The following is a 60,948-nucleotide window of genomic DNA, read 5'->3' as shown; positions in this document are numbered from 1 at the left end:
AGTATCTGAGAAATTTATGATGACCAACTGTTTTGTTGATGCTACAGGTGAGAGGAGAATAGGAAGACTGCTTTGAGCTGACTAAGATGTACAGAAGAGCATCTCTGAACGTGCAATAAGTCAAACCTTAAGGCAGATAAGCGACAGCAGCAGAAGACCACACTGGATGTCACTCGTGTAAGTTAAGAATAGATTTTTGGGCATCTTAGTACTAACTGAGCGTCATTTAAACACAAGACCACCTACCTGAGCATTGCTGTAGACCATGTGATCATAAAGGCATGACCAATATTTATGACCATCTGTTTATCACCACAGTTTACCCTGTGGTTAAAGAAGGCTGGAAGAGTGTTCCTGCACCCTGAGTTAATGAGTAATTAGATCTGACAAGCAGGTTAATGCATATTACTGTTGAGTGGGTTCATTTTTCATTTGCTACATCCTAGCTAGTGATGATATGTGATGTATTTTTGGTGAAGATGGAAATCTAACTAGCTGCTGAAGAAGAGCATTCATAGACAGAATGATGTCTATGAATGCTGTGCACCAAATATCACCAAACACACAAACTGTTTCTACATAATGCATCTACTAGCAATTGTACGGTTGTTGTATTTTCCAGGGATGGATAAAAAAATTGCAGCATTTTCAAAGGTAAGGACAGCTCAGAAGTTACAGTCTATAATATTAAATGTTTGATGTTGATAAAAACTTTCTTTGCTTGGAACTCTTTGGATTTATTTGACTTCTGACACTTTCACTTATTTCTGATATCACAATGATGCCAGGTAAGTCTTCCTGAAAAACTGAGGCAGTCACAGGCGTGTATAAAAGGTGAACAATGGATGCAAGTTGATTTACTAGAAAAAGCCTCAGATGACTCAAATCCATCCATTCGCTTCCGCTTCTCCTTTTCAGGGTCGCGGGGGGCACTGGAGCCTATCCCAGCTGTCATAGGGCGAGAGGCGGGGTACACCCTGGACAGGTTACCAGTCTGTCGCAGGGCCAACACACAGGGACAGACAACCATTCGCACTCACATTCATTCGCACATTCACACCTAGCGACAATTTGGATTATCCAATTAACCTATCCCCACAAGCTGCATGTCTTTGGACGGTGGGAGGAAGCCAGAGTACCCGGAGGGAACCCACGCAAACACGGGGAGAACATGCAAACTCCACACAGAAAGACCCCGGCCTGATGTTGGAATTGAACTCAGGACCTTCTTGCTGCGCGGCAACAGTGCTAACCACCGTGCCACCGTGCTGCCAGACTCAAACATCCGTTTTTTCTAAACTGAAGGAAAAAAAGACTAGAAAAAAAAGCATAATCATCAAGCTAATATTGCAGAAAGTGAAAGTAAATAATAACATTTCTTTTGATTTGTGTGCAGCATCCAGACTGACCAGACTTTTTGAACCGCTTCAAACTGTCAAACTTCGCATCCATGCACCGTTAACAGCATCCAAGAAACCAACTGGCCGACCTGCAACACAGTTTATCAATCATTACACATTGCGCGCATCATTCTTTTCAGCCGCTTATCTGCCACATTGAGTCATCCTTCTAGGTACAGAGGATGATAACTTTTCAGTTAAGCACAAAGCAACGTCTTGATGTTATCACCATAGAAACGATTTTGAGTTGGTAGTTTAAATTATCCAGGATGACAAGCATCAAATGGTCCGTGAATCCACGACACATCTCCCATCAGTTAGAGTTCTTCAAGCATGACAGGGACCAACTTGGAAGAGTTGGTTAGTTAGCCATCCTGGTAGCAACAACTTAAATAGCCATGTTGTAATGTTAAAAAGAATGGAAAAGGAGGTTAATTATGTTTACTTGCACTTTGTATGTAGGTACATATTTCTAAACAGTACTCTATATATGAGACATGCTTCTATTGTTCAATGTGTTGGAAAATTTCATATTTTTTAAACTTACTAAATAGACTGTCCAGCCTACTGTACCCAGTCTTGGATTGAATGTAAGCAATTTGTGTTTCCCTTAAAGAAAATTATTATTTTGACTAAAACAATATAATTTCTTTTTTATTTTGTCAAAAACTGATGGAAAGCAACTTTGGATCTTTGATTTTCTTAATACCTAAATGTCTGCCTGCCTGTTGGGCTTTGTCTTATTGTAGAATTTGTTATTGCACAAAAGGAAGCTTGTGGATTTTGACATATTTGGAATGCTGTACAGTGTAGCGAGGAATGCTCAGACCTCTACATTGGAGAGACCAAACAGCCACTTCATAAACGCATGGCACAACATAGAAGAGCCACCTCGGCAGGACAAGACTCAGCGGTTCATCTGCATCTAAAGGACAAAGGTCACTCCTTTGAGGATGCCAATGTTCACATTTTGGACAGAGAAGACAGATGGTTTGAAAGAGGAGGGAAAGAGGCCATCTATTTCTCTCACCCCAACCGGCCGCAGCAGATGTCCGCCCCTCCCTGAGCCTGGTTCTGCCGGAGGTTTCTTCCTGTTAAAAGGGAGTTTTTCCTTCCCACTGTCGCCAAAGTGCTTGCTCATAGGGGGTCATATGATTGTTGGCCTTTTCTCTGTATCTACCGTACAATATAAAGCGCCTTGAGGTGACTTTTGTTGTGATTTGGCGCTATATAAATAAAATTGAATTGAACTGAATTGAATTGAATTGAATTGAATTGAATCTATGCCCACTGTGAGCGACCATATTTGAACAGAGGCGGTGGCTTACGACACCAACTGTCTGCCATCTACAATCCAGTTCTGAGATCCCTTCCCTTCCTTAATACTCACTCACATCCTGGGCCATCTGACCTCAGGAAATCTCATGATAGGGTGGGGCTAGGTTTCACAATGAGCTGACCTACACCCGTTTTCACACCTTGGCTCGTGTGATTAGGTAGAGGATCATTAGGGGTCCATTGTCCCTTTTGGGGGGACCCTCTCATAGGGCTTAAATCTGGGACTCTCCACCGTTTGACCCTAGAACTGAAGAAGCTTCTCGGATGAGAGGTGAAAACAACTTAAAGAAGTCCAGATGCTTTTCTTTCCAAGCTCCTTAGACGACATATTTGGAGCTGTTCATGTTTTCCCTCTTAACTTTTTGCCTCCATATGTGCTTAAAAAGCTGAGCTAAAAACAAAACACATCACAAGTAGATGTTCTTGACTTCCTTGTAGACAGTTATTTGGCTCTTTTCACCCCTGGAGGGACATAAGGCACTTCCACTTGTATCTTTTCTGAGATCATTTGAGATCCATGTGGAAGGTGTTGATATTGTTCATTAGGAAGGACATTGCTGTTATAAAGTGAGTTCTTAAGCTTTATTGCTCTGACTTTCTAGATGGGCTGGAGTTACAAATGCTCCGCGTGGCTTCCCAAGCCTTGGACTTTATCACCAGATGGAATTTGCTGATGCCATTAAATTACTGATTCCCAACATGGACAATGTGATTTTAACAGGCCTCTTAGGTCAAGTTTGTCTGAGGATTATGTGATTTTACTGGCAGCTCCTGTAAATGGTAAATGGCCTGTATTTGTATAGCGCTTTTACTACCGTAGTAGGCGTAGTCCCGCCTAGGGACCCCAAAGCGCTTTACACACCCAGTCATCCACCCCTTCACACACACACATTCACACACTGGTGGAGGCAAGCTACAGTTGTAGCCACAGTTGCCCTGGGGCAGACTGACAGAGGGTCGCGCCATAGGCCCTTCTGGCCAACACCAGTAGGCGGTAGGTGAAGTGTCAAGGACACAACAACGGAGACTGTCCGGCCCGGGGCTCGAACCGGCAACCTTCCGATTACAAGGCGGTGCTCTGATACAAGCAGTTTAATTCTGTTTACATGCTACATTGTGGGACGACACCAGTTGCTAATGCTATCGCTTGTTCCTGCTGTTTGTACTGTGCCGTTATTTTTCATTCTCCCATTGTGCTCCACTCCAAGCAGGTCAGCAAATGTGCACTGAACGTGCATGTGACCTGAAAGCTATGCCATCCAGGATTCCAGACACATTTCCCATTCTTCCCAAAACAACTGATGGGTTAATGAACACAGCATAGCACATAACGTCCCACCAAGCATTAAGGATATCCAACACAGCTGCTGGAAGGCTTTCATGCAGAGCGGGCTACTGTTAATCATTTCCCACCATGTCATTAAAGGAGCAGATGTAGTCATGCAAAGGACTTCTCTTATTGGCTTGGCGCTAAATGAAGTGGGAGCGGGATGCTGGGCAATTGTCTCCATGGCTAAAGAAATGTTTTGGGTGTCAAGCTACATACAAAAATAAGATAGGATAGAAAATATTGCAGAAAAAATGTGTACTTTTTTCTTCTTCTTTTTTTAGAAATGTAGAAAGTAAAAAAGGTAAAACAACTCATATTGTGAACTCCTGCAATTTAAACCTATTTCGTAACCCTTTACAAATGAAACATAAGCAAATTCAGTTTATGGAACAAACTTCATTTAGGAGAGTTTAACCACACTCCCTGTAAACATTTTGCAAAGCTAATATTGACCCAATACAGCAGTTCTGTGTGACCTAAAGTGGACAGACTTTTAGTTTGAAAAGGAAGGAAGTGTCAGCTTGACACTCCTTGATTACAGCGCCTTTTCTCAAAACTAGTGAAAACTAGGTTAGCACCAAAAACATGCGGGAGGTTTAAATTTAGGTCTGCAAATAAAAAACTGCAAACTGTAAAACACAATTGCTGAATGAAAATTGAAGTTCCAGTGACAATTTGAGTCAAGGAGGGAAAGAAGTTCTAGAATGGAAAGTGACATTCTAAAATAAAAAAATGTAGAAGTTCTAATTTGGAAAAAAGGTTAAAAAAAAAAAGTAATTGTGTGGGATTTAAAATCGAATGAATATAACTTTACTGGAAAGTGACGCTCGAGAATTGAGGTTGGAGTTTTTAAGTAGGAAGTAAAATTCTAGAATACAAATGTAAAATGTTCCCTTTCAAAGTGCTGATTTGAACTAAATGGAACTTGGAATTTTACAATGAATACATAGAAACACTTTACAACTTTAGGATGAATTCAAATGTCTAGAATGAACAAGTTACAGAATGGAAGGTAAATGAAAGCTTCAAGAGTACCTTAGTGAAAGGTCCAGTTATAAGGGCATTTGCAGTAGCCAATGACAGCTTTTTAACAAATGACAACACAAAACAGACTTTGGTATAAAATACTTTAATAAATAATAGTATTGTTCTAAGAACAAACAAAAAAATTCCACTAACAAACCAAGACTTTTACCAAATATTGTACAAAATAATTACAATGTTCTGCACATTCAGCCCTCCGTGTGGGGCTAACAGAAAGTAAAAATTTACTGAGAGAAAAATTATTTGGGTTTTCTATGAATGCATCTGCATTAACAAAAAATATTGAAAAAAAAAATCATCATATTCATCTGCAAACAGTGACGATAACTGACCCCCAACCCCCTCCTGCAACTGCTGTGGAGGTAACACTAAACATTTCTCTTCCTGTGTGTTCTTAGTGCAGAAACAGACTGGACAACATCCACAACAGTCAAACAACATCAACAGTAATACAACTTGTTCCCTTCATTAGACCAGAGTAGATACACACAGGGAGAGGCGGTACATTAGGATACAGACACATCTATTGCAAGCAGGTTCCCATTCACACAACACACTGTCTGTGATGAGGTTTCAGTGTCTTGCTAAACAGCACTTCCCCTGGGTGGATGATTACCGTGGAGTTGTTTGAAGCTAACACCATGCTGCTCTGTGCAGCATCTCTGCTGTCAGCAGACTGTAGAACTATAAATTTGTAACTCACATACTAAGAGGCTCAAGTGAGACTGGCAGCGGGGCTTTTAAGTTGTTTGGACCCTGCGTCCTCTACATACTGAAAATAGAAATCAGATGCATCAGTGCTGATTAAAGATTCACCAAAGTTTTCCTTTTTGCCATTTGGTGTCCAATAATCTCGTAAGCAGCATGTGGCAGAGCACCTCAGAACCGTCAGTCAAAAACTTTCTTAACTTGAAATTATATTTCCATTCTGCCAGACATGAACAGAAACACATCATTTATAGCATACAGCGCTTCGCCTTTGCTTTTGACAAGACAAATATCAAAATTCTTCAATTTGCTTGCCTGCTGTGATGCCAAAATGATGATTGTCAAATGTCAGTACATGCATTTCTGTAGGGAGTATGACATTAATGAATTAAGAAGTGCTTTCGGGAACAGCTTTACTCGTTTTGAGTGATGATACTGAGGAAAACCTGAACAAAGAAACCTAGATCTGGATCTACTCGGATTGCTTCAAATGTAAAAGAACAATGTGGATTAGAAGGTAGAGATCAGCAGTTATGAGTGAGTCATTAAGTGATAAATGACAATGGTGTGTTACAGCAAGTCCAATGTGGAGAAAATGAAAGAAAATACATAATTTAGCAAAAATCCAACAGAAAACTGAGCAAATACATAAATTAGAACCTATCTGGATACAAAATGGCATAAAATCAAAATAACATCAGTCATATTAATATATTTTTTGGAGGACTGGCTTTCTACTTAGCCCTGAACACTGTGATAATGAAATTCAGGGACCGAAGTTTAAAAAGATCAAATGGACCCCCCCCCCCAAAAAAAGAAAATACACTACAAATTGAATTTGTAGAATTAAAAGTATCAAAAGTAATAAAAGGTGACTATTGCAAATGCTCATAAAATTTCACTCTGGAGGTCTCCAGTGAGATGAAAATGACTGTTAATGATGGAGTTCCTGTAGCTGTAGCACTGATGACCCAGCTGATCCTCACAGCCTGTTCCAATGGCTGGCAGGTCTGGGATCAGCTCTCTAACAAATAATTCTAAACATAAAGACAAACAATCAACACTTAATTTCTCTTTAAACAAGTTTTCATGACTCAGTGGGACCACGGGCACTGAAAAATCTGTCTAAAACCTGTCGTAGTGTCAACAGACACTGATAAACGGAATGACATAATTAAAAAAAGAAAGAAAGAAACAACCACAAAACAATCTTATTTTTTAGAATAACTATGATACAAAGCATCACTTAAGTTATTAAACTCAAATATACACAGCCATTTTTTATATTTACATATGTACAATGCAAAGAAGAAAACAGCATTTACTGCGATCGAGTTGTTGTTAGGACTTCTTTCCCTTTTTGTGTATTTAAAATCTGCGTACAGTCTACAAGAGGAAGGAAAGAAGTAAAAATAGGAGCTGAAGGCACTTTTCTACTAAAGCAATATGCTGAAAAATAATCATGCAGACTTGCAGGAAGTAGTGCCAATTATTTTCAAATGATATATAAACCTTTAAGATGTTTATGACTGTAAACAAACAAACAAAAAAAAAATCATGCCAGGCATTATACAGTGGTTACTTTGTGCCAACTTTCAAAGAACTTAAATATATATATAAAACTTGTTTTTAGTATTTTTTTTCTTTAAATAAAAACACATGATTTGAAGACAGTGTAGAAAAGGCCCACAGGTGTGGGCTAAGGCAGACAGGAAACAAATGCACCACGCCACGCAGTAGAAACGGCGTTAACAGCTGCCAGCCAATGACGTTCAGTTAAATCTCCAAAGTTTCAAAGAAACAAACGTGAGCGTTAGTTTTTTTCTAGTGAAGCAAAAAAAAAAAAATAGAAAGAAATGTGTGTAAACAGAAAATCTAGAAATGTGAAAAGAAAATTCTTGATTTCAACAGTGTAACAATCCAGAAATCCCGAAGCCGTGATGTTTAATTTTCATGCCTCTTTTTTTTTATTTTTTTTTATAGTAACATCTGTGCTGCAGAAGAAGAATTTAAATAAGGCGAGGCAAATAAAAAATATAAAATTAAAGCATCTGTAATCTTCACTTTTGGTGCTTTTAAGAGTTGAAAAGTCAGTGACATTGAAGACATCGCAGTTTCTTCCTTTTACTCAGACGGTCCCTCCTCTTCCTGTGTGGGGTTCACACGTAGTGATCTTTAATGTCCTCGCTGAGTTTGGCGGCATTCAGGTTTTTACACCGGTTGTCTTTGGGGCTGTACGCTGTCCGGTGCGGCACCTTCAGCGGACCGCTGCGCGTTGTACAAATCATCCCTCCCTTACCCATCATTCCCCTGTCCTGTGTTATGGTGCACTTCTGAGGCGGACACTTGTCTCCCATGCCCAACGCCCTTTCCTCGTCTTCCGCCTGATCCCCCTCGTGCTCCCCGTCCTCCTCACCCTCGGCCCCATCGCACGTCCTGTCAGAGGGGCCCATCAGTTTCTTGCATTCATACTGAACGTCTTTGTCGCGGTTATCCTTGAGAGCGTTGCTTCGCAGCGGCTCCAGCTGGTTGTTGACTGTTGTCTCCTCAGATCGGGCCGCTCTCTCGCGCTCTTTCTTCCTCTTGCGGGTCCACCAAACGCAAACAACGATGCAGAAGATCCAGAGAACGCTGAAGACCACACACAAAACTGGGACCAGGTAACCTGAAGAGGAAGGTTTAATGGGATATTAGGAGATCATTGCATTTAAAGATGTTACAAAGATATATCATACCATCGGCAAAATTAAGAAAAAAGCATGTACCTATTGTTTTGTACAGAATATAATAACTAAATTTGACTAAATTTGGAACCGCTTCAGTTTTTTCTTGCAGATCAGAGGCCAGAGAGTGATTGTATAGAATTTTGTAACATCAGTGTGATTCGTGATTGAGCAACACAATTTTAAGTGATAAATTGAACAAAAATGCTAGTTGTAGCAAATATGACAAAAATACGGTAGACTAATTCTCACAGAGGAACCGATGTGTAACTCACCAACAGTAGGGCACTCCACCACCACCTTCACTTTGACCTCAACCACTGCCAGAATGATGGTGCTGTTCTGGCGTTTGGACAGCGCAGTGGTGATAGCGCTGGCCACCTTCTGGATCTGTCCACAGTCGCCGTCTTTCGATCCTCCATCCTGCTCAAAAGACTACAAAGAGGAAGAACAGGAACAATAAGATTTATTTCTCTTTTTAATTCAAAATAACTTGTTTCGCCGTTTAGATTTGAATATGTGGTGGGTATAGCTCAGAGAAAGTTTAGTGTTTTCATAGCTGATTGCAGGAATTAATGGTTTCATTCAATTATGGTCCTGGAAGACACTTGCTTTTGTATAATCCTGGATTACATGAGAACATCTCATTGCATTTATTTTTGGTTAAAATCACATCATTTCTGTGCCTCTTCTGAAAGGTTCATCGTGTCACGTTTAGTTTTCTACTGCCAGAAAGTCTGATTCTCACAAACCAAACCCAGAAGATAAGCAAAACCAGAACCATCGTGACAAGAATAACAGAGAGAGTTCCAATCAAATCATGATCCCTGCACACACTAAAATATGTAATGCACATCTTAAACATCTGACAGTTGCTTTTCATTACAGGGGACACAAATACTCCCTCAAACCTTTCAGTGCTCTTTGAATAGAGCTTTTCAGCGATGTAAAGAAAAGCTGATTTGTAGGTAAAAGGAAAAAAATTTGCAAAACACAGATTCCCTCAGTGCAGCGGAGAAAGAAAAGAAGTCCCATTCGCCAAATGGTCAAAGTCTCGCTCGAGGCCATGTAAGAAGACAAAAAAGAAGAAGAAGAAAAAACACATTCATCCGTCAGAATAAAAGAGATTCTCCTCCCAACATCTGGCAGGCTGTGAACCCACCCCCCCGCTGAGGGTGGAGTTAATTGCCTAATAAGGTGCTGATGGTGAGAACAGAGAGGTGGAGTTGGGGATGCAGGGCTGTTGTTGGGGGATTAGCTGTGTGCTGTGTAGTTCAATTAGGACAAACAATAGAAAAGAGGCCAGCTGTGCTCCCTGCTCGCCTGGGGACAAACACTCCTTTTTTCTTCTCCTGAGGAAATCAGCAGCTCATTCACACACCCAACTTCCAGACTGACTGACAGATCACATTGCAGAGATACTGAGCTCAGTGCACAACGTGCATGCTGTAGACTGCAAGGAGATCTTTTGGGGTTCATCATTTTCTCTATATATTGTTTACTGTGTGTGGAGGTCCGAGTTTGCTTAATAACACCCAAATACTCTTGAAGGATTTATTTATTTATTTATTTTTACCATATTTTGTTCCAGTTTGGAGAGGAAATGTATCTAACACACTTGACAGCAACATGTGCTCAATTCTAGAACAATCACTGTTCTAGTGTTTAAGTTCCTCTTGTGCCAGAAAGCGGCTATCCTGAAGCAGGAGCTAAAACATCCCAACGCTGGAGTTCTAAGAACTTAGTTGTAATTTTGGGCATGTAGACAGGACTCCCTCCAAGAGCTGTAAGAAGAATCAGTCCACATCCTCTTACACTATTTCTACCTAGCGGGAAAGGTAATCCTCAGCAAAAAAAAGCTCAAACAGAAGGAAATAATTAATTTTTTTTGCAATTATTTGGGACTATCTTGAGCAGCGGATGAAAACACATTTAGTGTTTAGTTCATTAGTGTTGGTTTGTGTTTGTCCAACCCCAACTGGTCACGACAGACGGCTGCCCCCTCTGGAGTCCGGTTCTGCTAAAGGTTTCTTCTTGTTAAAAGGGAGCTTTTCCTTCCTACTGTCACCAAGTGCTCGCTCAAAGGGGGTTGTTTGATTGTTGCAGTTTTCTCTGGGGTTATTTAGGGTCTTTACCTTACAATACAAAGTGCCTTGTTGTTATATAAATATAAATATATATATATATATATATATATATATATATATATATATATATATATATATATAAAACTCAACTAAATCGAATGCATGGCTACAAAGACAGAGGAAATTCCACCAGCGCCTCCAAAAAGCCAACAGCATCGAGCCAAACGTTTGCGATGCTATCAGCAGACAGAGCGCTGACTGGTAGAAACGCTGGCTTGGACAGTAATGGGAACAACAGTGGAATTCCCCATGAAGAGAAAGAAGCACAAAAAACTGTTAAAATTAAAAACAGTTTCCAACACTCCACTACAAAAGATTTCTTATGTATGATGACTGTTTTTTCCATGCCAAGCGCTAAAGCAAAGGACCAACACAGCATGAACATAAACAAGTGTTTCCCACCTTACTAGTTTTTCCATATCTTTATATAAATTCAACACCGCCACACCTACAACAAGCGGACATCAGTCTGCAAAGGTCTGTGCAGCACCCATGGACAACTCTGTGATGAGCATGCCTGATGAAACAAATCGAAGTAAACACTTTCAAATATTTGGCCACAACTTCTTGAACATCCCTCAGTTTTCCTTAAAAAACATTTGAAGAGGCCACAACATGTTCGAGGGGACACAAACCAAGACAAACCACTCGTCCCCACATGCATTCTGAAACACAGGCATCGCACTTCTTTCTCCGCTCAGGTTAAAGCCTGCGCTCAGATCATAAAGATTTCACTCGCACGTGAAACTGAGCGGTGACATATCACTGCAACACAAGTCCGCAACAAGTGGGAGTGGAGCTTTTTATTTTTTTTCCTCCTTCTTTTTATGAAAGCCTTGTTGAGGAGTTTGGGTGGATGTCAGGCTCACCACTCCTTTTCCTGTATCTGTCGCTCAAAACAGGCCTGCAAACATCAGAGGAACAAAAACTAATCCCCTCCATTAAGAGCTTAGATGTGACTGATTCCCTCAAGTCTGGGTGGCCGAGAGTGAGAAATACAGAAACTAAAACAAAGAGGGGGGAAATTATAAAGGAGGGCAAATAAAAGCAAGCAAGGGAGACAGATGGGATCAGACAGATTGTGCAGATATTAAAGGAGAAGATAAAGAAGACAGGGAAGGAAAAGATGCAGAGGAAGAAGAAGAAATACGCAGAAGGAGAGCAAGATCGGCAAGTTCCCAAAAGTAAAGCTAAATTTTAACCAGATGTTGTTAAAAGCATCAAATACTTCTTTCTTTCCTCTCTCTGTTTTCTAAAACAAGGACGAAATAAACCAAAAATAGAAAAAAGATCTGATTTTATTGTCCTCTACTGGAAACAATTTGCAGTGGGGGGTTATGTGCGATTCAATAAAGTGGAAGAAGAAAAAAAGGGACAAGTGAGGAGGAAAGACTGGGAGTTCGTGTAAGCAGGATCAAAGATCAGAGAGGCATCTCCACAGAATCATGGTAGTGGGTGGATGCAGTAGCCATAATGGGGGATGAATTATTTGCATAAAGATACATATTTCAAACTGAAGAAGCTTCTCGGATGAGCGGTGAAACATCTTCAAGCAACTTAAAGAAGTCGCTTTTCTTTCCAAGCTCCTTAGACTATGATGACCTGTATGACTGAGAACCTTCACAGACTTTCTAAACGTTTCTTTCTTCCTTTTCCTGTCTTGGAATCATCCTAAAACTTCTCACCAATGCTCTTTGCTTTTTCAAATATAAAGGCACAAGTCAGTCTTACATTGTGGGACAAGTGCACACAAGTGCATGTGTGTGTGTGTGTAATAATTACCAAAGCGACTTCCACGGCATCACTGGTGGAGTAGGACTGGTCACAGAGGATGAGCAATGCCCGCTCTTCAGCAAGCGTCCGAGTCACGGGGAGATACCTCAGCTCCGAGCAGATGTTCTCCACTGTGGTTCCCTGCGGCACACGGACAACACGGGTGAACAAATTCCTCTCATTCCTTTTAAGTCTTTCTTACATGGATTCAATCCGAAAGCATCCCCCAGCAGGGGGAAAACCTTGCCTCATCAGCACTTTGTCAGAGGAGCAGATTTGTTCCCATTCAGACATGCCCGACAGGCATGACCCAGACAGCCAGACAAACTTTTCCCCTCCCCCTGCTAAGACTCAAAGTTTTTTGGTCAGTACAGAGCTGATCCAGCACCTGTCCCTTTGTAAAAGTGTCCTCTATATTAAAAGCCATGTGTTAATATTAATAAAGTCTTGAAATGTATGGAGAATACATTAAGAATCACGTTTATGTGAACTGTGCCTGCAATGTAAAACCACAGATTTTTGTTCAGTGCCACTAAAGCATAAGACATAAAAGGCTTTTGTAACTGGACCCACAGACCAAGCTTAAAAAAATTCAGAAGACAACGATTCAAGTTCCTACTTCTGTATGATTTACTCACCTGTGGCACTTTGTCCTTTTTAAAGATGAGTGTGATGTGAGCACAGTTGTTATCCAGATAGCCGCTGTTAGGTTCACACTGGGTGTGCAGAGGTGTGGGGGGGTCTGGCGTTGAGCACACCCCCCACTGATGACAGGGTGGCGAGAAGCAGGTGAGGAACTGGTGCTCCACACACTCGTGACCTCCGGGGCAGGACGGAAGGTTTGCTTCGGGAGGCGGAAGAGCCTTCGGGAGGATGCAGAGCTTACGGCCACATCTCACCTAGAGGAATTCAGCGTTCAGAGAGAGGGTCCACACCAAACGCTCAGTTAGCTAATACCGAGCTAGCTTAGCTTTAGCAATTACGATTCATTCTCGTATTCCTAACCTTGGAACAATGAACATTCCCGTTGACACACTGGCATGTGTTACATTCCTCCTCCCAGCGGCTGCCGTGAGGAAACTGTAGGTCAGTGTGACGGCATGGCTTCCCAAGTCCGATGACTGGAAAGAAGAAAGAATTAAAGCAACAATTGAAGTTGTCAAATGTAATCTTAAATGTAAGTTATAATCCTATAAAACTGCTGGAGTTCACTGTAGTCACATGAAAGCCATAGAGCTGCCCTAGGTAGACATATTATTCTCTCTCCTTTTCTTCTGTCATATACAGCACCTACTATCAGAGTAGTGAATGCTTACATTAAAAATGGTGGAAGTTCAAAATAATGATGTCAGTGTATGCCGATGTAGTCCTGCAAGCCAAAAGCTCACTCCATTTCAGATACTTTTTCTATTTTTAGCTCTGCTTGATGTCATAGACAGAGGATATTGCAAATATGGTTGTCTTAGCCCCTCCTGCTTTTAAGACCTTGTGTTTACTGGGGACAGCCAATCAGAAGACAGGGAGCTTAAATAGAGGGCCAAGGGATCTACGTATAGGCTTCAGACCCAAAGGGCACACAAAGGGTGCTAAATAAAGACAAACGTTTGTGAAAAATGAACAAACAGCTACTCTGATAAAAGGTCCAAGCAAAGAAATATTGGAAACGAGCATAATAGGTCTTCTTTAATAAAATGATTCAAATCTGGTTTACGTCTAAACCATCATCTTATGAACCTCTATAAACAGCTATTTATTGTACTTACAGTCTTGGCAGCGAGGTCCAGCATGTCCTGGAGGACAGAGACAGCGGTAGCCATTGATCTCATCCATGCAGGTCGAACCTTCAGCACAAGGAGACGACTGACACTCATCGATGTCTGAAAGAGAAAACCGCAGGCAGCGTGCAGAGAATTATTAAACTTCTAATGCCCACCATAGACCAGTCTAGACAAGTCCCGGTGACTCACTGTAACAACTGTGAGTGCTTTATTTAAAAAGCAAGCATTGTAGGCATTGTTAGAAAAAACTTTTCAGATTATAGTTGAAAACTACAACCTAAAAACATTAAGAACTAAAAAATATTTTTAAGTACAGATATTTCTTTCAGTGTTGCATTTCTCTTTTGAGTGTTTCTCTACTTAAAAAAACAAACAAAAAAAAACGTCTCAAATACCGGTTTGGTTTTAAACTCTTTAAAAGAATAACGCTGAACGCTTTGGTTCAGCGGGGGCTTTTTCTGAAGAGCTCTCTCCCAGAAGGGCCACGGGAGAGCGCACAGACCTGTCTGACAAACTTCAGCTCTGACCTCGCTCGGTGCAGAGGGGAGAGGTTAAGACGGTCTTCCTGAAAGGCTTCCTAATCTGTCGCCCTGAAACAATCGGCTCACGCTCCCTCGCTGCGGCCTTTCACCCCTGAACCCCCGCCCATCTGACCCCAGCCTCATGCCCCCTTCCAGTTCCCAGGGACTCACTGATGCGGCAGTCCGGTCCAGCGAATCCTGGAGCGCACTCGCAGCGAAACCAGTTCACACCATCCACACAGATGCCACCGTTGTAGCTACAAAGGAGACAGGAGACAGATCCAAACAAGTCAATCAAAAGTGGATTTAACCTAGAAACAAATATTCAGTTTTTGATGTTAACAAAAGCTCTCTGAATTTTTTTTGTACTTGGTAAGTAAATAATCTAATTTGACCCATATAACCCCGCCCACACACACAAAAGAGATAAGAAAATGTACGCATAGCTGGAAAATGGGTGAACGGGTAGATATGTGTAGCTTAGTAGTCCTGATTTATCCCACGCTCTGCTCTGTGGGTCTGCAGAGCCTCTCAGGCGCAGCAGGATGAAGCTGAGCCCAGATCAATGTCCAGGCTTCATATGTAAATCTGCCCAGGCCACATACCGAGCCCCCCCAAACACCCCTCAACACCTTCACTCCTTACAATGTTTCCCAGGTCGAGGTCGGTGAATGGTCAGAGGGGTGACACTTCACACTCTCCTGCACTTCTCCCCCTCCTCATCCACCGCCTTCTCCAAAAAACCAAAACCACCACTAATCCACCTGTCAGTCATTGAAGGGGAGGGCAAGGGGGAGGGAAGGCTTTTGTCCAGGGTAGCCTCTCTGATGTAGAGAATCCCAAGATCTCAACAGTTTGCGTACTCCTCATTTTTTCAATAAATTGCAAAAAACAAAAAAATTATAAAATGTGTTGTTTTGTGTAGCCAACCAACCAACAACCTCAAACTCATTAACAAAAACACATCACATACAGATTTCCTTAGATACTGATATATTGTAGCACCAATACATTTTTAAAAATCATTAGAGGGCAAAATATTTCCATATCTTACCAGGGATGAGGATTGCAATCATCAACATCTGCAAGAGGAAAGACATAATTAACTTTAAAACTTGAAACCTGTCATAATCCATAGGTGAGAATGAGTGAGTTGTATAAATGTATAAAAAGCATATGTAACTGATTTTATCCTGATGCTATAACAGTATATAGACATACGTTTTTTTAAACACACAGTATCTGCATGTATCCTGGTTAGTAAGAGAATGTAAGAAATACCCAAAACTTTGCATACTCTGTGAACATGTGGGTCCTTCCCAGCCGTCTTTGCATATACAAGTGTAGGCGTCTCCCCCTCCAACACATGTCCCTCCATTTTCGCAAGGACCTGAATCACAGGTGCTGTTCTTGGCTAAAAAAAACAAATAAAACACAGTAAAAAATTTTTTTTATAAATCATTAATGTAACTCTGTGTTTTTGCAGTGAAACAAAAGTGATGCTGGTGTCTCACCCATGTTGCAGGTGCTGCCACCCCAGCCTGAGTGACAGCTGCACAGGAAGGAGTCTCCGTGGTCATAACACGTTCCCCCGTTACTGCAGGTAGTGGAGTCGCACTGGCTCTCGCCTACACCGAGATGGCATGGGGAAAAGATTTTAAGCTTTTGACGCAATGCAAAGTGTCTATTTAATGAGTTGGCTCGCATGTTGAACTTACGTGAGTGGCAGGTCTTTCCTTTCCAGTTGTCTACACAGTTGCAGTAGAAGTCATTAAGCAGATCGACACATTGGCCTCCATTCTGACAGGGGTTCCTGCTGCACTCGTTTACGTCTGGAAAAGAGTCAGACAGCAACTCAGTGCACTCGTTTTAGCTACTGATTACCGTCCTAACGTAATCAGATAACGTGTGATAATAGTTTGGTTCAACTCTTCAGCAAAAACTCAAGCTTCTCTAGCCCCAGGCATAGTCTTGGCAGAGATTATAGTATTTTGCACTCAAAACTGTCAATGTTTATTTCACCAATAAATTACTTCTGTCTAAACCTAACCCTTTTCCTTTCAAATATAATATAGACTGTCATCTGCAAATGTGTGCACTGTCTGTAAGCACATAGCCACAAAATAGATTTTGAGTCTGTCAGCTGGCTTGATTGTTACATTTTACACCTGTATTTATCTCAAATCTTCTAGTCCTCTGCGAGATCCTCAAACTGCTCATCATTCCTCTTGTGTCTCCCATGGCTGTGACTCATAATCTGCATGACTCAGCCAGGCTCTCCTTTACAGCTTGTACTGTTGAGCTACACCAACACTGAGAAAAATCCACTCCTCTGCCACACACCTACACACACTCACCAACATCACAGAGGCTGCCCTCCCAGCCGTCTGGGCAGAAACACTTAAAGGAGTTGATCTCATCGATGCAAGTGCCTCCGTTCTTGCACGGAGATGATGCACAGTCATTAATGTCTGCAGGCAAAGAGAGAAGAGTTCTTTTAATACCCTGTTAATTTTCAAGAAAAGATCAAAACTGTTGATTTTTGTCTTTTACATTTTGTTTATTGAGATTCTTTCTTCCTTCTGCTGTAGACCAAACTAAGTAGACCAAACTAAGACAGACATGATTGCTGAAGTGAGAGTTTGAATTACCGTAAGAATTATGTGGTTCCCAGTGATGGTAACTGATGATAAATATAGTCAGTGTGTGTGTGTGTGTGTGTGTGTGGGTGGGTGGGTCAGCTAATAATGACTCACTCTCATGGCAGTAGGTGCCAGTGAATCCCGGATCACAGGAGCAGCTGAAGTTCCCAGCCGGCAGGCTGATGCAGCGGCCACGCGGTCCACACACATTGGATGAGATGTTCCACACCCTCTTTTTAGTGTCGTTAGTTGTGACGGCAACAGTGCAACTATCAATCACTTGGGGTAACGAAATGAAAAAGAGATGATCAGCAAGGGGAGCACTTTGGAATTATTTGTCACAATTTTCTGATGAGTACATTTTTTAAAAATGTGAAGATGCTGGGTTACCTTCACATTGGTTGGTCTTGCAGTGGTCCTTGAGCTCTGAACAGGTTTTGCCCTCATAGTCATCCGGACAGCTGCAGTAGAAATCACCGGTCAGGCTGTGGCACTGAGCCTTGTTCTGACACGGGTTTGGGCTACAGGGGTTGTTCTGCAACTTCAGGAAGAAAAACAGAAAATGCATTTGTGAAACGAAACTACAGCAAAAACATCAAACTGTCTTCTGCATATTATATAAGTTGGATTTAGTCCTTACCTCACACGTTGTTCCAGTGAAGCCCTGTGGGCATTCACACATGAAGCCGTGCAGCAGGGTGTGGCAGCGCCCGCCGTTCTTACATGGACTGCTACTGCACCAGTTCCTCGGAACCTCGCAGTGCCGACCCCCAAAACCTGGCTGGCAGACACACTGGTAGCCTCTGGCCAACTCCTGGTATAAAGATAAGAAGTCATCAAAGTGTCTGCTGACACATTTTATTTATAGAGGATAATTAAACTGTCACTTTTGTCCAGATATGTTCAAGCTTTCACCATGACAACTGCTGTGACATTTGGAAAGGGTAAGTTGCACATCACAAATAGTGACTGATTTCAGGTTATAAGGAAAAAACTGTTTTTCACTAAGAAACAGCTCAACACCTTCTTTAGCTAATACATGCAAAACTAACCAGGAGGCTGATGCAGCTTACTTGACTTACTGGATCAATGCCATGCATTTTCTTTAATTCTTGATTTATCTGAAACAGGCTTCAAATCCAAACCCAAGTCCATATTTGAAGTTTTGTTTTTTATTTGTTTAACAAAACACAAAAGCTCATTCAGTCATTGAATGTTGATAACCTTTCAAAGTCATAATAGCTTATTCTTTTATGTTGTGACAGGTACTTGGATGATTGACAAGAAGCATGTTACTTCTCCGTTGCTGTCATCACATCAAAAATAAAATCAATAAAGACCTCATTATGTTTGAACTAAAAAGTCTCACCTTGCAGGTCCCTCCGTTCTGACACTGTCCGTGACAGCTGTTCACGTCTGTTGAATAATCAATCACAAGAAAAATGTCAGATCTGAAACCGACTTTGACAAAATGGGCAGAACAGTGTTGTAACGTGCAGCTGCTACAGGAAAGTGGTCGATGAAACCAAAGCAAAGTTTTCCATGCCTGGAAGAATTGCAGATTCAGAGGTGCAGATGAGCTGTGAGAATGTGCAACGGAATTTAACTTGCAGAGGGAAAAAAGCTAACCCTAAAGAGTTTAAGCAATTTAAGAAAAAAGTTTGATAGTTTGGGAAAACATTGTAGTTTTAGAAGAGTGAGCCAGTGTGTAGCAGGTACACAGCCATAAGGGAGGTATATAAGAGACAGAATACAGCTAAAGCCCAGCTTCCTTGGCCGACAAGCTTCTCTTCCACTGCCATCTGCAAATCTCTGGATTTCTCAGTAGACGTTTTTCTTTTTGTGCTTTCTAAGAAGATAAACTCTTCTTGACTTTTATGTGTACAATGTAAAATATACTATATACATATGAATTATTAAGGACTATACTGGACAGCAGCTCATTCTGTTGCTAGCACACCTGTGTCACCAAAGCATAAGGAAATTCTAGTCAAAATGTTTTGGTCACATAATATGAACATGTACTTTCTACTGTTGGAAGATTTTAAGGTGAAGTTTTGATTGTTTTGCCAATATTTTTTAAATTTACCACTGAGCTTAGAGATTGGACTGTTTCCAAAATTAAAGGTCAAAGATAAATTTATTCTTTAATATATCTTTAATAAACGTGATTAATTAAATCAATTTGCCAAAGAAAAAAATTTGGTGGCAATAAAATTGCTGAAAATATGCAAAAACAGGTTAAAACTCACATGCTTTTAAGGCCCCGTGTGACTTTTTTGTGCAGATATTTTTTTCTTTATTTCGGGAAAAGAAAAAAAACTGCAGTAAATACTATGTTCAGATATTAAAAGATGTTACCTATTATATTGGAATTTACTAGAATTTTGCTAGCAATTTTGATATCGATAGATATTAATAGCATATTGCTATGCTGTCAGTGCTTGTAGTAAGCATCTAGAAAGACCATTTTTCCTGAAAAATTGGTTATTATTTTTGAAATAGGAATTACATGATGTAGATTTTCATGAGAAACCATCTATCAGAACAAACACTGATTTACTGCTACAGTGGAAAAGAAGCTGGCTGGACAGAGGCCCCTGTTTCACCTCTGTTTTCTACAGGTAGCTGGAAAGAGGCTAAAGACTAATGATCTGCTGGACTGATACTAACTGATGTCACAGTTCTGGCCCACCCATCCATGAAAGCAGGCACAGTGATATCCACCAATCAAGTTTTTGCAAGCGTAAGCATTGAGGCACGGCTTCCCCGCACACTCATTTACATCTGAAAAATGGAGATGAGAGACACAGAGAAAATGAATTAAAGCCAAGAACCTGCTCAGAAAGCCCGTCACCAAGCACAGCCTCCTGTCACACAGCCCACTGAAATGAAGGCCAAAGATCGAAGGTCTTTCCCAAACTTCCCTTTTAGCGACAACTTATGTGAATTGTTTTTTTTTCTTTTTTCATTTCATTTACGGGCTTTAAACGCAGACTTCAGGAACAAAAAATGCTCCATGGTAACTCAAAGTGCTGCGAATTATCCTGCAATATTTGACTCATGGTAACTCTTTCCAACACCTTGATTTATGGTTGTCATCCGCACTGGGCATACGCTGTTTGTAGACCTGTTTGGAGCTGTCTCCAAAACCAATTTTGGTGCTTTGATGGTTATTGGAAACACTTCAGTAGCGCCCTACCACAGCACAAGTTTAATTTAATTCCTGTATTGCTCAGAGCTTTCTGCACTTATTATATATATATATATATATATATATATATGACACATCAAGTTACTTTTTGCACAGTGTGCAGTCATTTGCACAACGCACTGTCATTGTTGTCATCTGCTGTCTTGTGTCTGTATCGTTCTGTTCTGTCTGGTGTTGCACTGTCTTTGTTTTGTGTTTTTGCCATTTTTGCACACTTGCACTTTATGGAGTCCTGTGTTGATTGTCTGTTATATGTCATATGTAGCACTATGGTCTTGGAGGAATGTTGTCTCGTTTCACTGTGAACTGTACCACCGCACATGGTTGGAATCACAATAAAGCCACTTGATTTATTTAAATAAATGAACACTGAAATAAATGTAATGTGTACTAGGTAATAAAGTAAAGTTCATGTCTGGATGGGTGTTTACTTTTCCACTGGTTTCCATTGCCTCCCCCTACTCCTGCCATTTTGTCCTCATCCCCACCCCTAGGGGTTAATGTCTCTCTTTTGCATTCCCTGAGGGCCAACCTGCGGCATTCCAAGTGGTCAGTTTCAGAGGCAGCGCTCGCCGCTCCCACCGTGCCGCCTTGCCCACTATAAACCAACACACAGTGCATTAATACTACTCCCAGGAGGTAAGCGGCACCTGTTAGCCTGCTGAAACTAAACACCCCAAACCCCTTCCCAAAACCCGAGCCTCCTCCCGATCTAAAGCACCCGTTCACTTCATCTCCCTCTCCCACAGGTACCACCCTGCTCCCTGAAAGGAGAAGCACTCTGAGAATAACAGGACTCGTAACACAAGCCGCTGCATTTCGGTTGCTCCCTGTGTATGTTTACAGGTTATAAAGTGTTTCCTGGCTGAAGCCGGAGGGTGTGAGGGCTCCGCTATGCTGGGGCGTTGCCTCACCGTAGCGCATATACTCCACTGTTACGGCCAGTCTGGAGCCAAAGATAACCCCCCAGTGGAGTAGATTTGGTCCCAAGGCTAGCAGTTGCCAGGCGGGGGGTTATTTTTAGCTTTACTCAAGTCACCTGGCTCAAATTGCAGACGATGCTCGGAGAGCGTCTCCGCTGGGCATGCGCATGCACAGACAGACACACACATGAAATTAGTGGGCCTCTTGCAGTTATACTGCTGGTTAAACGATGTGGCAGGATAAACAAACAACTAGATATGCTGTAACTCTGCGCGCAAGTGTGGATGCATGGAATTCACCATAGGTGCCACACACATTGGCTCCACCACATATCATCTAGCATGCAGTGGTTTTTCAAATTAGGATTTTAAAATTAAAATTATATAATATTATGAAGCTTCTACCTGAAAGACACCTAATTTAATTTGAAAAACACATCAATTTATGATGTTGAGCAGTCAAAAAAAAAAAAAAAAAAAAAAAAAAAAGAGCTGCTCAAATGAGATGATTCTCTTTCTTTAGAATACATCATTCATTAGATGGAGACAGACAGACATACCTATCTGGCAGGTCTTGCCTGTCCACTGTGGAAGACAGAGGCATTCGAAGCCGTTCTCCATGTCGATGCATGTCCCGCCCTGAGCACAGGGGCTGGAGGCACATTCATCAGTGTCTGAAATATAAGACGTATGTTAAAGCTACTATCACAGCCACAGTACTTAGTGTGGTACAGAAAACTATAGTTATATGTATCCATCTAAGTAATATTTGCCATACCTGGGAAATACCTAGACAGTTTAGCACCTCTCACCTTTAGCACAGGTTGGCCCAGTCCAGCCAGCAGGACAGTGACACTCAAACCCCGTAGGGACTTCGTGGCACGTCCCTCCGTTGGCACAAGGGTTAGACACACAGGCATGCTCCGCTAAAAAGAAAGTCAAATGTCTAATTGATTTTTATGTTTCTTTGGAGCTTTGTCCCAAATGTACTGTGGCCCAAAGCAAAGGTCTTTGAACCTAAATGTTTGGTGCGTTGTATTTAGACACTGACCGATTTCGCAGTTCTTGCCAGAGTAGCCATCCGGACAGGCGCAGTGGTATTCGTCTGGTTCCGTGTTCATACACGTTCCTCCATTCTTACAGGGCCGGTTGGTCCCACAGTAGTTCAGATCTGCACAGAGACAGAACAGTAAAGTGTGTGTGTGAAGTGATATTTCTGGGAGAAGCTATCTGATAGATAACTAGCAGCAAAATTGTTACGTACAAAAGCCTCCCTGACCAAAAAATAATAATTAAATACTTTGAGGTGTCATTATTCTGCATCTCTGTGCTCTTTAACTTCCAAAACACATCAGCCACCATCACTTTTTTCCTACAAAATGATGAATTTATTCCATTTCTATCTCACTACCCTGCATCCTGACCAGTCTCACCATGAGGCCAAGATGAATCCAACAACAAAGGATCACAGTCCTACAGGAGCAACAGGTTTTCTTTATTTCCAAGACATTGGACAACTGAAATGGTACCTATTATGTCTGCTCACATTGTTGTCACAGTTATATTTTCTTTGATCACTACAACCCAAAGACATTTTTTATTTACTGACTAATTTTAAGATCACAGCTTAATTAAGCCTCGAGCATCTATTTAAGCAGTCGCTCTCTCTGCAAGCCACTTGTCAACCCACCTCCAACCCAGCTCCTTATTTCACGCTATTCATGTTGTTTCTGACTTAATTAATTCTATTCAGGTTATATGCTGCCGCCCTCCCCACAAAACGGAGGTATACTGCCACATGTCAATTAGTGCACACAGAATAAGAATCCTGTGTTGACTAACATGGTCCCGTCAGAGCTAGCGTCTGTAATAAATAACCATAAGGATTGTTTGTCTTGGAAATTCTGGCTATGTTAAAGATGGATATCTTAGATCTTAGAAAACATATTTAACTTCTGACCTTTATCACATAGCAGGCCTCCCCAGTTCTTCTCACAGTTGCACTGCCAGGGCTGCTTGCAGGTACCATGAACACAGCCTGGGTATGGCAAGCACTCCTCACACAACGGACCCTGCCAGCCGTAGTTACACCTGCAACACAGAGAAAAGAAATGTCCTTATTTTAATTACCAAATACTTTTGCTGTTGATACAGACAGCACACCTGGGCGGCTGTTTTTGCCTCCTCGCTTCTTTCTTTTCCTCAATCAGGAGCAATATGAACCCGAAAACTGGTTACAGACAGTTAAGCTCCTGAGGACTGAAATACTTGTGCCATTACTAATAAATAAAAAGCACACATAGAAGAGGGAAAACAGTGGGTGAGTGTATTTATTAGCAAAATAAGTGCCTCTTATTTCACACGCACAATAAGAATGTGTTCTTAATAGCACAACCAGCTTGAGGGAGCATCAGGCACACAGACACGCTTAAAAATGCGAGGGGAAAGGGTGGGGGGGTAGGAGGATTTAGCCTTGAGAAAGAGTGATAGTTACGTATTGATAACAATAAAGTCATTTAATACTTCTACGATGTCGGGAAACACAGAGGAGCACTTGATGTCATGCCATCGTGCCAGTGGGACATGGCTGGTGAACACGAGGGATGCTGCCGGGTGCCAAAAAAAGGGCAATTTATGGAGTTCAGAGAGGGAAGAATTCTGCATACATGAAGGGTCAGCAAGTACAAACATCACTGTACTTGACTCAGCCACACATTACCACTGTGACACTGCAGCTGAACGCCACAGCAGGACAAAGCATCTTCATCGAGGTGAGTGACATGTTTGCTGCCACTCCTAATCTTAGAACATGCAGGGCCAGGGGACATTCCTGAGTGTGTTGTGTGTGTGGGTCTGCAAATATCTCGTCATGCTTACTTTCATGTGCACATTCATTCACATTTCCTACAAAGTTTCAGGTCAATTATTCAAAACTAGCTTATGTCTTACTGCTGTAGCACTTATATATGAAATGTGACTTCACTGCTAATATAAAAGTCCAAAAGTCTCATCAGAAGTCTTCAAATTGTTCATTTTGCCAACATATTTGTCCAAAACTCCCAAGTATTAAGTATTAGCAAAAAAACCCTGCACTTTTATTAGAGTTAAAGCCTTCCTTGGTGTATAATACGACTTATATCATCAGAGGCAATACTGTAATCTACAAAATACTGTCGATAAAAGAGAAAAGTGACCTTCTAAGAGCCCGCCCATTTTGTTTGTTTTGTGCATTTCTTCACACAGACGTCATGCACGCCGTGTCTGCTCTCTGCCCTCTTCCTGTGCCGTGAGCGTGGCTTGAGGGCAAACTTGGAACGGGTGTTTTTTTGTGGAACGAGGCTTAGTCGTCTCGAAGCAGAGGCAGGCACAGGGTTAGCTAATCTGTTGGTATATGGCAGCGCTCTGTTATTCCAAGGCCAGTGGTAACCTTGCCCCACCTGTCCTGTCATTTCTCCGTTGGGGCTATTTTGGGGCCCGCAAAACCCACCTCCCCACCCAACCAGCCCTCCTCTCCTTCGACTCTCACGAACACTTCAAAATGGAAGCCGACCAAAAGACCAAAAGGCAGCGAAATGGGTCTCTGTAGCCTGCTGTGATGTGCTGTAGTACTTTGGGACAATGACAGACGGGACAGCACTCAAAAAAAAAAAAATGTGACTGGGCCCTGGCGTCCAGGAAAACTATCAGAAACCAAAAGAATAAAGCCTATTTGACCCAGGATCACATTTATTATGGTAGCTAATTTCAAATTTTGCTCTAACGGTCTTTAAACTCAATTCATGCAAAATGCTAACAACATATTTTCTGTAGCTGGTGGCCTTTCCTATTAAATGAGCTTGGAATACCTGTGTGTGGTATCAGGCAAACAGAGGCACACTTAAAACAAAGAAAGAAATGGAGCAGTGACCAAGTTCTGATTACATCAAAACATGCACAGACAGTTTGGTCTCATGCACAACTTGCAAGTAGAAATGTTTTTAACTGTATGCATGACTGCAATTTTCATCTGATCTCGCTCTGTATTTGCAATTCACTTATGCATATGTGTGTGTTTGTGTGTCTGGGAGACAGTGCTATGTATTGTTTACTACTGTATGCAGTGTTGTCCGGCTCTGCGGTTGGCAGTAGTGCCCTGCACACTGTCAGCGGTGGCAGAGCGGACAGCCTGTCTGGCTGCAGTGTGGGAGAGCAGGGAAATGGTTTCGGGCAGCCACAGGCCAAGGGTGGCATTACCCACAAGCACCGTCACTGGGCTGCTGCTGTCCCATCAATGGAGGGGGCCATGGGGGCCAAGCCAGGGCCTAAAATATCCCTCCTTTACCACAAAACCCCACGCCCCGCCGCTGCCCCTCAGACAAACCACACCCTGAAGACGGGACGGTGGGCCGAGGTAGAGGGGGCTGTGTGTGTGAGTGTCCGTGTGTGGGACCGCTGAATTATTTACAGGCAAGTCTCGCGCCCAAATCCAGCAGACGGACTTAGCCTGCTGTTGCCTAGCTACATGTTTAGTAGTGTCACATGAGGGAGCGTAGGTTGTGAATGCGCTGTGTGTAAGAAACAAGATACCAAACACACATTTTTAGTTTCCTTCTGCCAGGCTGAGATGCTTTTTTTCCCCCTGTTTCTTTCTCTTTTCTCTTCCCTCAAAATTTCCCAGACATTAACCCAGTAACTACTTCTTCTTCTTCTGTTTTTTTCCTCCTCTCTGAAATATAAAATGTTTTGACCGCTATGAGTCGGGTTTTCTCTGTTCTATCATGGGGACAAAAGAATCGGGGTTTAATACTTCTTCTGACATCACATTCGCTCTAACTTGTTCGGTATGCGTTCGCCCTGACACGGTTTTCTATTTGAATCATATTAATACAAGCCCGTTTGTTTTGCGAGATCGCATTACGTGTGATTTTTATGGAGCTTTCAATCAATTTGCACCTGACACCACAGGCTGAGCCACACTGTAACGTTTGACAGGCGCATATTCGCGGCTTAGGTGGCTGTCTTCTGAATAAACGGATCCTCCCTGTACGTTATTAGATTTACGTGTTTTGTAAACGGTGAAATTGGATTTTTAATTAAAGGGCCTGTATCATCCACAATTTTCATTGCATCAAAATAAAGTGGAAGTGGCTGGATCCATTTAAGACTTTTCCACTGACTCCATTGAAAGGGGGCTAATTATGTTTTACCTCAAGTAATGAAGGCAGTGTATACGCAAGTGATCCCCATGAACCAAAAGGTCATGAGAAGACTTCAGACTGCTCTAAACGTGAAGTTTTATACAGTTTTTTTTCTCTTGGACCTGTATGATGTCAAAGACAGGGGATACCCTTAGTAGGTTAGTCTCACAGGAGCCCCACTCACCTGCTATTATCCAGTAAGAAAGTTGGCTTAAAGAGAAGGCATAGTTAGCTAAAATACCTTGTTTTAGAAGGTGGATTAATTTAAATTAAAGATCGATTAAGGCTAAAGTACGAAGTTGGTGTGATAGACAAGAGACTGTTTGTTTTTCTTCTGAATAAATTGTGACATAGATCAGCATTTCAACCTTAACATTGATATATAATACAAATAAATCCTTCTAATGCAATTCATTTCATAATTCATTTCATATCAGTTTTTCTGTGCTCAAGAGTGTTACGTTTATTGTCAGGTGTGTCTGTTTTAGTTTTATTCTCACACAGTTAGGCTTACAGTTTTGTTATGTGTTCGTATAAATGTGAACTATCCCCCGACTCTCTCTTTCTCTTTTGCTTCTTCTCTTTCTCAGCGCTGCGCGTATGTGCGCACCTGATGGCGACGAAGCTCCAAATCACATGTTGAGGCACATTCCAGGGTGTTGCTTTCTCTTACAATCCTCTGGCCATTTTCAATGAGAAATGTCAGCCTCATCAAACCTAATCAAACCTGCCACAGTGTAAAACCCTAACCTCCCTCCCTCCCTTCTGTCAACGCTGCTCTTCTGATGTTTCCAAATACTTGGCACTATGTGTGTGTGTGTGTGTTTGTGTGTGTGTGTGTGTGTGTGTGTAGTTTGGCTTTTTAAAGCTTGTGTTCCACTCTGTCTAAATGTACAGTTCAGTTCCAAATGTAATCAAATCTAAATATCTCTCTGCTGCCATCTCTGCTGTTCACATAACTGTAAACGCTTCATCAGCCTTTTTTGAATGCTTGTTGCTTTAAGCAAAAACACTGTAGCTAGTGTAGAAGTACTGGTCTAATACTTTTCATGAACACACGGGAGCCATGAAATACAATTTTTTTTGGAGCAGTAGCATCTCTGATTTGTTGTATTTGGTATCTCATAGAACGTTCATCCAATGAATTATCAAGGCTAAATTACTCAGGTAAAGTACAGCCAATCGCTAGACAACAGTGTGTGTTCTCCAACTGGTTTAAAAATGTTTTCTGAGAGTTGCTGGTAGTTGGAGAAAATGAAATTGGTCACATGTATATATATACACAACCTCCTTGTGATTGGTTTGGTCAGTAGCAGGTTGTCACGTATACCGTACATGAAAAATGGTCTCCTCAAGGTAAAAATTCAACCCACAACTTTTTAAACTTGTGGTCAGCCAAATCTTTTACTTTGAAGATGATCATTGTTCACTTTCTTTTTTTATGAGATTGAGGTATGCAGACAAATCGACATCTTTCAAGAAACTGACGTGTGACTGCGTCTGTTAGTGACCAGCAATCTGCCACAAGAACCACTCAGAAAAATACATTTTTTTTCTCCTAGTGACTCAAGATTGTCAGGGGGTCGATGACATGTCCCTTAGCCTGTGTCAACCAAAGCATAATGAAGGTTATCTGTAGTGAGGTAAGTTCTCTTGGTTTTGACACGTAAAATGTCATTTAAGTAATTGGTATTTTTTATTTCATGTACTTTGTGTTGTTTGTGTAAATGGACTTCATTACCTTATTATATATTTATATTCGAGGTACTCACAGACTATGTATTGACCTATAATTTGAGTTACCATTAGCAACCAGTGACACTGCCCTCAATGCCCCCTGTCTTTATCCCCGCTTGCTGTCTGTAGCTTTGTGCGCGGAATCCACACTTCCTAACATAAGAGTGCCAGCCATAACAAGATCCAGGATAGGAAGAGGTGATGTGGGCTCCAGACACTGGAAGAGGGTGGTGGAGGGAAGGGACTGCGGGGAGGTACGGTGCCTCTCTGTTGCTGGAGAAGGATGAGGAAGGAAACATGGAAGAAAAAACAAAAAAAAAAACAGGCTGCTTTCTCTCTTTCTGTGTGCGGGCAAGAGCAGGCCAGCTTTAGAACAGGAAGCAGAACAATAGCTTCTGGATCAGAGTGGAGCTGAGGGATGGAGGTGGAGGAATGGGGGGCAATGCATCAGACTGGGATGGGGGAGTTAAGAGTGATGCGGGGTTAGGCTGCTTGGTATGTTATTAACAACCCCCTCACCCACTCACCACTCTGTTGTGTCAGGACTGTTATTCTCATTAACTCCCTATGTGTTGGAGGTGGTGGTGGTGGTGATGGGGTTTCCATCCAAACAAGAACATATTTTCCATCACTTGACAACAATGCCGTAAGAGAAACAAAGAGGTGCATAAAAAAAAACTAGAGGTGACTTACTTGCATTCTCCTGGCACATTACAAATCCCGTGGATGGGGCTGCAGCCTTGTTTGCAGATGGCTTTTGAGAAGGAAAAGAGAAAACGACATGTATGGATTCGTCCAAAAATTGTGAAAAACTCTTTTATTTAAAAGCATAATAAAGCTAACATAAAGCATTTGAATTCTTTTGAGCTTTCAGTCATTAAAATGTCCTTCCTTAGCCCTCCCTGCTCGTGAAAATGCAGAGAAACTGTTGTGACAATAGATGGATGAACTGTCAAGACAGCTGAAGGTGCCTTCAGCAATGGCAGGAATTTCCAGACATTCTTCACATTCTTGCAAAGTGACATTTGACACGAATTTCCGTGAACTTCTGAATTTCATCCAAAAAGGGCAATAAGGAAGGAAAAACTGAGGATCCACGTGATCACAGTAAGCTTGGATGAGGAGTGTTTATTTGAACCTGGCTGCTTTTGGCTTTCCAAAAGTGGTAAGTAATTAAAAAAAAACATTTAAAAACAAAGTGGAAAATGATGCCAATGAGAGCTTCTAAAAGACAGTTTTGATTCATTTTGATTCATTGCACATATACCAGTACTCCCCCATAAAAAGTGCTGCGATTTCACTATGAAATAGTGAGAAATAGATACATTATTAACTGGTTATGACACTGAAGATTTAAGGTTTAGATTGTATTATTTAGTTAATTATTAGTTAAGGATTAATTATTTTTATTTTCTTGTTAACATTATTACATGGTAGGTTGTGTTGCTGTTTGCACTTTGACTGATATATTTTTTCCTACCTTTGTTGCAGTCAGGCCCTGTCCAGCCCTCCATACATTCTTGGTTTCCAGTTTGGTCGCACACATAATGGCCGAAGTAGTCATTGCGTGGACGGCATACTTTATTGCATTTGGTGCCATAGTAGTTTTCATCACAGCGCACACGGATGGTGTAGCCAATACTAGCAATCAAAGTTTTATATTCCACCACTTGTTTCTCCTCTCCAGGGTTAATCATTCCTCTGTGGATGCTGCGCACTATCAGTAGCTCATCATCTGGACAAAGCAAAAACAGATGATACAGAAACAGATGTTAAAAAAATGCTATGACAAATTATGCTTGTTATTTACTCAGTGGACAATTTTTCCTTTTAACTAAAAAAAACCTGCAGCTCATGTAAACAACGTCAGTCGATTTTCACAGGGTTATCTCTCCCAGCTTTTTAGGTCAATATAGCTGGTTGCCAACTGCATAGCAATGGAAGGTTCACAATACTGAACGATGAATTCTTGAGGCCCCAGTGCAGAGCCCTGTGGTACTCCGTGACTAACTTTCCTGTCGCTAAACTGGCTAAAATCAAGTGCCGTCATTAGTGCTGTTTATAATGTGCACTAATTCCTGACAGATTATCTTTGCTACAGTCACAACTTGTACTGTGAAAAAATCCAAAGCCTGTCAACTGGTGATGCAGTTCAAATTTTGCCTCACATGGTATACGTGGACAGACTTCCTTTCGCAGTCTAGGAAAAGTTGAAGTAGTGATTCATTTTCATGTATACAGAAAAAGAACAAAAAAACACAGAAATGCTCAAAAGATCTGATGTTTTGAGGTGTAACCTCTGGTCAAGCTTCACTCTGTTCTATCAAGAATGTGGTAAAAGAAAAAATAAAAGTTGAGGAAAAAGAGTGAAAGAATCGGAAAATTAAGCAAGCACAAGCGAGGTCTGCGAGGGCTTGATAACCGAAATGCTTTTTCAGTTTTCCTGCTTGGTGAAATGCTTTTCAGGCCCCCTCCTCTCCTGCCACCCACTTTCAGGATATCCAGCTCGACTTCATCGGAGCCAGGCCGGAAATAATAAGAGACGGGGAACAGGCAAGGAAGGGCGACATAGGAAAGGCCCTTTAGCTCGTTCTCAAGGAACAGAAGCACCACGACCCAGCAGGCTTCTCTGCATTCTCATGTTTTTAGAGAGTGACAAGGTGGAGATGGACTGAAAGACTCGTTTTTCTCTCCTGGCTCATAAGCTAAATGCTGACAATGCTATTAATGATATGTTTCCATTATAACTTGGGTTGCCTTTAGTTTAGCAAAACTTTTCCTTCCAAAATGCAAATTATCTATGCAAAAAACAAAAAGCCCCAGAGATAGGACTACACCTTAACGTTTGATTCAGATTTTCATTCAGTAAGTAAGCATTGAGTTTTCCTTTTTGGAATAGGGATGTGGTTGGCTTTTTTTTTATACATGTTTCGAGATCTATATAGTCATCTAAGCTGTCTCAGCTCAAGTGTCAGACACTCTTGAAACTCACGCTCAGTTCATGTCATTGTTGCTAGCTTAGAATGCAATGTATTTTTTTTTAAGTTGTGATGAGTCATGGGTAGATCTGAGCTGAGAAACCCCTTTTAGCCTATATGTGACATTATTTACAAAAAGGAACATTGTGTTGCAATAAATAAGCTCCGAGACTAAAGACTGAGACCATAAACTCATCAGGGGAGTGTTTACTCAGGTCACACATCAAGTGAGCAGTGGGGTAATTTTCTCATAGTTTTAACTTACAATCAGAGGCAGCAAAGGTGACACCCCCTGCTGGCCTTTAAAAGTAATGCACATTTAAAGCATTCCCATACTGACTTTAGATTACAGCAGGAAGGCATGTCCACCTTTACATTACTGGATTTAGCCACTTTTCACACCTCTTTAGTCATGGCAGAAGAATAAGACTGTGAAGTTGTGTTTATAAAATAACTTTTTAAAAAATATTTATGGTCAATAGTTATGGTAATATAATACCTTAAATATATTTGTGAACAACATTTACCCTACAATAGCTCAACTTCCTAAGTTAGACAGTGTAGAAAAATGACTGAAAAGCTAAAAGACCTAGAATCCATTTTCACACTGTCCTGATTTACTGAGGCTCACTGTGAGTTAACACACTGCCACAGATTTCAGTCCCACACCCACCACCTGAAACACCCAGGCACTCACTCACTGCTGTTCATCTCCAGCAATTAGATATAAAAATATAGACCAATCATGAGCTCCCTCTGTAGTGGAGGAGACACACTAAGAGGGGCCGTTGTTACTAGGGAGAGCAGGCGAGGGAAGGCCATTTAAAAACCAGCTTATATAAACAACGAGGGGCTTCAGATCCGAGCAGCTGATCATGTCAAGAGCAGCACGATTGTCTTTGCTTTCAAAGAGAGGAATTAATTTTAAAAATGTAGAGTGATGGCTTTGTCCAACAGTTTCAGTTGTCAGGCAATGTGCGACACAGTTCATGGGACAGGAGAGCTTTAAGAGGGGCTGGGGGTCTTTGAACTTTGACCTCTTTCTCTACCTGACATCTAGCATTTTGCAGAAGTTGTTGTTACTGTTTTTTGTTTGAGTCTGCAAAATCTACACCTGTTTCCTCACAATTTCTCCAAACCAATTGTCTGAATAAGACACGGGGTTGTGACTACAGCTGAGCTGATAACAAAAATCAGAATCAGAAAAGTTCTGCAATGTCTGTCCCAACTTTTCTTTCTTGCTTAAAGACACCAACAAACAGAACACCGAGAAAGAATGCCAGCTGAGTGACGTGACTCTTACATTCTCCAGTGAAACCATGAGCTAACTGGTTGGCAAGGAGTTACTTTCCTTTGTGAACCATCTTCCTCCAGGTGTACCACCTAACGTTTACAGCCATTTGTCATCTCCCTACCTTCTTAAGGCAACTGTAATAAACCTGTTTTTTTCCCATAAATATTAATGGAGCAGTCCTCTCATCTGAGGATTTGTTGTCACCTGCTTGGCACTACAGACAGATCTGAGTTAAATGGCAAATTAAAGGGCAAAAAATGCACTAAATCAACTCCTTCCTTTGATTGCCAAAACTTTATCATAAATTATTCGATGACAGTTAATAGTTTGGCACAACTTAGCAAAAGACTCACTGATATTTCCCATCAGTGAAGAAGCAAATCATCCATTTTTTAAAGTTGAAATCATCACTATACGTGCAGAGACCTCTGCAGGTTTCCATTACATTCAAGATTTAAAGGGGAACCTCAAAAAACCACCGTCATCTCCATTCCAGACGTGCAGCTGGCTGATGTATTTTTAATACTTTTAGGACCAAAGCTGAGCTTATCTCTAGAGAATGCTACCAGTGTTTTAGCATCATTCATACTACCATCCAATCAGTCTGACATGCATAATTCATAATTCTTCCCCAATACACCAACAATGCACCAGCTCTGATGCTCAATAACATCTCAGCCCTCTTTTCCCAAGGCTTTTCTGTTTTGCTCTGAAACAGGCGGGGGGGGGGGCTTCCTGAAACATAAACAACCTTTGCGAGGCCTTCTTTTTCCTGAGGCCTCTGCAACCTGCAGCCCAGGCCTGTTCATGCATACACTGAAACGCAGGCGAGGAAACTCCCCTCGTATGCTCTCAGAATATTTACCAGAAGTTGAGAGGAAAAATCGACACATTGAGACACGTCACACTTTAATGTTGTTGTTTAAGTGATGAGCTGCTGATAAAGTGTTAGATATTTTGGGAAAAGAGCAATACTTCTCTCATTACTCTGAATTAAACAAAGGTACGCCATGTTAATTATCCCCTGACTGTGAGTCATGACAGTGGACTTACCATCGAAGACTCTGTACGAAAGCAACCAGAGTTTGTGGTTTGAATTTGGATTTTTTTTTATGATCATCAGTCTAAAAATAATCAATTCATAATGATATAAGTAGCAGAAAATAATAAAGTAATTGACTATGCTTGCTGTTTAATGAACTGTAAAATAAAAGTAATAAAAAATGTATAATAATAAAAGCTTTTATAAGATTTTAGACCATTTACAAAAATTCCACAGACCAAATCTGAAAAAGAACCAGTAGATTAATTAATCAAACCACTGTTTATTACACAATGGCCACTACAGACTGAAGTCTGGCCACCTCTCTGGCCAACCCGCATGACTAGGGCTGGCTGTGGCTCAGGAGGTTGTCCACTCATTGGAAGGGCGACCTCAGTCCCTGTACTTAAACTTAGCAGTTTGTTGAGGCTGGAAATGAAGAGGGACAGCCTAAATCATGCTCAGATTTCACCACCCCAGCAGATCCCTAACCAAACTCCAAGGACGATGCAACTGCTTTACACATGAAAAAAAAAATACAGTACAGAGTAAACAGGGTTTGGGTTGGAAGATATTCAAAGCATTCATTTCTGGGCTCCTGGGCAAAGCTCAACTTGATTGGGACATCCCTACGTAGATTCCTATTCTTGTGCACGCCTGGGCACATGAGAACTTTCTCCTTCTCTATAATTATGCTACACTATCACTAATGTTTGCTCCACCTCCACCTGCTCCACTCTCACACACACACACAGCAGGATGCTGCAGGTTTGGGCCTGCTCTCTGACGTGCGTCGCGAAAATGTAGGAAATCCCAAAACGGAGGCAGAAAAGACAAGCGAAAGTAGGCAGATACACCGAGAAGTCAACACTTAATCCCCAAACAGCTTTGGAAAGACACTTGTGGTGGCTTCTCATTATATCATTAAATATCTATTTTTAGTTTGTCCAGTTTGACCTATAATTAAGCCCAAACTGTAAGCTTTCTCTCTTGACAGGACCCTCGACTGCTGACAGACTAACTGACAGATTCAGGACTGAAACCTATGATCATGCAATGAGACTCAGACCAACTCTGCAAGACAAGACACGGCGGTCGACACATCAGCACCTCCTGCATGCCTGACTGCCTGTCACTACCTTAGAATACACGCCTCCCCTCCCGGGATAAGTAAAGCACCCCCCTCCTGCCGCTGCACCATCACATCTAGCAAGCTAAAAAGTACTCGAATCACCGTCCACGCTGAGCCATAGCAGCCTGTCACAGTGATAACCAAGTGGCGTGCAGTAGCCAGACAGCTGCCAGGATGCTAATTAGGAGGTAGCGAAAAGTGGGGGTGGGGGTCTGCAATTAATGGCTTAACGAGGCAATGCTCTCACAGACTTAATATAGAGGAGAGGCATAAACAGCCTGGGTGACCCCGAGAAGGGTAGAGTAACACAGTTTGTGTGTACGTGTGTGGTTGATCATAGCAGTCATCTTCATTTAAATTAATGTGAAAAGGTCATTTTACCTTCAATATTAGATGCAAACAAAGCCAAAGCTGTTTGGGAATCCTCACATTATGGACGAGCACCTCCTCTCTTTTAAAGCTATGCATCCATATCCATATGCTAGTATTGCATCCCATTAAGTTTACATCTTCTCTGGCCCGAGGTTTGCTCACTTTCTTCCTTTTCTGCATTTATGTCTGATCTGCACTTACTGGCTCACCGACCTGCTAAGTGTTTACTGTCATTACTGTCTGTACGGCTATTCATGTCTCATCTGATGGCTGTGTGACCTGACTCGTCTTGAGCTTTTTTTCCTCCCCACTATCACTAAGTGTTTGTTTGTTTGGTTAACATTGTAAAATCTTGGCTTAACTATGGGAAAACCTATAAATGCTTCCATCATGAGTTAACACAAAGTTAATGTATTGAGTAAGGAGCTGTTCCTGTGGCATAAAAACATCACGTATGTAGCTAACAAAATACAGTCTGGATACGGGCTGACAACACCCAGAAAATAGGGAAAGGAGTGGTGCTACTCAGGCCTCCCTTCAGCTACACTCCTGATCTCATATAAATAAAATTGGACTGAATTTCAGCTGAATGGTTCACTCAAGGAGTTTTCTCCTCACTGCGTCTGTTCCTGCACGCGTGGAACAAAAATGAAGCTAAAGCCACTGAATCAAGGGTTCTCAAGATTTAATAATGAACTTCAAATTTAGAGTGACACATCATCTTTAATTGTTCTAATGCATCTGTTTGTGTGACGGTGGTTTATGTTAGGAACAGCCATTTTTTTGTAAGGTTTATAAGCATTTTATTGCATTTTTTCTTTATTCCTTGACACCAGCTGTGAATATTAAGAAGATTTTTATAGCTAGAACAAGAAGCTGAAAAATGAGAAGAAAAGCTCCCTTGTGGATGGATGAAATGTACAGCAGCTCCCCAGAGCCGTCATCGACCCACATGACACACCTTGAGAACCCTGGCACTAAATGAACCGGGTCCTGAATCAACTCCGGGAAAATAAAGCCAACAACGCTAATGAAGCGTTGCCTCCTAACGTAGATTGCATCCTTCAATTAACCTTCCTCACTATGGTGCTGGAAAACAAAGCCAAACAGAACTGAGACCAGAAGTGTGTAAACAGGATACAGCTGTGTACTAAAGAAATCTGGTGCTGGCAGGCAGGTCGGTTAGAAGCTTCACAAGTAGATTTGATCTTTCCAGTTCACACTGTCTGTGCTGATGTCTTGACAATGTTCAGTGAGTTTATCATAAATGAACTGTGCATTTATGCATTTATGCCCCTTGAACCATCCAAACAAAAAGAAGTCAGCTGATAATAATTTATTTTCTTGATTATTTAAAGATTTAAAAAAGCCTAAATGTCACTCTCTCATCATTGAGATAGATGGAAACGATGGAAAGAACACTGAAAGGTGGACCTTACCATTGCTGTGTGTGCCGTTGTCCCTGTCCCACGCCTCCACTATCACAGTGAACGCTCGCTGAAACACAGAGAGGAGGAGAGACAGAGGTCATCACGGGGTGCACTAATACGGAAACATCACAATCAACTTTTCTGCTCAGACTCGTGCCCAGTTCATGATGTAGACATGGCACACGACAGTGAGTTTACACAGAAACCCAGATACGAACAGACACGGAAGACTGCTTTCAGAAACTGGCACACACACATATTTGGCACAGAAGGTGAGAAGCGGTGGGAAAATTTGTTTTGTTCCCACACTGCTGTCACTGATTACCTTCCGTGTAACCAGGGCTAGTTAAAAAGGGCAGCAACCTGATCATTCAAAAAAGAAAGCATTCACCTGGAAAGTAGCAACACACAGTTTCCATATGATCCTTTCAAGTTCAGTCAGATAGACATTCTCCTAATTACATTCTTTATATTTTTCTCTCTTTTTTTCCGGATTCTCTGGAAGGTCAGCACCCCCAGAGCTGGCAGGTTTTTGATGACTTGCCAAAAGGCGGTTAAATAGACTATATTGATCTCCAATGGGGAAATATAATTTTCTTGCCTTCTCCACTGAAATCCCCCACAGGAAACTGTGTTCCAACTTGTTTTAAATGTCTAGGTACGCATACACCGATCAGGCATAACATTATGAGTACTGACAGGTGAAGTGAATAACACTTATCATCATGGCACCTGTAGTGGTTGATGTGTTAGAAGTGGGGAAAACGGGCAAGCCTAGGGATTTCAGTCTGACGAGGGCCAAATTCCAAAGGCTAGATGATTGCTCCAAAACTGTAGCTCTTGTGGTGTGTTCCTGGTCCCCAGTGGTTAGTATTTATCACAAGTGGTCCAAAGAAGGAACAGTGGTGACCAAGAGTCTTTGATGCATGTGGTCTAAGTATAATAGTAGTATTGAGCTACTTAGATTATACACCCCCGCTAGAGTACTAAGATCATCTTCCCAGTCACTTTTGGTAAAGCCGAGATCCCAGCTGAAGACTAGAGGTGACCGAGCGTTTGCCTCCATCTGTTGTTTGGGTTTGCATGTTCAGGATGGTTACTATGCCTTTCTTTGGATTGTCTGTCATCCACAGAAATGAGGATTAAATTTGGATTTCTGTGTTAAATAATACCAGATACAGTAAATGTCACAATCTGCTGAGTGCTAAACTGCAGGTTTATGTGTATAATGCGTGTGAAAGCCCAGCATGCCTGCACACTGTGCCCTACTTTCCTGAAGAGATGGACTCCACTGTCCCACAGCAACAAACTCAAACTGTGGATTGTTTCAGGTGCAGGGCTATTTTTCCCCCCTCTCCCTTTTTTTTCACGTGCATCAGCAAACAAACCGAGATGGAGCTCGCTGTCTGTCATCTGCATGGGGCCAAGCAAGCAGCTGTGAGTTCCCATGACCCAAGTCTGACTCAGAGTGACTGAAGGCTGCAGGGAAGATTACAAGGGAGGTTACAAAGTGGCGCTAGGAGAGATTAAAGACGAAGCGCAAAAGACATGGGGTGAGGTAGAGCGCTCAGGTGCTCGGTGGTGCTTTAAACGTAATTGCGTGGTGTGAAGCTCTTTGGGTGGGTAGCTGAGAAAAGTCGTGGGTGAGACAAAAATACAAGTCAGATATTGCTCTTAGCGCTTGTTAGCACGTGTTTTTTAAATTAGTTTTTATTTTAGGATGTGTTCATAACATGCAGGTTGGCGCCACGGCGAAAACAAGTCCAGAATCGAATGCTTCGTGGCAAATAGAGTGTGACTAAATGATTAATGACGTACTTGAAAACGAATCAAAAATTCATGTTCAGTTTTGTGGATAAGTTGTTTTATGCTCAACTAGTACACTAAACGAGTGTCACTGTTTCTTTAGTCTCATGGAGCTCTATTCAAGTAAAGTCTGTCGACTAATTAAAGGGAAGAAACAAAATAATTGCAGTGAATTGGCATTATATAAGGAGAACTGATTTTTTTGATTATTCTAGAAATGAAATGTGACTATATATATTTTTTTAAATTACGCTTTTTTCCCCCTTTTTTCTTCACCCATTACATTTTTGAAGTAATCACCCCAGCACCAGGTAGACATTTTCATCTTTTTACTCTACACATCACGAACTGATTAACGTAAAAACTGCTGTATCTGATGTTAAAATCCTGGGTACATGAAAGGTAAAGCTCCTGTCTTTACCTCCCATCTCTTTACCTCTCATCTTAATTCAATGAATGCGCCTACTTTACCAATCCTAAATCTGAAAGTTGGAGCGATCTCAGGCATGCCTGCCAAATTAGCAACGCAATCAAATGTGGGAAAGTGGAAATGACATTAAACAAAGAGGTTTCGTAGCCGCAAGGTGTCTACGTAATGTCACAGAACTTCCAGAGAGAGCCAGAGGCATTCACAGGAGCATTTTCTTACAGGCTCTTTACACTCCCTCTGTGAGTGTAGGCATGTGTTACAGCATCACCACAAGGGACAGAAAGCCGCTACAGTTTTCCCAACTTTTATTTTGCAATGCAGCTATTACTACAATCGTTTGGAAGAGGATGAGCTATTCTACCCTGCGAGATAAAGACTGCAGCAGTAATATAAGCAGTCACAGTGTGAATGGATGAATGAGACATGTTGTATAGAGTCTATACGTAACCATCGCCTCTCTGGGCTCAAATATTAAAAAACAAGAAGGATTGTAAAAGAGGTAAAGTCTTCAACACCAGCGCAAATTTATTTTTACAATTTATTTTAACAAGATTAAATGTTGAGAAAAGATATTCAGCCATTGGTTTTTCAATGCTGAAGTGTTTGCTAGCACATAATCTTATAATTGCTCAGAGTTGTTCCAGTACTAATAATCCCCAAACTATGGCATCATTCTGAGGACAATCTGAGCACAAAGTGTCCAGATCATACCAGCTTCTTCTTCTTCGGTTCGTTAGATGACACAGTAGTGATTTACGAGCGCGTGAGAAGCCACAATTCTACTCTGAGTGAACACAAGTGGACATTATCATAATCAATTTTCCCCTTGTAATCAATTTTAAATGTCACAGCCACTGACTTCCAGACAGATGGGGTTTTCTCCGAACCTCAGAGCACCTTGACATGAGTGCATGTGTGTTTCTGTATAAGAGTGTTTGTCATAGACTAAAGCAGGAGGCTATGTGTGTCACCGAAGGCCAGGAGCTTGAAGATCAAAGTGTCACGTCCCTGCAGTCTGCAGCGAGACAACCTTATCTGTGTGTTTGTGTCTGTGCGTGTGTGTGTGTGTGAGAGAGAGAGACATGAGGCTTGGGAGGGGAGGAAGGGAGTGTAAGGGTGCGTTGGGAGACACTTGACACCTCCTAACCAATTTACAGGAGTCAGAGGGATTTGAGTTTTCATTAGGCGAGGAGAAACCAGCCCACTCCTCACCGCCTTCACCTGTTCAATGAATAAATTACTGCCTCACCACGGCAGGAACAGCCGCCAGCGACACACAACTCTGCTGAGAATAAACTGTACAGTCTGGAGCTGCTCGACACGCTGCAAATTATGTGTATCATACGCACTAACAAGCTTTCTTCCACTGAACTGCAGCCACTAGAAAACTTGGAGTTCTCGCTTGGATAATCGAAGTCACCCTGATTTTACTTTTCCATTCCCAGAAGGGAATTCCAACTTTTTATAAAACTGATTCAGGGAGTAAACTGAAAAAAATATGCAGTCTACAACAGCGCAGTCTCAATCTGAGTCTTTTGGAGAACCCTCTGAACGCACTCAGCAGTGTGTGTAATATTGTTGGAACAAATTAAACTGCACTACAAGCCATAAGAGAAGCTATTGTGCAGATGAAGTGGTGCCAGTACTATAAAACTAAGGCCAGAAGATCATTCACTGTTAAGAACTCCTAATAGTACTAGAGTAGGTTTGCATTATTCACAGCAATAATCAAATAAGCTGTATTTTTCTCACTGCGTATATCTGAAACAAGATGTTTTAGCTTCCTTCTCCTCTTTTTAAGCCAACTTTTTCTGATTGGCAGCTACTTGAAAACAAAATACTGCAAAAGGTGGGTGTGTCAACAAAATCTCTAATCACCATAATTCCATGGTTCGTTTGCTGTATTGGTTTCTGTGCTTTATGTCAGGTTCTGAGTGTAACTTCATATAGTTAGAGTATATAGAGTATATTTGAGCTTACATAAATGCAGCATAATTAAAAATGTATGTTACCACCTTGTCTTGTCTCCCTCGCCTCATGCCCCTCCCTGAGCCTGGTTCGTCCAGAGGTCTCTTCCTGTTAAGAGGGAGTTTTTCCTTCCCACAGTCGCCAAGTGCTCGCCCAAAGGGAGCCACCTGATTGATGGGGTTTCTCTGTATTATTACCTGTAAAGTCCCATGAGGTGACTGTTGTAGTGATTTGGCACTAAATAAATAAAATATAATAGAACAACTGAACTGAAGAATGCATTCTTATTCAGTAATACCTCAGGGGATTCATTTGGAGGCAGCAAACTGAACAGCTGAAACTAACAATTACAACTAACGACCATTTTGGCTCCAGTGGGCACCTCTAACAATCATTTAATTTACTTCCACTTTAATTTTGGAAATCCTTATAAAGGATTAGAAAAAGAAAGAAAGAAAGAAAGAAAGAAAGAAAGAAAGAAAGAAAGAAAGAAAGAAAGAAAGAAAGAAAGAAAGAAAGAATATCACAGCACAAACCCTTCAGAAGAACTCAGGAGCTAAAAACAAATGTCAAAAGCCTCCATGTGTGAACAGTCAAATAAATTAAAAGCAGAGTGCAGTAATGTAAAATTAATACCACAAGGATGTTGCATAAAAGATGTGCAACAACAATTTTTGAAAAACTTCCACAGTCACAGGTGGAGCATAATGACGAGGAATGTTCTTTGAACTGAAACTCACAACAGCCAGGAATTGTTCACGGCAAAAGGAGTAAAAAAAAATCCAGAGACCCAATTAACAACTTTTCCAGAGTTGTGATCTGAGGAAGAAGAAAAAAAATAAAAGCAGCAGCAACACCTGTCACGTCACACCTGTTAGTCTATTGACATGAATAAAACATGTTGCTCCCGGCAGAGAGGGGCTCGGATGGTTAATTTAGCACGTTATTAACAGAACGAGCCCAGCACCCCTCCACCCACTACCACCTCTTCTCTCTAAGGAGGCCTCAATGTGCCAACCCTCCCCGAGGAGGCCTCGTTCAGACAGCAAATCTAATCAAAGCTAATCTAATCAGGTCTTTATACTGGAGCTGCAGAATGGTGAAATGACCCAATTCACTTTTCCCACACCAAACGCGTGAAAAGCTATTTCTGTCGCTCCAGGTCACGCCGCCTCCTCCGGCAACAGAGAGGAATTCTGTGAATTTGCCTTTCATACTGAATCAATAGCACGTATGTCTGAGGGAGAAAATACCACCTTAAATCCATTAGTTAGTCCTAAGTGATATAACTAAGAAAGAAATGTGACTTTCTCTAATCATACCTCTACAGTAAGGTTATACGATGCTTCTCCAAATTTCCACTGAACGCTGAAAGTCAGAGAATGTACAGAGATAAAAATCTGAGTTTTTATTACCACCTCATCAAACCGTCAGAAGCTGCCGCTGGCTGCACTTACTCAGCCACTGTGCATGTACATCTGTGTATCACAACCACAAGTGGGGGACTCTGATGTTTTCTCATGTTTTACTGCATTATCTCGGAGTACTAGCACAATCGCTCGTCTCTTAACTTGTGATCTTGGAGGAGCACAATAGGTATCTGTGCATCCGAGTCTGGATGCAGTCTGTAGAGTGAGTATGAGTGAAATTTCAATTGTGCAGATTCTCCAAACTTTGCACTGATTTATTGTAAGGAGTGTGTCTGTGATTAGCTCAAATGCTTGGCTGAAGCTACTGATTTGATTTGTAAACTCAGTGAAGTGCTGGAAAAGACCAGAGAGAGAGAGCCAAATTCAGACCAACCATGGCCGTAAAAGTCCACAGTGGCTCACTGAACAAATCCACTGGGTTTACTTATTTTTTTATTTATTACAACCTACTGATTTCCGAAGTGAGCTGAAGCGAAATATAAGTGTGTAGGTACTGTGGTGGGTTCCTTGGGTAATGTGCAGTTCTAGATGTGTAAGTGGCAGCAGGCTATTTTCAGAGCAAAGCTAAGCTAACACGTCGAAGACAAACAAGAACAGCTTGAGAAAAGTTGAATTTTATACAAATATTGTAATATCAGATACAGAGAGAAAAGAAACGGCACACATGTATCCATACAGCGTGAAGAAAAGCTGGAAAGATGAGTTTACTTTGCTGATGGACAGACAATTTGTTAATTATATGATGACTCCTTAATCACATTTAATGATGCCAAATGCTTGTATGCTATAGCTTCTCCAACATGAGGTCTCGCAGCTTGTTGTTAGGTGACAAATCTGAAACAAAGGCTGAAATCTCAACACAAATGTCCACCATACAGAATCATAATTCACAATGTCCAGTGGCCATGTGCAGCAGTTAATACCCAGTTAAACGATGCTAGTCTGGTGAAAGCTATACTGTTCAAAGATTGTTCAGGAAACTGAACTGGAACTGCATAAAAGTCATCCAAAGACATAGACCAAAACATCCAGGTGTGCACAAAAACAGCCAGTGAGGCAGTCAAGAACAATGTTTATTATCGTAACTTTGTTGTCTGCAAGATCTCTCAAAACTATGTCAGAACAACTGAACTGATTCTAATGTAAAAACTGCAAATAAACAATACACTATTTCCCCTTGAATCATACTCACAGCAAACCTCTTGGCTATGAGGGGAAAACTCCCGACTCAGCACAGGCACACACACCTGGGGCTGCGACCCGGCCAGTTAGCCAGCCAATTTCAACTGACCTGTGTGTTTAACCAACTGTGATCAAGCAGCCTGTGGCAAGAACAATATTTTTTTCAGTTCTTTTTACTTTCTTTATCAGCCCTCTAAAGATAAGCTGACGTATGATATAAATCCTAGCTTTGTAAGTCTGAGTTATTCCCTTTCTGTTTACACAAGACACACAACTGGAAATACCTGCAACTCATTTTTTCATGTTCTGACATTTACATACTAAACCACAAACTGATTTAACAAAGAATTCACTGATCTTTTTTCATTTCCTTTAATCTCCACCTGCAGTTTGAAAGTTGGAAATTGCCGAGACTTACAGTAATACCTCTGATACGTACAGTAGGATTAATAATAATGAGGACTAGAAGTGAAAGAAGTGATAATGAGCAGTATGGAGGTGCTACCCTGACTTCATCCCAGAGTCCAAAGACACATTTGCTGAATATATATTTATGAATAGCATATTCAGCACTTCCAGATGCTCTAATGCTGACAATTTGCCCAACACAGCTGTCCTCCTAGATCTCTGTTTCGCCTTCTCTCCACTTGTCTTGTTAACTCAATATCCAGGGACAATAGCTGAGGTATAAAGTCATTGTTCCTGCTGAAAGGTGCGGTGACAAAGAGGTTAAAGCAGGCCTCATTTCCACAGCTCCACTGGGAAAGCGATATTCACGCCATGGGAAAATCCTGACCGAGTCCTTCAATAGTGGCCCACCTTAGCACAGATGTGACAAATAAACGGTCCACCTGCCCTTTGCTGCAAACACAAATAATGTTTTTTAACATGTGGACAAGGTGGGGGCAGTTAGGTAATGTTAGGTCTAAATGCTGTTTTAAATGAACTTCTTCAATGGTAGATAAACTTTAAGTGGTATGAGAGCACGTTGGGTTCAGAGTTGCACATTTATGCCAACACAGGATTAATTTTAGTGCATTTAAAAAGAACTAAACTCCTTTTAAAGTGTTCTAATGGGCATCTATAGTTTCAAGATTTCTCAAGCAAACTACACTGATGATGACAAGCTTGTGGAGCTGCTAAAAGCTACAGGACAAGTGGATGAGTGGAGCTTCATCTCTATCAATAAAAAGTGACAAGAAACAAGAGAAGCAAATAAAAAATACCTCAAAAGTCAGAGAAGGATGGAAAAGAAGGTAGAATAAATAGGGCCCTTAATCCATCATTTCTCTCATTTCTCACTCACATACTGATGCTCGCTCGTGCTTCACTATGTGGCCAACTGGCTAAAACTTTGGTGTAACCTTCTAACGCCCAGCTACGTCTGATAAAGTACAATAGGAGTAGAAATGTCACATTTCTTTACAACGTCAGTTTTAAGTTGCCTTACAATGTAAGACAAAGACATCACAGGCACTTTTTATAGATTCGATCTGGGACTTTAAGTTAAACACAACACATTTAAATGTCTGTTAATCTTATAAGCATACCGGGTTAATAACATTTGCTTTGTTTGATCAGCTTTAAATGACTAATATCAGACATGACAACCTTACACTTTGATCCTTTACATGGAAAAGGAGAAAGGTAGATTAAGTTTAGTTACATTATAGCGCTTCAGAGAGTATTTCACGGGTTTCTCCATGAAGGGGAGGTTGGGCAATAGAGATTATTGGCAGAGATTTGGGTCCCACATGAGTTGAGAAACCCTGCTGAACCTTCACCCAATCCCTCTGGAGAGGCCAGTTACAACAGGCTGCACAGTATCCACGTTTCAGGGGGATACAGAGGACGAAGAGGGACTTGTAGTAAGATGTGTAAAGGCCCATTTCTATGAGTTTCTCTCCAGTTTTATTACTTCAGCCGAATGACGAGTAAGGGTAAGGTCAGGGTTTGTTCATGCTGTATATCTTTGCAGTGGTTTACTTGAACTCTAGTGTGTTTATTCCTTTCGTTCGCTTCATTTTTCCACAAAAAGAATGACAGTCGTGTCAGGAAGTCTAACTCCTACTTCATGTGCTCTTTACTGGAGTAAACTCTAAAAAAGAAGATCTACCAACAAGTGTGTCACTCTAGTGTAAGTATAAACTACAAAATCCTGCAAACAACTAAAAAAAAAATCCTTATAAGATGAGGATTAAGATTTGATTATGCTTGTTGAATTGCTGACCTTGTGCATGAAAGAATTCCAAAACTTCTCTCCGTGTCATTTTAGTTCATCAGCTGGTTCACAGCATGAACCTAAATGAGCCAAATACAAAAATAAAATAATGCAATGATCCTTTCCCAGTCTGTTTTTGGACAAAGAAAAAGCAAACCTCAGGTGAACGCTGAACCCTGAAAACAAAACAAACTAACCAAAGCCAAAAACCTTTTAACTAACACAATATGTAGTTGGAGGGTGTTCTCCTGGTAGGTACCCTGTGAGAGAAAGAGGGAGATGGATAAAATAAACATGGGATTGATGGGAGATTTTGGGAGGTAAATAAATAGTGGAACAAAGGAAGGTTTGGCCATCACACAAAATCGCTTTCTCTTTTCCATCCCGCCTTATGTCCTCTTCATCCCATCATAATGTCTCTCCCTGTACCCACATCTAACTGCGCTCTATTAGCCCTGTCAGCAAAACTGGAGAGTCGAGTGGGAAATTAAGCTGCTCTGTGTGTATATGCCTCTAACATGTTGTTTTTATCACCCCTGCTCACCTCAGTGTTCATAATCCATATACTACTTCATGTCTGCCTCACCAAAACACACACGTTATGAATTTAACACAATTAGAATGCTGGAAAGTCACTTATATGACCGTGTGACCGAGCACCAAATCACAACATCAGTCACCTCAATGCATCAAGGCACTTTATATTGTAAGCTATACTAATGCAGACAAAACCTCAACAATCAAACAACCCCCTTTGAGCAAGCACATGGTGACAGTGGGAAGGAAAAAGTGCATTTTAACAGGAAGAAAATCTCTGGCAGAACCAGGCTAAGAGAGGGAGTGGCCATCTGCTGCAACCGGTCAAGGATTAAGGGAGAAAGACATACGACACTGTAATGCAATAGTATTAACCTGCTGTGTTATTTATGATGTGAAATGTCAATTACAAACCATGTAAAGCATTCTGTGTAGTTTTATCGTGACTAAATTCTATTCACGTTTTGCTTTAGAAAGTAGCAAGCTAAAAAAAAATTTGTATTTACTTTAAAAAGTTTGAATTAATGATGTAAACCCATTTATATCACCACAGCCTAATAAGTGCAGAAACACAAACCCGCCCCCGCAGACACACAAGTCACACATAAAATCAAATCCATCCACAGCATGTGCATCAATCAGCTGACCAGGCAGAGCAGCTAACAACACATTTCCATGCCTCTGACCAGAAACAGGTCATCTGACATCAAACCAGCGTGGGAAAGATGAGCAGATCCACTGTGAGTGCAGTTAACATCACGTAACAGAGCCTCACCATGATCACGCTGCAGGCTTTTAGGCTTATTAAACACAAACTAAGAGAAGCAGCAGGCTGGAGACCGCAGACTATCATTTCTATTTTGTGAGCGGCTGCGTTTTCTGAAATCTGCATCCATGACTAAAAGCTTGCTTTCTAAAACTGCTTACTAGCACTCTGGTGGACACAGCCAATAAAGCTGGTTCAAACTGTTGCATGCAAGTAACTAATTTTGCAGGATGTTGTTCAAAAGCATTTTAATCCAGGAAATGAGCAACCAGTCTTAACTCTAAATACTTCATCTTTTTTGTAGTTCCTGTGTAGTTTCAAAACACTCTCTCCACCAAAAACCAGTCATTTACGTCAGCCTGCGCCAAACTAAACAACTGCATAATCCTTACACTCAACATAGATGTACCTCCATATTCTTTAAAAATTATATACGTATGATGATCACTCAGAAATACAATCAAACTTTATTTAAAAAGCAGACACTAGCTTTCTAAATTCCTTCTCTCCTGTAAACTGTGTTAACGTGAAATGCAAGGAGAATACTTCAGTAAGCTGACACCAGAATTCTGGCTTTGTGACCACACTGCCCACCTGTAACACCAGGTAGTCAGCTTCATGTGCTTTTGCATCATGTGTCTTTTCATTCAGCTTCCCTAACCAGACCAACCCTACACCTCTGTCCCTTTGGGCTTCACATCCTCCTAACCAATACCCAAACCTAATCAACCATAAAAGTATCAGCAAACAGGAAAGAGCTCCCTGATGGAAGAGACAGAGACTGCGCCAAGGACGCACTCGGCAAATGAGCCAAACGAGCCTACCGCTGGCAGTGGCAGCATCGAGGACACAACCGAGGAAGGCAGCAACTCGCTGTCATCCAACATTACACTTTGTGATTGCTCACTGATACTCCTCCGAGAGACGTGATCTTACACGACGTGTGCTGTAATCATAGCCTGCTTTCCTAATGCAATTCGCTAAAACATTTATCCGAGGAGGAGGAGGGGGAGCAGGAGGTCTCTGAACAACAGCTGTTCCACCTCTGTCCCTTAGCTCCACCAGGCTGAGGGCGGGGAGGGGGTATTCTGGCAAAAGATGGGGCAGGCAGGAGGGGGGGAAAAAAGCGGGCTATGAAACTGAAGGAGTACTCACCCTAGATCCCTGATTTACTCACAGAGGGGTGAGAGAAGGACAGCAGCTCTAAAAATACCCCCATAAGGAGAGAGGGAGAAGGAGATGGAGGGCCGGAGGAAGGTTTGGGTACGAGTGGAGCGGCAGAGAAGGAATAAGAGAAGAAGTAAATGTTTGTTTTTGCTTCAGTCACTATAAAAAAAACAACTAAAAGAAAGCAACATCTTAAAAGACCGCATCCTAAAAATACACCTCCCTTGTGGCAAAACCTCAGAATTTTGAAAGGGGGCCCATTCTTCCCTTCTACCTCCCTTTGCCCTATCATCACTACTTCCTTCATTCTATCGACCAATCCCTCCCCCCCCTCTCTTCTCTAATGAAAGAACATGTCATTGAAGGCCCCAAAAGCCAGAGGGGTTAAAATGAAGGAGAAATGATTGGCAAAGGAAGAGAGGGCAGAACAATGTCCTTTTTTTGCAGCTAATTTATGTCAGGACCAGTGGCCCAGATACAGAGGTCAGCCAATGGAGTCTACTATAGCAGCACCACAGGCTACAGGCCACAGCCTCATACATGTGTTCATCCTTTTGACAACAAATTTTACACGCATACGACACATATTTGGGATCTTAAACAGAGTTTTCCTCGAAAATAAAACTAATCCCAGGTGAGAAAAGGCTACATAACTACATTAATATGTTTTAGAAATAGAGTTTTCATCACTTTGCAAAAACTGACTGAAGAAGGTAGGACAGTAGTTCCATGAAATTGATGCTGCAAAAAGGTTTACCAATATCAATACCAACCCTGGTATTGGTATCGGATCAATACTTTGTTTCTCTCCTCTGAGTTCACTATTGTGTTACCAAACCTCAAACATGCACTATAAAGACTGTCTGAACCCTTTTGTGTTGACTGTCATGTCTATTTTATTCATAGCATTTTGCTATAATCATTTAGTTTATTCTCCTCACCGGTTGAGTCATTTCCATCACTTCTAAGTGTCCGACAAGATTTGGGAAACAAGGCCAAAGTTTACACAGTAATCATTCAGGTGTTCCTGATCTGGAGGTTTGAGATGACTGAAGTTGTGGTGCACGTGCTGTAACTGTCTTTAACCAGGAATCTGAATATTTATAACTTTCAAGCTGAAAGAAACAGTTGCTTAGAGTCGGTATTATCTGGGATATCACAAACGGTTACATGCAATGGCCTCTCTTTTTCTTTTTAGCTGCTTTTCTCTCCTGATTATTATTTTAAATGATGTCTGTCTGTGGATTTTACAGTGTTGCCGGGTAGAAAGAAGACACTCAAAGACATCATTTTTGATTCCAGGCATCTTTTCTTTCTTTTTTTTTCAATTATCTTACATTACATGATTAATCAGTTACTCCCAAATAATCAACATGATGACGCTGTACATATAAAACCAGCTCACTCAACACTGTTAACTTTATGGAGCACTGCTTTAAAATGTGAAATGCTATTTATTTCTAACTATTTGTTTTACAAGCCTTCAACTGCTGCGACTTTGACATCCTCATCAGAAGAAGCTGCTGAATGCTGATACCCTCCTTCTTTATGCTGCTCTCTCTCACACACACACACACACACACACACACACACACACCTCTATCTGCTGTCTGTCAGATAGCAGAAAACAGCAACCCCACACATGACGAGTGAAACAATGACCCAATAATGGGTAGAGCATGAACCTGAGAGGCGGCGAGGTAAAGGCATCCCCCAGCCCCGATTGACCGGAGGATGTTCACTTGTTTGAGTAGAAGGTGACACTGATATCCACCGCCTGTGTCACACACAACTTAGTGGTAACCGAATCTGCCTGCAAGGCCCCAACTTACTACTTCCATCTTCCCCTCTGCTGACAGCTGACCATGGGGAGTGATGAATGGGAAGGTCTTGCTGCCAACCCAAGCACACAAAGAACCCGATATGTACATTTTGACATGAACAGATGCACGGGGACTCATCCCCCCCCCCCCCCCCCCCCACACACACACAGTCATTCATAAAAGTAATTTCATGTTTTTATTTTTTCTTGCAAAATATTATTTTTGAATTCTACCAAACACCCACCACATGATCCTAAAAGTTCAAAGCTATGTATTAACGTAAATCTTTTAAAAATCAAAAAGATTAGGTACACCGTTGTACACTGAAAAACTGCAACAGTAATCTGCTGACAGATGAAACGGATACCGCTGACTAGAGCTGGGCGATATGAGATTTTTTCATATCACGATATGTTTTTTTCCATTTCAGTCGATAACGATATCTATCACGATATAAGCCAAATAACTATATTTGTAAGATTTAAATGTGCCGTTGCTCACAAGTAAAATGTGAAATAATCAGCAGCTTGTTCTTATTTAAATATTTATTTCCCATAATAAGTTCGACAGGGTAGATGTACTTAAGGAACATGAGACTTTTTCAGATAAATAAAGGCAAATATTGCAAACTACACAAAAGGCAGCCGCTAAAGCGTTTAAGTTTCAAAATAGAACAAACAAAACAGACTAAATTGTCAATTCCACTTAGAAACAAAATATTAATTCTAAAAATAAATCTTAGTTTGTTTTACAGAAGAACAGACAAAACTGACTAACTTTTGTCAATATCAAATAAACTGAGAACTAAAAGGAAATTCTCAATCTCTCCTTGTTGTATAGCTGAGCTTTTCAAACAGTTTTAACAGTTACTTTAGTCTGACAAAAGCCGAATGACGAATTAGCGCTTCCAGTCAGAGACTGAGGCTACGTCCACACGTACACGGGTATTTTTGAAAACTGAGATTTTCCGTTTTCTTTTTAAAAAATAATCCCGTCCACACATAAAGGCAGAAATGAAGGAAAACGCTGCTATGAACATGCCAAAGCAGCAGGTGGCGCTAGATTCCTAACCGTGCAGAAATGTTGGCCAATCAGAAGTCTAGAAGCCTCGGTGTGAAAAAGTAAACAAAATTGGGGCATAGAAGCAGAACCGAGTCGTATGTGTGGAGGGACAGTAACTGTGTGTATATGTAAGCATTTAAACACTGCAGAGAGTAGAATTAACAGTATTGTAGAAATTCATTTCACCGAAACAATAACGTGGCGCACAGTGTGACGCATGCACCAGTTTATTGTATTTCCAGACTTGTTTTCGGCACAATTTACAGTGCACGCTACTCTGTTTTTTGTCAGACTTGAAATAGCCGAAATACCGTCACACTTCTTTGGCTCTTCCGTTCGACAATCTCTCCGGCATTGGAACCATCATCTGTTTTCTCTTCGGTCACGCTCAGTTGATTTTTCTAGTCGGCGCACTCATTTCCTCCATTACCCGCTGGCTGCTTCCCAAACAAACACACGTGCGGCTTGGCACTTGTGCTGTACGTAACAAGTCACGCGACGTGACGCTGCGGCTGTGATTGGTTCGGCTCTGCGCTACTTAATTTGGATTGGCTGACCTTTTTTTTTTTTTTTTTTTTTAAGAGGACAAGAGCGGCGAGGTCTATCGCGATAGTTTAATTTCTCTATCGAGTAAAAGTTATATCGCGATACATATCGTTATCGTTCTATCGCCCAGCTCTACCGCTGACCGTTTTGTTACAATGAAATGTTCTGCTGGAAAATCTTGGGTCTTGTGTGGATGCCACCCACCGAAAAGCAGCTCCATCCTGTAGGACAGTGCACCGGGCCACACCTCAAAAACTCCTCAGAACAACCAAAGAAAGTTCAAATCAAACACAGACTACAGATCCCATTTCCCAGTGGAATAAGTCTGATGCACACCTGGGAACCCAGAGAAGTCCTCTGCCACAGGACATCCCAGCACCCTATCACGCCCCTCTATCATCATTTATCCATGACTTCATGGGTCAGACCTGAGATATTTTTAACAAAATAAAATGCAAAAAAATGTTATAAAGTGATTTTTTTTGAGTAAAGGAATCTACCAGTGTTTCCACTAAGAAGTCAACCGTTTTTTGTGCATTTGTTTTGAGTGTTTATTTATTAGTTTTTCTAACTGTGCTAAATCATAAAATAGTTAGGAATTGGGAATGTAAATAAATGTTTGCTCAATCATTAAAAGATTTATCACTTTCCCTTCCTTGGCTAATTGATTACTGGACTAATCACCTCCCTTAATATCGTGTGATTATCCCTGCCTTCATGCTCTGATGATCAATTTTAACCTTGATCCTCTTCTCCAGATTGTCTCACAGTGACTGATGACTCTTGTTTGGACAGCTCACTCAGCTGTTTTGTGGGAACAAAACCTGTAAACTCCACCAAAACATCATTTCAAACAGTAAACCTCCCTGATGCAGATCTGTGGGTGTAACAGCAGTGTTTTTTTTTTTTTAACAAAACTCTGATTGCCAGCTCTGATCCACTTTCCCACGCTGTGCCTCCAAATAAGGAGCAGGGGCAGGTTTTGATTGGCTCTCCATTCTGTTTGGATTAGATAATAAGTTACCTGCCACTTCTTAATCAGCACTGAAAATCCTTACATAACCCCCCCCCCCCTTTCCTTTCATTTAAACACACAAGCCACACAAACAGCAGCTTGTTTGGTATCTCATCGAACTGAGACACCACTCCACCACTATGCGTAAAAGTCTTGCGTCCTGCGCTCACCAGGTGGTTTTGGCTTTATCAGAAGCACGCGGACATTTCCTGCAAAGTTCCCAGAGAAGAGCGTGATCTACCCCGTGACTTGACTGAATCACTGATGATGTGAAGAGTCCAAAAGTTGCCAAAACTTCGGATAGAATGAGTGGCAAGCAGAGATTCAGACAAGGAGCGACTTGTTGCAGAGAACTGTGCCAAACTGATGCGCGCTGCACTTTGCGTGAGCCAGGGTTTAGCCTCAATACGTGACAGCATCCAATTTTACATTTATATTTTATTTTTGGCAAATAAAATGACATATTAGTAAACTTGCGTCCACCTGCGCGTCCTAAATGGCCATTTCAACGAACATAGTGTTTTACGCGTTCTTTTAAGAGAAATCGGAATGTTACAGCAAAAAAAACCAAAACAAAACAAAAATTTAAAAAGCGCAATTATCACATAAACGTGGCAAATTTCCATCAAACAAGGTCCACTTACCGGCCACGCGAACTGGAAGGGAATCTTGATCTTCCCGACATCGTTGTTCCGGTTCTGTCCCGTTTTCTGTCCGCCTTTGAACTGAAAAGTATTCCCACCGATAACCTGTGTAGTTTCCGTGCCGTAGGTGCACGGTCCATTAGTCGTGACCTCCGTTTGGTATTCCTTTAAGCACACTCTTAAGTAGGTGTCACACTCGTCCTCGCCGCAGTGGCCTTCCGCCGCGCTCTTCTCGTCGTCGCAACAATCGCCGTTGTTTAGCAGACCTTTGGGGTTTTCCACCGAAATCAACTGCAGCTCGAAGTAACCGGTGGCCCGAGACACCTGAGGAGAACAAGGCAGTGTGAAAAAAAATGCCTAAGATGGTAGCAGCATCTCTCTGTAACAGGTAATTAAAATAATAATAATAGTAATTTAAACCTTACATTTAGTCAGTTTATTGTTTCTATCAGTGATTCATGCAGGTATACAAAGTGTTGCATGACCCTCGGTTAAATAACCATCGCCGCCCTTACGAGAAATGTCACTGATTCAGTGAAAGCTCTCCACAAAACTGCACGCGGACATTCCAGGTGGAAACAAGTGGATGTGGGGAGAAAACACGACCTGGGCTCATGTGTTTGCAGCGCAGTCACTCTGCACAGACGCTACTGTACATTTTTGGCACGTTTCAGCTTCGGGACCTAGCATTCCCAGTTTAGCTCACTCTGCAGATCAGTCTGCAGTCCTGCTTTACAAACACATCCACCTTGAAAACCCATCCAGTCTGAGTTAAAAGTCAAAATCACCTAAAGTGAAAAGACAAGCAAACCATTAAAAGATTTAGAGGCGCTTGCTGCTGATAACAGCAGTAGAGGGATTCTCTGTGCAGGTGAGGGTGCACTGCTAACATGTGAAGACACTTAACGATCTTTTTTTTTCTTAGAGTAACCAAACTTTCAAGAGCGGGCGCGCATTAACGCACTCGGTGCGGATGGCAGTCATTCGGCGCCTGGATGAGAACAAATTTGCGGATGTCTGCTGTTACACGCGCAATTATGACACAGCAGAGAATTTTGGCAAATCTAATTTGTCTCCCGAAATTCCAGAACACGTGATTCAGGAGGCAATTCAATTAAGAATGGAATTTATTCCGAGCCCCCCACAAGAACCCCCCCCCCCCCCCCCCAAAAAAAAAACAAGCAACCACACACAACAAACCCCCAACAACAGCATTAATAATAATAATAATCAGAACTTCAGAGCAACAAAATCATCATTTGCCTCGGAGCTGAAAGATATAAAGTTCTCACCTCAGCCCGCAGCGTCAGGAGAAGACACACTAAGAGGAAGAAGCGCTGCAGTTTCCCCAGATTAGTCCACATGTCTCCGGCTGCTCGGTGTTGGTTACCATTAGGGAAAAGCGAAAATATGGATGTCTCAATGAGTCAAAAAATAATAATGAATGAGGCAAAAAAGCAGAATCCTCTTCCTCCTTCTATCCAATACATGCACGGCTGCTGCTCCTCCCCGGGATGCCCGCGGCTCTGGAGGAGGAAAAGCGCACTGGTGCTGCTGCTGTTTGGTCCACGGACTCACAACAAGACGCACAAACTCCAATTCCCTCCGCCGCTCGATGCACTGAGCAGCAGGGACTAGAAGCAGCGTGCGTCTCTCTGCCCAAAGCCGGAGCTCTCTTTGACGGCCAGCCCAGCGGACCAATCGCAGCCCCGTTAGCGTGGAACGTCGGTGTAGAGAGCCAATGAAGAGAGGGGCGGGAAAAAGGGAGGACAGCTGATAGATTTATTATTGACGTTTTCTCACACTTTACCTCGAATTGGGCATTTTTAAGGCTCTTAGCAAAAAATCAAATCAATTCAAACAAAATTCAAACAAAAGTTTCTCTGTATGTTTCTCTATATGAAATTGTCACGATAAAAATGTGACAGAAAAAATGTACAGAGAAGCTTTTGCTTTTATTCTTATAATTCACATGCTGTAAACGATAGCCATAAATAATCAGTGAAGACATGCACAGCGCAGTTCATGCTGTTTGCGCCACGAGCTGCTCCTCACTGACTTGCAGCCTGAGGAAACAGGGCTGTTAGCGCCCTCTACTGACTCCCGAGACTGATGCACTGTAAATTTACACCTTTGTTGTCTTATGTTTTCTGACGTGCTGCATGAGTGCCTACACTAAATGACTCCTGCCAATGCAGTCAATGCATGTCAGGCTTAAAGCAACTCCTTAAGCAGCATGAAGAGTTTAATGTGTAAGATGAAAGAGGATCCCACCTACTGTTTGTGTCATTTTCTGCATCCACAGTTTCACACTGTCCCATCTCATATTTTTTTAAAAACTAATTCTAGAGAAATGTCTGCATTGTTATCTTGGTGCTCCAAATCTCCATTATCTGTGCACATTGTATGCTGAGAATATTAAAACCGTCAATTTTTTGCACATCATTGGTCCCTACTGTTTACCTGCTGGGTACTTTTCTTCTTTGTTCCATTTGGGGCTTCTTGTATGTTTCTGGACCTGCCGCTGTGTGTGTATCTATCTATCTATCTATCTATCTATCTATCTATCTATCTATCTATCTATCTATCTATCTATCTATCTATCTATCTATCTATCTATCTATCTATCTATATAGATAGATAGATAGATAGATAGATAGATAGATATGGATAGATAGATATGGATAGATATATTTATTTAAATGGCTTAAAGTTCTAGAGATGAATCCATGCAAGAATGGCTTGAAAACTTTTCAATCACAATTTCAGTTCAGTTTTATTCATACAGCACCAATTCACAACGCCAGTTGCCACCAGGCTCTATATACTGTAAGATAAAGACCCAGCAATAATACAGAGAAAACCCCAATCACCAGACGACCTCCTAAGAGCAAGCACTTGGTGACAGTGGGAAGGAAAAACTCCCTTTTAACAGGAAGAAACCTCCGGCAGATCCAGGCTCAGGGAGGGGCGGGGCCATCTGCTGTAACAAAAACACAAACAAACAACCACAAACAATAAAAGATGACATGCATTAAAAACACAAATAGAAACAGAAAACACAAAGATTCCAGTTTATATAAAGGGAGTAAATGCCTGGTAACCGCAGTCTACAACAGCAACAGGCCTGAGAATTTACACATCAGGCTGAGCTCTTTCATACACCTGAAAGGGTGAAGAATCACTGGGGGCCATACACACATGACTGGATTGCTGATGATGTAATATATTTGGAAATCGTACCATGTTGCTAAATCAAAATGATGGCACTTTCTCTGGAACTGACGGAAATTTCGAAATTTGGAAAAACCATAAAAGACACCTGCAAGCCTCTCAGCACAATGGTGCTCTGTACAATGGAGCCTGGAGCCTCTTCTTAAATCTACTTATTTTGATAGCCTGGACTAATGGGGGAATATACCTCCATGCTTTCAAACAATATCACAGTCCCAAACAATGTCTTCTGTCTGCCAGACCAGAAGAACACATAAAGTGAAATGAAATGTATTATGATGAAAGATGAGGGCGGTGAATGGACCCGTAAAGCCCTCAGTGTTCAACAAGACAAGTGTTACCTCATTATGTACCAACAACCAAACAACATAAAGGAATATTTTAGTAGTAATTACTATGAATTTATCTCAAAACCTTTAGATTTCAAAAATAAAATGTTTATCTTTATGGAAAACATTATCTGTCCCTGAGACTTATATTTATTGCTGCTTCTCAGCTGTCTAAACCTTCAATAGACATCTATCCATCTTCTTGCCTCCAAATGCAGATTTTTTTCTTTTGTCAGTAATTCTAAGCAAAAGCACGTCATATATGTAGTTTTAGAAATGGTTTTATAGGACATTTCGGAAAATAGGACCAAACAACCATTGGGGATATTGTCAAGTTAGTGGATTTGTTGTTTGCTGACAATTTGTTAGATATAGCTATATTTCCATCTGCACCTAGTGATCCAAAGAATGGCCAGTATTACCATTGCTTCTGTAAACTAAGGCAAGTGGGGTTTTTTTTGTTGTTGTCTTTTTTTTAAGTAATTATTTAAATTGGTTTGGAGAAATTGTTCATTATTGATTTTCTTCTTACCCCATGAATTGTTCTTTTCTGAGAAATATAAGGTCAATTTTGGCATGTCAGGTGATTTCCTGTCTGGAAGGCTTCATTTAACAACTTCAGGTCTTTGGGCATGTGCAAAAACCTTGTTAATCTGTTACTTCCAGCATGCCGAGAAGATTTCCTGCTGCTTACGTAATTGACCCAGTGGGTTTCATTCGGACAAACAGTGTGAATCTGCATTGTCTCAGACAGAAGTCTGTGGCAGAGTGTAATAAGACGGCTGTTTCTCTTCACACAGATCTTCCTGCTTCAGACTGAGCTCATGCAGATAGTAAATCAGTCCTGAAGGCTGGTCAGTCAGTTGCAGGATAGAGTCCAACAGGTGGCCACTGACACTCTGCAGCAGATGTTTCCTCCCAGGGAGGCAGGTGCAAACACACACACACGCACACACACACACACACACACACACACACACACACACACACACACACACACGCGCACACACACGCACGCACGCACGCACGCACGACATTTGTGCAAACTTGTGCATGTATGACTCATTGATATGCCTGCGCACAAATAGAGACGTCTTTTGTTCATCTCTTTACAACATCAGCGGCAATGAGGAAATTCCTAGGAAATATTTAAAATGCAGTTTCAAGGCTGATTAGTTACTGACATTACAATTGGACATTTATTCAGTGTCATATTGCAACAATGTATTGTACTTGCATCTGGATAGCCATTTTCTACTCTTACTAACCACTGGAAGTTCTTTATACTACAAGTATTCTGGACACTTCAAACACCAATTTCTAAGCACTAATTAAAATAACAGGTGTGTCTTTGGACTGTAGGAGGGAGCTGAAGTACCTGGAAGAAACCTGTGCAGACACAGGGAGAACATGGAAATTCCTGGAAACTATTCAACAGTGAGTGTGGTGCAATGGATATAGTTGTATGACATGTTAGTATTTCCATTTTCTGTATTTGTTTCATCTCCCTCCATCAGTTTTAATAACTGCTCAGTATTGAAATGCTAGGTCTCAAAGAAGGTTTCAAAAGTTCAGTAACTTGTAGCAAGAACACAAGATAAAAAAGTATGAAGCTCAGAATTAAAAATTTCAAATTAAACTTTGAAGCATTAACAATAAAAGCAAAGGAAACCACTGATACTGACACTAGACGTGTCGAGGGTTACGTACGCAACCAGAACCACTACCAACAAAGCAATCCAAGCAAATCATTAGATACAGACATGAAGACTGGGCTTTAACCTCAAACACATTTCTGGTTTCAGGTGTTGCCAACTGATATTCAGTCCAAGTCTTCCAGCTGAAAGCCAAGCCATCATTAGACAATAGATGGTGGTTTAGAGATTGCATTTCGGTAATCCATGGGACTGTTTACCTGGATGCCACCCAGGCTGGATTGGTCATGACTGGTCAATACAGTTCTGACAATAAGAGGATGCAAAGACAAACAAAACATCTAATGCCAAAACTATTCTCCTGTGCAAAACATAAATGGACTGGTTCTTGTATAGCAAACTTGCCTCATTGCTTTGTGTCTAACATTCACACGCATTCATACTCAGATGCATTGGAGAGCAACATGGGGTTGGCATGCACACTGGTCTGCTCTACCAGTCACAGCCAGCTCTGTATTCTCAGTTTTCTGTTCTTACTCTTCTATTACTATTTTTTTATTCTTACCTGATAGAAGAAGAAGAAGGCACTTGTTGTTATCTTCTCCTGCTTTAGCCACTGTCCTTCAAGCTTAATGTGTTGTACATTCACAGATGATCAAAACCATAAATAATGACTAGATGATCACTGGCTCCAAGTTATGTGACATATTTGAGCACTTCCTTTCTCATTTGTGTTGCAGGTCATTGAAGGACTCTTCCTGGCGAGCTATGTGTTCTGGTGTGGTGTAGACCAGATGTTTCTGGTACCTCTGTTGCTGTTTGAAAGGCAACATGCTTTAGGTGGTGAGCTCTCAGATAGGGATGGCTACTTTTTACCAAACTCTGAATACTTCCACACACAGCTTGTTACATTTTTTTGTAAAACAATTGTGTGTCTCATTTGAAAAATCCTTTGATTTATGCTTTTAACTTAGTTTTAAAATTGTCTGATTCATAAAACATGCGTACATTCATAGCTTTGCTAAAAACATTTTTAGCTTAGTAGTCATTGACAAAAAAATTTCTTTTTTGTTTTTATGATTTTCTTGAGCAAAAAAACACAATTCCCTTACCTGGAAGTCATTTTCAGTGCCTTCTGGAAAAACAGCTTTGGGTTCTACATTCTTGAAAATGTATTATGATAGGGTCTATCTTACAATATAAAGTGCCTTGAGGCAACTAGCACTTGGCTCTATATAAATACAATTGAATTGAACTGAACTGAAAATCTGCTACATTTATTTGGTGAGTCCTGTTGCATTGTTTATACAGCTCATGCAGAGCTCACCACAGGCTTGCCACAATGCAAAACCCTATACAATGAGAAGGATTACGTGTTACAGTACCTCAAGTCCAGAATGATTAGAGATAAGATCACATGTCAGCAGTTTATAAAACTGATCTTAAGCTTGTTTTATAAATGAGATTACTGATCAGCATCACTCTACTCAGTAATGCCCTCTGTGCTTTTATTTATTAGCTTAGCTTACTACAATTTTATATTGACAAGAGGGCAAGTTGGACTAGATTAACTGTACATTTTTGAAAACATATCTTAAATTTCAAAATTCTAAATTCTAACACGAGTGGCAGCCAAAGGTGGTCAAACTATATATATATTTTAAAACACATACAAATATGAAGCGACTGAAGATGACACAACTGATATGCGTATGCTCTTTTTGTCTACCTTTAATGGAAAGGTGCCAGTTTTAGTTACAATTTTTAAAAAGCTGATTCAGTTTTTGTATTTAGGAGTCACAAGTTTGAAGGGAAAGAAATTCAGCTGGAGATAAAGACTCGTCTCACATTGCTGGGGCCTCTAATGCGAAACAAAGACTAAACATGAGCCCTGCTGAAATCTGTACAAACCTATCTGATGTGACCTGTTGTGTAGATATGACTCTGCTTTAACAAGCACCGTACCAAATCAAACAATATTCAGAGATTCAACTCTTGGGGACAAAAAATGTTTAAAATAGTTTGGATGGATGGATGTAAAATGTAAATTAAAAAAAAAAACGAATGAAAAATGAGGTTATTATGAATTTAATGGCATCAACACAAAAGTTGAAACAGGCTCATGTTTACCACTGTGTAGCATCCCCTCTTCTTTTAATAACAATCCATAAATATCTGGGAGCTGAAAAGACCACATGCTGGATTTTTGGGAGAGGAATGTTGTCTTATTGTTGTCTGATACAGGATTCTTGTGTTGTTCTGAGTTCTGAGTCTTCTCTGTTTTGTTTTTTCCAAACATGTAGGTACCTCAGCATTGATGGTGCCCTTCCAGATGTCCAAGATGCCATAGATGCACCCTAGGTCATGCAGACTTTAGGACTGAATCCAGAGGACATTGTGTCCGTTTGTCCATAAAAATTTTCACATTTC

General features: G+C 41.3%; 1 protein-coding gene across 2 annotated transcripts; it reads right to left on the bottom strand.

Annotated features, from left to right (window-relative positions):
* Positions 1-5,181: 5,181 nt before the first annotated feature.
* LOC309696105 (protein jagged-2-like) lies at positions 5,182-55,289 on the bottom strand. Of its 2 annotated transcripts, XM_082517229.1 has the most exons (26): positions 54,593-55,289; positions 53,301-53,624; positions 36,713-36,770; positions 29,936-30,190; positions 29,149-29,209; positions 23,502-23,632; positions 22,593-22,712; positions 22,354-22,467; positions 22,102-22,215; positions 20,078-20,191; positions 18,774-18,820; positions 18,045-18,218; positions 17,795-17,945; positions 17,519-17,683; positions 17,120-17,233; positions 16,481-16,594; positions 16,277-16,390; positions 16,060-16,176; positions 15,817-15,844; positions 14,934-15,019; positions 14,227-14,340; positions 13,469-13,584; positions 13,102-13,362; positions 12,473-12,604; positions 8,819-8,978; positions 5,182-8,485 (listed from the first exon to the last, which is right to left on the bottom strand). In XM_082517229.1, the coding sequence occupies exons 1-26, from the start codon at positions 54,662-54,664 to the stop codon at positions 7,980-7,982; spliced, it is 3,762 nt and encodes a 1,253-aa protein (XP_082373355.1). In that variant the 5' UTR covers positions 54,665-55,289; the 3' UTR covers positions 5,182-7,979. The 2 variants fall into 2 exon arrangements, with proteins under 2 accessions (XP_082373355.1, XP_082373356.1); XM_082517230.1 differs by lacking the exon at positions 20,078-20,191 and having other exon boundaries at positions 54,593-55,288.
* Between the last annotated feature and the right edge of the window lie 5,659 nt (positions 55,290-60,948).

The sequence above is a fragment of the Aulonocara stuartgranti genome (assembly GCF_965226115.1).
Source record: "Aulonocara stuartgranti genome assembly, chromosome: 19".
NCBI classification, from domain to species: domain Eukaryota; kingdom Metazoa; phylum Chordata; class Actinopteri; order Cichliformes; family Cichlidae; genus Aulonocara; species Aulonocara stuartgranti.
The sequence above is the reverse complement of the archived record's forward strand: the minus strand, read 5'-3'. Positions and strand labels throughout refer to the sequence as shown.

Excerpts from the sequence above, each read along its gene's own strand:
- LOC309696105 (XM_082517229.1), bottom strand. The coding sequence starts at position 54,664 with ATGTGGACTAATCTGGGGAAACTGCAGCGCTTCTTCCTCTTAGTGTGT. Across the intron at positions 22,216-22,353 it reads TGGGCCAACCTGTGCTAAAG|ACACTGATGAATGTGCCTCC; the intron begins GTGAGAGGTGCT and ends CTTATATTTCAG. Across the intron at positions 14,341-14,933 it reads TGGACCGGACTGCCGCATCA|ACATCGATGAGTGTCAGTCG; the intron begins GTGAGTCCCTGG and ends TTTCTCTTTCAG.